The following is a 72,089-nucleotide window of genomic DNA, read 5'->3' as shown; positions in this document are numbered from 1 at the left end:
CAAATATTGAATATGTCCAAGAACATAAAGGAAGCAGTTCAGCATTAAAAGAAATGGAGCACTTTTATTTCTGTGAGGAGTATTTTGAAAGAAAATATTTTTCTTCCTTAAAATGTAGAGGTCAGAGTGGCTGGATGGGATTTACTTATACCATTTTAATATGAGCATTTATTAGATGATACTGTCCTAGTCTTCCTTTCTTTGGTCCACGATTGTCCTCTGGTTAGTCAACATCTTCCTTTTAACAAAACTAGTTTGAGTTTTGAGTTAGAATGATCTGATTATTTTCTGTTCTTACCAATCCATATTGGTTATAATCTCTGTACAGGAGCTGAGGCTGATAAAAGACGAGGGACGAGGAAGATTTTCCTGAGGTTGAAAAATCAATTTGTAGTCAGTTATTTCACATTTTTATCGTAAAGCATGCTCAATTTGTCTGTTCTGCTTATGTTAGAATATATTTCAAGAAATGCAGAAAAGTTGTTAGGTGAAAGAATTAAATAAGAACAGAACCCCTGAATAAATTTGGTAAGCCAACCAAATAATTCAGAAATATTTAATCTTTATTTATATCAAAATGCCTTCACAAAGGTTTACAAAACTGGGTACACTGGCAGTAGTAATTCTCTCATAGGGTGGTTATTAAAAAATCAGCAGCTGTACTGAAGGAACAGAAACATTGACTTGGAGTTGTCTACTCTTGTGCACTCAGTATAAGTTCATGCAGTCAGGCATGTATGTAAACCCTGAGTACGTAGGGTGGGGGTGGGACCCCAGCTTTTGGTATTGTGGATCCTGATGTACTTGTCCAGCACACTGGATTCACTAGAATGCTGACTGCAGAAAGCAGATTCTTTTTAATTTTTTTTCTGAGATTTGCTAATGCAAACGTTCAGGTCCTAACTTTCTTGATTACTTCTTGTATTGATTTTCAAGCTTCTGATTGTTTAAGCCTCTTGGGCTTTAACCCCAAAATCTTAATATTATATTCATTTTGTTGTTTCCTTGTTTGTCTGCAGCATTTGTTATAGTGCTAGATTTTTTCATAGCTCAAATTCAGCCTAAACAACGTGAGTGAATGTTCAGTAGTGGCAGATCGTGGTGGCTCTACAGTGAAACAAAGCATAAACTTTTCATCCTGACTGCTCTCTCTGAATACGAAAGGTATTTCAATGTTCTTCACAGAGCAGTGTGTAGTTTCTAAAGAACAGAAGAACACTGAATATTTCTCGATGGGCAAAAACTTAAAAAAAAAAAAAAAAAAAAAAAAAAAAAAAAGTGTAATTTAGAGGGTAATGATTAGTGATTCAGAATGCCTGATGGAGTAGTGGCAAGTAGGTAACTCTTCAAGGCTTGTATGGAAGGCTTTGTGGCTGTGAGATCTGTACGTATGTATGTTTTCAGGGGAGGAAGATGGATGAAAGCTGGAGTTCAGATTTGTGAAGTGCTAAATGTTCTGGTCTATATCTAATGCAATACTCTGTTACTGGCATAATTTACCTTGGATTAAGAAGCAATCTTACTCCACATTACTTCAAGCTGTCAAAAACAATATACTTCAGTGAGTATGGCTCTAAGTTTAAGCCAGTAACCCTCCCTCACTTAGGGGTATGCTGCCTGAGCATCCTTAGGGAGTGAAATGCATTCTCAGCAAGTTTGTTGTCTAATCTGAGAGGTGCTGTTGACTCCCTGGAGGGACAAGAAGCCTTGTAGAGGGTTCTGTATAAAACAGAACACTGTCATGAAATTCAGCAAAGATACTGTGTTCTGCTCCTGGGATGGCATATCACCAGAGAGGCACAGGCAGGGAGACAAATGGCTGGAGGGCCGCTCGGCAGAACAGAAGCTGGAAGTGTTGGTTGACAGCAGGCTTAGCATGAGCCAGCAGCATAGCCTAGTACTCAGGAATGCAAACTGCATTTTGGGGTGCATTTAACACAGCATAGCCAGCAGGTCAAAACAGGTGATTCCCCCCAGTATATTTAGCACCAGTGTGGCTTTGTCTTGAGTACCATGAGAATGGGTCTCAAGAACTTTGGTCCAAGTCTATAATAACAGAGCTATGAACACCTCTTGCCATGGTCTGATTTGTAATAGCTTATTGCAATTAGTAAGTATTACTGTAAGTTATTAAGAGCAGGTGGGTGTCTAGCACTGTTTGAAAAACTAGTATGATTTGTTTTTCTCTGCTCCCCTCAACACATTATGAGTATGTTGAACAAGCACTATCAACTTCAGGTTGAATTATTCTTTGAAGCATGAACAGTCAGCAGCTCTGCTTTCCAGGCTTGAGTGACTACCTAATATATCTTGATTCTTAGAAATATGCAAAGAAACTGAAGTGTTTGAAAGCTAGGGGTTAAGCTCTTCCCTCATGTTTCTAAGCTTTGATAGGCTGACAATCAGATTATGCCACTGCATTCAGGTGGAACTTTGCACTGATTTATTCTAAGAATATGGTGTGTAAAGGTATTATTAGAGGCTGTGATGTATCAATAGGCAGCTACATAGCTAATAACGTTGGTGTATTCTTTTGTACGTTGTTTTGCAGATGGACAGATACAAGTTTTATGTTAGATCTTTGCCAGTGACCAATTTACCTGTGTTGGCAAGGAAATATTTTTCAATTACAGTTTTTTTTTTTGGTGTTATGTTCTAAAGGGAACGTGTTGACTTATTACATTATTTATAAGAATAACAGAAGCACAAATTTAACAAATAAGAAAAGTAACATGTGTGCTTAATAAGAAGAAAGGTGTGTCTTCACAGGCACGCGTGGGTGTAGGTGGGTTGAAATATTATTATTGGCAGTCACTACGTTTTCCTCACCAAATGGCACAAGCTCATATAATGTGCAATACATGCAGGTTTTGATTTGACTGTGTGTGTGGTGAACGCGTCAGGTGGGCTTAGCCCTGCCCTCCACAGCATCCTGTTGTTGTCTATGCAGTCCGCACTTGAGCTTCACACAATTGGCTCATAAAAAAAAAAAAACTCTCTAAAAATAACAGTATTAAAAGTTTATGATCCTGTGGGGCTGCATTCATGACTGTCCAGGGCTGCAGGGTGGACAGGCCAGGTTTAGTGATAGACTTGGCAGTGCTGTGTTAACAGGTGCACGTGATGACCCAAATGATGTCACCAAGCAAGAGGCTGTGACACCAGCAGGCAAGGGATTGTGTGTGTGTGTGTGTGTGTGTGTGTGTGTGTGTGTGTGTGTGTGTGTGCAGCTGTCACTGCTTGTGTTGAGGCTCTGGCAGAACCTGGCTCAGTCCAGCTTGTTCCTGGATTGTGCTGAGTATTACTGTGAAGGAGGTTGAGTGATACTTTGTGCTGTGCTGGGTTGTGCCCGTGACTGCTTACAGCAGCTCTTGGTGCCCATCCTCACAGCATCACTCATGTTTCCCTGGCCCTGCCCTGTGCAGGCAGCTAGGACCCAACAGGATGTGGTGGCCATGGGGAGTCTAGTGGTGGGAATCTGGTGGGAAGCATGTGACCCTGCTATAGGGCCAGGAGGACTTCCTGCAGAGTGACTGGGGTATGTCTTCATCGTGCCTTGGGATGGCTAAGTGACTGTGAGCTCTCTTCCACTTGCAATGCATGACACTACCACTGCAGCACTGGTGAAGGAGAACAGCTTTCCCCATCTGCAGCAGTGAGAAGACCATGGCTGCAACAGAGGAATGGATGTGTCCTATCTGCCGTTAGGTACGACAAGACATTGCGACTGCAACCCCATGTAACCATCTGTTCTGCCTTGGCCGCATCCAGCGATGGGCAAGGCTGAGAGCCAGCTGCCCGCTCTGCAGGACTGCTATGAAGACTATCAAGCTTTCTGTGTGGGGAGACAAACAATACATAGAATGTGTTGTCTCCCCGCCTGCGGTGTCAGTACCTGCCAGCTTTCATGATAGCACCAGCACAGTCCCTGCTGGCGCTGCAGCTCCATCCCCTCTGCTGTTGCCACCTGAGCGGAGGGGTGCAGGGCCAGTACTGAGGGAGAGAGTGGGAGGCCTCTTGCCACAGGAGTGGGCAGTGCTGTTCAGGGAGCAACACAGCATCCTCGACCCTGTGCTGCCCTCCCTGCACCAGAAGCTCTCTTCCATCCCTGGGATCAACTGGTGGCAGGTCCGATCAACGGAGAGCCTCTTCCTGTGTTGCTTTTGTCAGCTGGGGCCGGACAGGGATGCCATGCTCCAGTGTATAGAGCCCAGCATGGGATCCATTGCCATGCCACTCATTGTCTGGCTCATAGACACCATTGTCAGCCAGTACAGCCAGGAGGCCTGGAGGCTGCGGGGTCTTGAGAATGATGAAACTGCCCAGGAGCAGGAGGACAGTTCCATAGCTGCCTCTTCACAGAGGACTCTCACTTCCAGCACCTCTGTAGATCCAGACATGCAGGAGCTCCCTGGCACATTCAGTAGGGTCCTCCATGGGGATGATTGTAAGCTCCCCTCCATACCCAGTCCTGGGGAGCAGGAGCAGCCCTTTGTGCAACCAGGGCAGGAGGTAGCAGGGCCCAGTGCCCAGGGCTGCAGTCACAGGCACTCCACTCCCAGCTGGGACAGGAAGCGCTCCTCTAGGAGTACCCACTGCCCCAAAAAGAGGAGGGCCAACAACACTCAGGATGCTCCCCAGCCCCGCAAGAGGCCATGCTGCTTGCAGGGCTTATGATAGTTTATAAAGCAAAAATAATAATAATAATAAAAAGACTATTCCACAGACAGAGTATCATTCTTATCCTAAACAGAGCTACTGCTGCCATGTGCAAACTGCCGTTCCCTGGACGTATGTAGGTGTGTAGGTATGGCACTTGTGGACATGTCAACTGAACTTGGCAAGGGATATGAAAAATAACAAGAAGGGATTCTACAGTTACATACACAGGATAAGACAGATGAAGGAGAGTATTCCCCCTCTGATAAATGAGGGTGGAGAACTGACTTCTTCAGACATGGAAAAAGCTGAGGTGCTCAATAAGTGCTTCACCTCAGTCTTTACTTGTGGTCAGACTCCCCATGTCTGCCAAAGCCATGAAACTATAGGTGTGGGTGAGAGGAGTGGGTTCCATCCCAGTGTGAAGTGGAACAAGCCTGAGGCCTCCTCATGAAACCGAATGCATATGAGTCCATGGGGCCAGTTGATATGCATCCCACGGTTCTGAGAGAGATGGTTGATGTGGTTGCCAAGCTGCTCTCCATCATATCTGAAAAATCATGGCTGTCTGGTGAAAGCTCCAGTGACTGGAAAAAGGGAAATGTTACTCCTATTTTCAAGAAAGGGAGAGAGGATGACCCTGGGAACTACAGGCTGGTGAGCCTCGCCTCTGTGCCTGGGAAGATCATGGAGCAAATCCTCCTGGTTACCATTTCAAGGCACATATGAGACGAAGAGGTGATTTGAGACCAAGGGCAGATTGTGCCTGATCAAACTGGTGGCCTTCTGTGATGGAGTGACAGCATTGGTGGACAGGGAATGGTTGATAGATGTCATCTACATGGACTTCTGCAAAGCCTTTGACATGGTCCCTTACTACATCCTTTTCTCTAAATTGGAGAGGCATGGATTTGAAGGATGGACAGTTCTTAATCTGATTGACTGGTCACAACTAGAGCGTTGTGAATAATGGTTCTATGAGTGGAACCTTGTCACAACTGGTATTCCCTAAGAGTTGCTCTTGAACCGGTGCTCTTCAACATCTTTATCAATGACATAAACAGTGGCATTGAATACACCCTCAGCAACTTCACAGACGATGCCAAGCGGAGTGGTGTAGTTGATAAGTTGGAGGGAAGGGAAACCATCCAGAGGGACCTGGACAGGCTGGAGAAGTGGGCCCGTGCAAGGTGCTGCACTTGGGCTGGGGCAATCACAGGTATTTATACAGACTGGGGGAAGAACTCCTTAAGAACAGCCCTGTGGAGAAGGACTGGGGGGTCCTGATGGGTGAGAAGCTGGACATGAGCCAGCAATGTGCGTTTGCAGCCCGGAAGGCCAACTGTGTTCTGGGCTGCGTTGAAAGGGTAATGGCCAGCAGGGAGAGGGAGGTGATTGTTCCTCTCTACATAGCTCTTGTGAGGCCCCGTCTGGAGTTCTGCATTGAGGCCTGGGGCCTTGGGGCCCCCAGCGCAAGAAAGACGCAGAGTTCTTGAAACAGGTCCAGAGGAGGACCACTAAGATGCTCAGAGGGCTGGAGCACCTCTCCTATGAAGAAAGATTGAGAAAACTGGGCTTGTTTAGCTTGGAGAAGGCTCCGGGGAGACCTCATTGTGGCCTTCCATTACTTGAAGGGAGCATATAAACAGGAGAGGGAATGACTGTTTACATGGCTTGATAGTGATAGGACAAGGGGGAATGGTTTTAAACTAAGACAGGGGAGGTTTAGGTTAAATATTAGGAGAATGTCTTTCACACAGGTGGTGACGCACTGGAACAGGTTGCCCTGAGAGGTTGTGGATGCCCCATCCTTGGAGGCATTCAAGGCCAGACTGGATGTAGCTCTGGGCAGCCTGGTCTAGTGGTTGGCAAGCCTGCCTGTGGCAGGGGGTTTGAAATAGAAAGCCAGCACATGCACAGACCGTATTCTGTGCTGAAATACTAACTCCTCCTGTAATTTTGAGGAGGTATTATTTCTGTGATACTGTACTCATGTGGTCCTGTTTATCAGTGATCTCCTTTCCAGTCTTATTTCCAAACTTGCCTTACTCATTTCTTTCCTACTGGCTACTGTCTGTGGTTCTTCATCAAAGTGTGGTCCTGCCTGTAGTGTAAACTTGGTATCTTTTTTTATTGTGTTTTTTTTTTTTTGGTCAATATTAGTAGCTTAGCTTAAATCGAAGTCAGGTTTTGAATGTGAATGACAAGTTATTTCTTGGTTGGGCTTTGACTTAATGAAACAAAAAGCAGATTATCTATTTTCATAGTTAGGGGCTGAAAATACAAGTTATCTTCTATTTCAGTATCTCTCAACATCACGTAATGAAGCGTAATGATAACTGCAAAGTTCTGCTAATATAACCATATAAACATGGAAATAAAATTACAAATGTCATTACTTTAAGAACTGCAATCTAAGATGAAAAAAATTACTAAATCCTAGCTCAAATCAAGGAGGTACAATTTTGAGGCTGAAATACTAGATGGCTTGCCTAGCCCAAGTGTCCTGTGGTCCTGGTGAGCTGACACATCGGTAGTATGTAGGTAGGTTGATTTATTTCAGATGCTACTTAGTTGAATTTCTGAGGAAAAGGATAACATTTTGTGAATAATATGAGCATTTGTAGCAATTTGGTGTATTCTTTGCACGTAATACCATCTCCTTAAACATCAAATTTCTGAGGTGGCCCTGTGTGCAAAATCAAGGAGCTCTTTTGCTTCTGTCATGGAGTTATTTCAGTACCTGTGATTACAGTTGAATTGGCTTTATTTTTGGATGCTAGTATCCAAGCTAATGGCATCACCAACCTGTATCTTACAGTGTGCTGGAACTTCTCCAAGTTGCTGTTGTGACTGGCATCTTTGTGAGCATGTGGGGTGTTCTTGCAACACACTTGTTCTCAATGGCAGGAACAGTCTGGTGTGGTTTAGAAAGTGCATAAACACTCCTAACAAACTCTATTTCCTTCATAGAAGAGATTTTGCACTGTGCGCGTCAATGTGTTTCACGTATCTTCAAGTCTAATTTTTGAGAGGTACTGTAGCCTAATGTGAAGTACAATTTTACTCATTGTGGGGGGGGAAAAAAGTCTATTAATTGATATTCTGAACTTCTGAAATTATTATTTTTTTCCTGAAAACTAGCAGCATGATAACTCTTAATGAACTGGATCAAAGATACAAGAGAGTACAGCACTCAATGCTGTCGCACTGGCTCCAGTGATTGGCCTTTTAGCAGGTATTCAGGACATCTGTAAAGGAATACAATTCCATCTCGTTACCTTTTACGTGGCAAGAAAGAATAGAGATCTCACGTGGGAGTTTCCCTGGTGATAGAAGTGTCTTTTGGTCATCAAATTCTAGATTGTTAGTTTTCCTGCTGAGGATGTAATAGCAACATCCCCCAGTGACAGGCATCTCCCAAAGTATGAATGAAATCCAAGAGATCATAAAATTTGATCGCTGACTTTCAGTGGAACTATTTTGTTTGGTATTTAAGCAGTTACTTGCACAGTTGTACTAATGCAAAGCTACTTAGATGTACTGAAGCAGTGATGTGGCAATGCTATGTAGGGACATGGTGACTATACGCAAGTTTGCTCAACAGTGGTATTAATGGAGAAAAAAGAAGTGGCACAATATTCAGAGAATCTCAGATCTTTACATTAAGATGCTATTGTTAACATTGGCCATATGAAAGGGGAAACTGTATGTTTTGTTTTGTTTTTGTTTTGTTTTTTCCTCCCCCTTCTGTGGAGATTTGTTTAAATGAAAAACTAAAAAGTAAAAAATCAAACTGTGATTCATAAATACTGCTTCAGGAAGGTAAGCCAATCAATAGCACAGTTCTACTGGTAAAAACTATTTGTGGGAGTGATTTCACCTCCACAGAGAAGCATATGTAGATATCAGATTAAGAGCTGTGCTGATTTCCTGCAACAGTGTGCTGCTGCACGTGAAGAACAGCTCTTGTCTGAAGTTTGCCAGTTTCCTTGGTATCCTGATGTACAGTTTTCTGCTACAAGCCATTAATCACTGTTTCTGTTGGGGAATATAAATTATTGGTGGCCATTGTTATGATTTTGGCTGTGATCTTTAGGCAAAAAAGCCCAAACTTGGTGTGAACCAATTGGCACATGAAATGGGTAGATCCCCAGACATCAGGTGTTCAAGGCATACTGGATGGTGGTAATACAGGGTAGCTTTCACTGTATATTTTCAAAGGAGCTGGCAGAACAAACACACTTGGGAGGGTGGAGTATCCAACAGACTTTGCTAAAGTCAAGACATTCACATATCAGCTCCAAAGTTCTCGGATGTTCAGAGCTAATGGTAAATTAATTGTGTATGAAAGCATTCTTTAAACAGGGATTAATCCACATGCTTTCTGTGAGTGCTTATCTATCAAACAGAACTAATTTTAAATAAATGATCCTGTGCAATTTGAGATTAATTTTTCTGTTGATATTTATATGATTATATTTGACGTTAGTCAAATTGTTTATTATTTTATAATTATTGTTATAATGAGTAATTCAGCTTAATTAGAAGGTTATTCATTTTTATTTTTTCCCACTAACTTGAAATCGTAGAAAAAGTGTTTTCAAAACCTGTTTAATAAGAGAGTTCTTTTGATAATTCTGGGCCTGTCTTTATTCCCCAGGCTTAGTCAAGTTAGCAGCCCACACTTTAGAAGACCTGCTTGTTTCTTTCAAAAACAGTCCAACTCAAAACTGAATTCATTCATTCCTAAAAAATTACACCCACTGACATTCATCGATGCTTGCTGAACGTTTCTGTAGACCAAACAGTGGGTGTGAGCACAGTGAGGTGATGGGTGGTGCGTTTCAGCAGGGGCGATAGCAGCAGTGGATCACCTCCGCTGGTACAGGCTGTTATGAGCGCAGCATGCAGGCTCCTGTTCATTGCTGGCAAAAATACAGAGCTAATAGTGGTGACTGTTGAGACGGAGCGTTTTATAACTGAGCATTTTCTCTATTAAACAGTGTTATTGTGCTCTGTATATAAGTTGTAGTTTCCATGGAAATATATAGGAGGCATTACTTTTGGAGCAACTGTCATAGATACAGCCCAAGACAATTCCTCTTCACTCACTATGGCCCACACAAACCAAAAGATTGGATGCCCACAGGTTACTCTGAGTCTAAAATTTTACTCTTAGAATATTCTATAGTATTGAAATATATGATTGAATTTAATGTGTTTTTTTTCCTGCTTATAGTATCTTGTTTTTTTTCTTTTTAGGAGATTTATTTTTTCATTTCCTTCTATTTTTTTATTTCTTTAACTAGGCTTTCTTTGCAGTTATTTTCTTTTGGTGACTGTGTGTCTGGTACTAATCCTTCCTCATAGGTTTGGCAGCCAAGACTTGCCATATTCATTGCACTGACTTTCTCAGCGTCTGATGAATTTAATCACTCCCCTGAGCAGAGATGGAAATTGAACTTGCCTCCAGCTCACTTCAACTCAGTAAGTACTGGTATGATAGGAGTGAGAAAATGGAAAAAGGCTGCAAATCCCACTGCACGTAATTCCTTAATCCAATATTAAGGATCCTAGGTTTTTTCTGTACAAATATTGAATATGTCCAAGAACATAAAGGAAGCAGTTCAGCATTAAAAGAAATGGAGCACTTTTATTTCTGTGAGGAGTATTTTGAAAGAAAATATTTTTCTTCCTTAAAATGTAGAGGTCAGAGTGGCTGGATGGGATTTACTTATACCATTTTAATATGAGCATTTATTAGATGATACTGTCCTAGTCTTCCTTTCTTTGGTCCACGATTGTCCTCTGGTTAGTCAACATCTTCCTTTTAACAAAACTAGTTTGAGTTTTGAGTTAGAATGATCTGATTATTTTCTGTTCTTACCAATCCATATTGGTTATAATCTCTGTACAGGAGCTGAGGCTGATAAAAGACGAGGGACGAGGAAGATTTTCCTGAGGTTGAAAAATCAATTTGTAGTCAGTTATTTCACATTTTTATCGTAAAGCATGCTCAATTTGTCTGTTCTGCTTATGTTAGAATATATTTCAAGAAATGCAGAAAAGTTGTTAGGTGAAAGAATTAAATAAGAACAGAACCCCTGAATAAATTTGGTAAGCCAACCAAATAATTCAGAAATATTTAATCTTTATTTATATCAAAATGCCTTCACAAAGGTTTACAAAACTGGGTACACTGGCAGTAGTAATTCTCTCATAGGGTGGTTATTAAAAAATCAGCAGCTGTACTGAAGGAACAGAAACATTGACTTGGAGTTGTCTACTCTTGTGCACTCAGTATAAGTTCATGCAGTCAGGCATGTATGTAAACCCTGAGTACGTAGGGTGGGGGTGGGACCCCAGCTTTTGGTATTGTGGATCCTGATGTACTTGTCCAGCACACTGGATTCACTAGAATGCTGACTGCAGAAAGCAGATTCTTTTTAATTTTTTTTCTGAGATTTGCTAATGCAAACGTTCAGGTCCTAACTTTCTTGATTACTTCTTGTATTGATTTTCAAGCTTCTGATTGTTTAAGCCTCTTGGGCTTTAACCCCAAAATCTTAATATTATATTCATTTTGTTGTTTCCTTGTTTGTCTGCAGCATTTGTTATAGTGCTAGATTTTTTCATAGCTCAAATTCAGCCTAAACAACGTGAGTGAATGTTCAGTAGTGGCAGATCGTGGTGGCTCTACAGTGAAACAAAGCATAAACTTTTCATCCTGACTGCTCTCTCTGAATACGAAAGGTATTTCAATGTTCTTCACAGAGCAGTGTGTAGTTTCTAAAGAACAGAAGAACACTGAATATTTCTCGATGGGCAAAAACTTAAAAAAAAAAAAAAAAAAAAAAAAAAAAAAGTGTAATTTAGAGGGTAATGATTAGTGATTCAGAATGCCTGATGGAGTAGTGGCAAGTAGGTAACTCTTCAAGGCTTGTATGGAAGGCTTTGTGGCTGTGAGATCTGTACGTATGTATGTTTTCAGGGGAGGAAGATGGATGAAAGCTGGAGTTCAGATTTGTGAAGTGCTAAATGTTCTGGTCTATATCTAATGCAATACTCTGTTACTGGCATAATTTACCTTGGATTAAGAAGCAATCTTACTCCACATTACTTCAAGCTGTCAAAAACAATATACTTCAGTGAGTATGGCTCTAAGTTTAAGCCAGTAACCCTCCCTCACTTAGGGGTATGCTGCCTGAGCATCCTTAGGGAGTGAAATGCATTCTCAGCAAGTTTGTTGTCTAATCTGAGAGGTGCTGTTGACTCCCTGGAGGGACAAGAAGCCTTGTAGAGGGTTCTGTATAAAACAGAACACTGTCATGAAATTCAGCAAAGATACTGTGTTCTGCTCCTGGGATGGCATATCACCAGAGAGGCACAGGCAGGGAGACAAATGGCTGGAGGGCCGCTCGGCAGAACAGAAGCTGGAAGTGTTGGTTGACAGCAGGCTTAGCATGAGCCAGCAGCATAGCCTAGTACTCAGGAATGCAAACTGCATTTTGGGGTGCATTTAACACAGCATAGCCAGCAGGTCAAAACAGGTGATTCCCCCCAGTATATTTAGCACCAGTGTGGCTTTGTCTTGAGTACCATGAGAATGGGTCTCAAGAACTTTGGTCCAAGTCTATAATAACAGAGCTATGAACACCTCTTGCCATGGTCTGATTTGTAATAGCTTATTGCAATTAGTAAGTATTACTGTAAGTTATTAAGAGCAGGTGGGTGTCTAGCACTGTTTGAAAAACTAGTATGATTTGTTTTTCTCTGCTCCCCTCAACACATTATGAGTATGTTGAACAAGCACTATCAACTTCAGGTTGAATTATTCTTTGAAGCATGAACAGTCAGCAGCTCTGCTTTCCAGGCTTGAGTGACTACCTAATATATCTTGATTCTTAGAAATATGCAAAGAAACTGAAGTGTTTGAAAGCTAGGGGTTAAGCTCTTCCCTCATGTTTCTAAGCTTTGATAGGCTGACAATCAGATTATGCCACTGCATTCAGGTGGAACTTTGCACTGATTTATTCTAAGAATATGGTGTGTAAAGGTATTATTAGAGGCTGTGATGTATCAATAGGCAGCTACATAGCTAATAACGTTGGTGTATTCTTTTGTACGTTGTTTTGCAGATGGACAGATACAAGTTTTATGTTAGATCTTTGCCAGTGACCAATTTACCTGTGTTGGCAAGGAAATATTTTTCAATTACAGTTTTTTTTTTTGGTGTTATGTTCTAAAGGGAACGTGTTGACTTATTACATTATTTATAAGAATAACAGAAGCACAAATTTAACAAATAAGAAAAGTAACATGTGTGCTTAATAAGAAGAAAGGTGTGTCTTCACAGGCACGCGTGGGTGTAGGTGGGTTGAAATATTATTATTGGCAGTCACTACGTTTTCCTCACCAAATGGCACAAGCTCATATAATGTGCAATACATGCAGGTTTTGATTTGACTGTGTGTGTGGTGAACGCGTCAGGTGGGCTTAGCCCTGCCCTCCACAGCATCCTGTTGTTGTCTATGCAGTCCGCACTTGAGCTTCACACAATTGGCTCATAAAAAAAAAAAAACTCTCTAAAAATAACAGTATTAAAAGTTTATGATCCTGTGGGGCTGCATTCATGACTGTCCAGGGCTGCAGGGTGGACAGGCCAGGTTTAGTGATAGACTTGGCAGTGCTGTGTTAACAGGTGCACGTGATGACCCAAATGATGTCACCAAGCAAGAGGCTGTGACACCAGCAGGCAAGGGATTGTGTGTGTGTGTGTGTGTGTGTGTGTGTGTGTGTGTGTGTGTGTGTGTGCAGCTGTCACTGCTTGTGTTGAGGCTCTGGCAGAACCTGGCTCAGTCCAGCTTGTTCCTGGATTGTGCTGAGTATTACTGTGAAGGAGGTTGAGTGATACTTTGTGCTGTGCTGGGTTGTGCCCGTGACTGCTTACAGCAGCTCTTGGTGCCCATCCTCACAGCATCACTCATGTTTCCCTGGCCCTGCCCTGTGCAGGCAGCTAGGACCCAACAGGATGTGGTGGCCATGGGGAGTCTAGTGGTGGGAATCTGGTGGGAAGCATGTGACCCTGCTATAGGGCCAGGAGGACTTCCTGCAGAGTGACTGGGGTATGTCTTCATCGTGCCTTGGGATGGCTAAGTGACTGTGAGCTCTCTTCCACTTGCAATGCATGACACTACCACTGCAGCACTGGTGAAGGAGAACAGCTTTCCCCATCTGCAGCAGTGAGAAGACCATGGCTGCAACAGAGGAATGGATGTGTCCTATCTGCCGTTAGGTACGACAAGACATTGCGACTGCAACCCCATGTAACCATCTGTTCTGCCTTGGCCGCATCCAGCGATGGGCAAGGCTGAGAGCCAGCTGCCCGCTCTGCAGGACTGCTATGAAGACTATCAAGCTTTCTGTGTGGGGAGACAAACAATACATAGAATGTGTTGTCTCCCCGCCTGCGGTGTCAGTACCTGCCAGCTTTCATGATAGCACCAGCACAGTCCCTGCTGGCGCTGCAGCTCCATCCCCTCTGCTGTTGCCACCTGAGCGGAGGGGTGCAGGGCCAGTACTGAGGGAGAGAGTGGGAGGCCTCTTGCCACAGGAGTGGGCAGTGCTGTTCAGGGAGCAACACAGCATCCTCGACCCTGTGCTGCCCTCCCTGCACCAGAAGCTCTCTTCCATCCCTGGGATCAACTGGTGGCAGGTCCGATCAACGGAGAGCCTCTTCCTGTGTTGCTTTTGTCAGCTGGGGCCGGACAGGGATGCCATGCTCCAGTGTATAGAGCCCAGCATGGGATCCATTGCCATGCCACTCATTGTCTGGCTCATAGACACCATTGTCAGCCAGTACAGCCAGGAGGCCTGGAGGCTGCGGGGTCTTGAGAATGATGAAACTGCCCAGGAGCAGGAGGACAGTTCCATAGCTGCCTCTTCACAGAGGACTCTCACTTCCAGCACCTCTGTAGATCCAGACATGCAGGAGCTCCCTGGCACATTCAGTAGGGTCCTCCATGGGGATGATTGTAAGCTCCCCTCCATACCCAGTCCTGGGGAGCAGGAGCAGCCCTTTGTGCAACCAGGGCAGGAGGTAGCAGGGCCCAGTGCCCAGGGCTGCAGTCACAGGCACTCCACTCCCAGCTGGGACAGGAAGCGCTCCTCTAGGAGTACCCACTGCCCCAAAAAGAGGAGGGCCAACAACACTCAGGATGCTCCCCAGCCCCGCAAGAGGCCATGCTGCTTGCAGGGCTTATGATAGTTTATAAAGCAAAAATAATAATAATAATAAAAAGACTATTCCACAGACAGAGTATCATTCTTATCCTAAACAGAGCTACTGCTGCCATGTGCAAACTGCCGTTCCCTGGACGTATGTAGGTGTGTAGGTATGGCACTTGTGGACATGTCAACTGAACTTGGCAAGGGATATGAAAAATAACAAGAAGGGATTCTACAGTTACATACACAGGATAAGACAGATGAAGGAGAGTATTCCCCCTCTGATAAATGAGGGTGGAGAACTGACTTCTTCAGACATGGAAAAAGCTGAGGTGCTCAATAAGTGCTTCACCTCAGTCTTTACTTGTGGTCAGACTCCCCATGTCTGCCAAAGCCATGAAACTATAGGTGTGGGTGAGAGGAGTGGGTTCCATCCCAGTGTGAAGTGGAACAAGCCTGAGGCCTCCTCATGAAACCGAATGCATATGAGTCCATGGGGCCAGTTGATATGCATCCCACGGTTCTGAGAGAGATGGTTGATGTGGTTGCCAAGCTGCTCTCCATCATATCTGAAAAATCATGGCTGTCTGGTGAAAGCTCCAGTGACTGGAAAAAGGGAAATGTTACTCCTATTTTCAAGAAAGGGAGAGAGGATGACCCTGGGAACTACAGGCTGGTGAGCCTCGCCTCTGTGCCTGGGAAGATCATGGAGCAAATCCTCCTGGTTACCATTTCAAGGCACATATGAGACGAAGAGGTGATTTGAGACCAAGGGCAGATTGTGCCTGATCAAACTGGTGGCCTTCTGTGATGGAGTGACAGCATTGGTGGACAGGGAATGGTTGATAGATGTCATCTACATGGACTTCTGCAAAGCCTTTGACATGGTCCCTTACTACATCCTTTTCTCTAAATTGGAGAGGCATGGATTTGAAGGATGGACAGTTCTTAATCTGATTGACTGGTCACAACTAGAGCGTTGTGAATAATGGTTCTATGAGTGGAACCTTGTCACAACTGGTATTCCCTAAGAGTTGCTCTTGAACCGGTGCTCTTCAACATCTTTATCAATGACATAAACAGTGGCATTGAATACACCCTCAGCAACTTCACAGACGATGCCAAGCGGAGTGGTGTAGTTGATAAGTTGGAGGGAAGGGAAACCATCCAGAGGGACCTGGACAGGCTGGAGAAGTGGGCCCGTGCAAGGTGCTGCACTTGGGCTGGGGCAATCACAGGTATTTATACAGACTGGGGGAAGAACTCCTTAAGAACAGCCCTGTGGAGAAGGACTGGGGGGTCCTGATGGGTGAGAAGCTGGACATGAGCCAGCAATGTGCGTTTGCAGCCCGGAAGGCCAACTGTGTTCTGGGCTGCGTTGAAAGGGTAATGGCCAGCAGGGAGAGGGAGGTGATTGTTCCTCTCTACATAGCTCTTGTGAGGCCCCGTCTGGAGTTCTGCATTGAGGCCTGGGGCCTTGGGGCCCCCAGCGCAAGAAAGACGCAGAGTTCTTGAAACAGGTCCAGAGGAGGACCACTAAGATGCTCAGAGGGCTGGAGCACCTCTCCTATGAAGAAAGATTGAGAAAACTGGGCTTGTTTAGCTTGGAGAAGGCTCCGGGGAGACCTCATTGTGGCCTTCCATTACTTGAAGGGAGCATATAAACAGGAGAGGGAATGACTGTTTACATGGCTTGATAGTGATAGGACAAGGGGGAATGGTTTTAAACTAAGACAGGGGAGGTTTAGGTTAAATATTAGGAGAATGTCTTTCACACAGGTGGTGACGCACTGGAACAGGTTGCCCTGAGAGGTTGTGGATGCCCCATCCTTGGAGGCATTCAAGGCCAGACTGGATGTAGCTCTGGGCAGCCTGGTCTAGTGGTTGGCAAGCCTGCCTGTGGCAGGGGGTTTGAAATAGAAAGCCAGCACATGCACAGACCGTATTCTGTGCTGAAATACTAACTCCTCCTGTAATTTTGAGGAGGTATTATTTCTGTGATACTGTACTCATGTGGTCCTGTTTATCAGTGATCTCCTTTCCAGTCTTATTTCCAAACTTGCCTTACTCATTTCTTTCCTACTGGCTACTGTCTGTGGTTCTTCATCAAAGTGTGGTCCTGCCTGTAGTGTAAACTTGGTATCTTTTTTTATTGTGTTTTTTTTTTTTTGGTCAATATTAGTAGCTTAGCTTAAATCGAAGTCAGGTTTTGAATGTGAATGACAAGTTATTTCTTGGTTGGGCTTTGACTTAATGAAACAAAAAGCAGATTATCTATTTTCATAGTTAGGGGCTGAAAATACAAGTTATCTTCTATTTCAGTATCTCTCAACATCACGTAATGAAGCGTAATGATAACTGCAAAGTTCTGCTAATATAACCATATAAACATGGAAATAAAATTACAAATGTCATTACTTTAAGAACTGCAATCTAAGATGAAAAAAATTACTAAATCCTAGCTCAAATCAAGGAGGTACAATTTTGAGGCTGAAATACTAGATGGCTTGCCTAGCCCAAGTGTCCTGTGGTCCTGGTGAGCTGACACATCGGTAGTATGTAGGTAGGTTGATTTATTTCAGATGCTACTTAGTTGAATTTCTGAGGAAAAGGATAACATTTTGTGAATAATATGAGCATTTGTAGCAATTTGGTGTATTCTTTGCACGTAATACCATCTCCTTAAACATCAAATTTCTGAGAAGTGTTCCCAGAGATACATAAAATTGAAGACTACACCTCAGAGAGAAATACTGCAGTACGCTTCTGTTTTCTTAACACTAGTGAGTTGGAAGTCCTCAATTATATGGATAACCATAACTGTCCCGAGGGAGTGCACTGACATCAATTTAGCCTTGTTATTTAGAACTACTTGCAAGACTGAGTCAATCCTTTGATGCATCCTTAAGGCTTTTTTAACGTGATTTTACTATTGATTTTTAGATGTCATCTCGTCTCAGCAATGACACTGTAATATTAAGAAATAAAACAATGTAAGTCAGATTGCTTTTTTGGGTTGCAAAGGGAAAAAGCACAGTAACACAGCAGAATGTTATTTGCCTGTATGGTTAAGTTCTGTGGACTGCAAGTTTATTGTAAGAAAAACATGCACTTAATTTTATAGCAATCAATACACAGTAAATAGAATTATTTCAGCAATACATTAACTTAGATTGTATTGTTGTCTGGGTCTTGTTTGTTGAGTTTTGTGTGATAAAATGAACTAAAGTCACTTTTCGGGGGGAGAATTCAATGATGGGCACTGAGATGTAGGGAAATTCATTTACTGGCTGTTTGGAGTCTCCAGTTCACTGTTGGAGACAACAGAGTGAGGAAAATGCTGTTCATGCAAGTTCAAACTTGAAATAAATATACCAGCTAGTAAAGGCTATTTGTATGATTTTTTTCCAATTTAATTATAATAATTCTTTGGGCTGTGGGATACAATATGTCATCGGTGGTCCTACTACAGAATTCTTATGGTTTTATGGTAATACGTACAGGATAATTTTTAAGGAGCACAATTTGGCTTTTACAAGTTAATAGAACTGAAGCACTTTTTTCAGGGCTCAGGTTAATTATAATATATAGAAAGCACTCTTCATTTGTTTGGGAGTTAATTTGTCATACATGATTAAAGCAGAAACATATCTTGGTGTGTTTATTAAGCAAATGCTCAAAGAAACTTTCATGAAATAGGAAAAACCGCTTTAATGCTGCAGTATCAAGTGCCCCAAAATGAAAGCAGAATGTGAATCATATATTAAGAAATGTCTAGTGTAAGTCATTTTCTTTAATTTATGAAGGAAGATAAAGACCGTAATTGTCTCAGGTAGTGATGTTTAAGGTAGAAGCAGTAAACAAAATAAATATTTCTGCTTTACATCTGAGTTTTGTTCAGTCTGTATAAAAGTAGCCAGCTCAAAGTCTGATTCTCAAAGTTTAAAAACAAACATCCACATACCTGTATGTTTAATGGTGTCTTAGATAAAGTGATGATAGTGCATTCAGAATGCCTGTAGCAAGAATCAATACCTCTTTATTTACACTTAACAACAAAAATTTCCATACAAGACACATAGGTGTTTAGAAGTGATAATTTTATGTTGTGAAGAATAAAATTTTAACTGGTTTGAATATACTTCATAACAAGCAAAGTTTACCTCTTTCTTTGAATTTAGTAACTTTTTTTTTTTTTTTTTTGCAAACTCTCTAGTACTAACTTAGACTTTAGAGGTGCGGCAATTTTGCCTTACTTGTGCTGTCCACATTTCATCCTTATAGATTAACTAAGAATGACCTACAAAAGTTTCAGCTATAGAGTTCTTTTAATCAGGAGTGAGACTTCAGTCACAGTCTTGTACCTATGTTACGAAGAGTGTAAGAAAAGATTTATCTAAAGCCAAACTGAGTGAAGATGTCTCTTATCAGGGCTCTTTCAAACTATATAGCATCTGTTGTTTCCAAGAGATTGAACAGCTTCTGCCATTGCTAAATCATAGAATCAATTAAGTTGGAAAAGACCTCTGAGATCAAGTCCAACCACCAATCCCTCCTGACCATCCCACTAAGCTGTGCCCCTCAATGCCTTGTCCACACAGATCTTGAACACCTCCAGGAATGCAACACTGCTCTTTCTGATGAGATGTATTTCCTAATACCTAATCTGAACCTCCCCTGGTGCAACTTAAGGCCATTCCTCTGATCCTATCGCTCCTTACACGTTTCTTGTCTCTTCCTAGCACTTTACAAATCTTTGACAAAATGATTCTGACAAATTTCTCCACACTTGCACACGTCTGCTGGTGAGACATTATAGAGAAATACTAACACAGAAACACAGTAAGTAGTTTTCTCAAATTGTCCTTCAAGCTGAAAATTGAATAGAAATCCTTTTGTGTCCTCCATAGCCTCTTTCACTGTGTATACTACACATTCAGTAGGACTCAGCTTCTCATTCTTTGTAAGTTGGGGTATTTTTTCCTCCTTTAACATAGTTACTGAGCAGAACTTTGAAACTGTGTTGTTACTGATGGTTTTATATTTATTGAGTCTGATCCTATCCATCTGCTTCACAGTCAGAGTTAAAGTTGCCAGGATATTGTCCTCACATCAGCTTTATACCTTTTCCTGCTGACATAACTATACTTCATATTCCTCGTAATTCAGGTAATCTGTTTACTATTAATGGAATGTCACATTCAAGGTAGCTGATAGGAAAGATTTAAAAATGATGCATTCCTTCAGTGACATAAACTTAATATCGAAATAACTGTTTTTAATGCAAGTCAGCCTGAATCAAGGGAATGGATACACGAAGAATAGTAAGTGGGAGACTTCACTATAAACAAAAGGTGATAAGGTGGTATTTAAAAGTAAAACTAGATCCTTTAGGAAAGGATTCCCTTCCAGAAGATTAAAATACAGTTTTGGTCATTTTGGTCTACAGATTTATTCTTCTGTCTGGAGTACTGTACATAATATTGCTGAATATGACAATATAATTCAGTGCTTTTCGGAAGTATGCTGATATAACTCTGAATGTTCTTTCTAGTTCCTGACAGCATTACACCTTTTGGTGTTTGTAGAAAAGCCTTCACCAGTAGCTAGGGTGGAAAGGCACTCTGTAGCCAACAGCTAAGCCAAAAGAAAACAAAAAGAAAATACATGATGCTTAATGACGATCCTAAGACTAATGCAGGGCATTGCATGGCATTACATGGGAATAACAGAATCTAATGCATAAGAGAAACATGAAAGAAAGAGTAAGAACCCTTTGGGGCTGGGGAGGAAAGGGAAAACATTTTTGCAACAAGGATGACTCTGCTTTCATGATAAAAAGAAATATGATATATTCTGTAATTGGGATAGCTAAGAGAGGAGCCAGTAGGTAGGCATTTGATCAAAAACAATCTGAAATTATTAGAAATTGATCTTTGGAGCTGTAATATGAAGGAATCTCTTAATATATGGGAAAAATAATAAAATTAACATAAGAGATGGTACTTGAAATAGGATAAAGTGATCTTAGAAAAAATAATCACTGGTGAATATGCTTTACATTAATTGTGCTAGCCAGCTGCTCTGTTTATTGTAGTTAGGTGGTGCCGTATGGTTCAATCTAATATGATCAGAATACTGAAAGAAATTGTGTATGTACATATATATATTTTTTTCCCCCCAAATCTCTCTGGCTAGCTGGATGCTTTAGGCAGAAATACAGTGGAGATGGAATTGCCTTCTTCTGCTGGTTCATATCCTATATTAGATTTAAGCAGAAAGCTTATAAAAGTATGGGAAAAAACAAAGTGGTGTTTTGTCTGTACACGGGCACTTCTGATGTTCTAATTTTGTGGACAAAACAAGCTAGTGCTTTTTTGATAATAGTATAATGACTTTTTTGCAACAACAATAAACACTGCCATTTTTAAATTAACGATTTGACAGATATTCTTCGTTTGCTCTAGTAGGTGAAAACTAGTTAAGAAACTCTTATTGGAAAGTAAATAGATTCTTGTTAGAAGACTACTTGGAGGAAAGGTAATCTCATCTTGCAAACTGGACTATGTACTCATCCAGGCTAGGTAAAGACTGAAAAAATCCTCATATGAATCTCAAAACAAAACAGCAAACTGGGCACATATGCCAGCTGCATTATCTTCCTGGCAGTAACTAAAAATCTCATTAATATTTCTGTAGTAACTCTAGGACAAAACAGTGACCCTTCTATTAAGGAGAGGTAGTTCCTTGATGCAAGTGGATAACATTGATATCAGAACTTCTGGAGAATGGGAAACAATTATAATAGGCAGAATAATCCACTACTACTGAATGTTTCTGTAGTTCATGAGAAAGGCATCTCTCATTTCATACATACCTACATATAGGTATGGTCCCATGAATGTTAATATTTTCCCTTTGTAAGTCTTGTTTCATCTTTCATTCCTGCTCCCAAACTGTTTCTGTGTTTTTCTCAGTGTTAGAATGCAGTATAGAAAAAGGCAACTAGCTAATTTTTCTAAGAACACACAAGTGGATTTTCTTATAATGCATATATTCACTGATTTTTATTTATTTATTTTTTTTCATGTAGAAAGAGATCCCAACTGTATTTGTTGCCAGCTATTAGCTGTGTGTGAGGCCTGAAGGCTGGATATATAATTGTTGGTTTCTTTCAGGGATACATAGCAGTATTTCCCAGGGAGGTGGTTGAGTCACCATCCCTGGATGTGTTTAAAAACTAGATGTGGTGCTCAGGGACACGATTGAGCAGTGGGTTGTTAGATTTAGGGCAGTATGGTTAGATTGTGGTTGGACTTGATGATATTAAGGTCTTCTCCAACCTGAGCAATTCTATGGATCTGTTTCTAGTTTTTGAGTAATATTAAGGTACACATTGACACATGACTTGGCAGAGATATCTGTGGCTCAACAAGGAAGAGTTTTCCTAGTTTGACTGCAGATTTAAGTTTCCTCAGGAGGAAGTAACATTCTTTTTGTTGTGGGCTTAATGGAAACTGCTGGTTGGAAGCTGCTTTAGATGTAACTTAGGTACCACAAAGGCGTTCTGTGGTTTGTTATTCTATGTATGTGTGAATGTGGGCAAGTCTTCAGCGATGGAGATAGTGGAAACTTCTTTGAAGAATTGATTAAGTGTTCACTATCAGCGCGAACCAGAGAATGTTATTATTTCTAGGGGCTTCTGAATAGCCTTTGGGCAGCAAATGGCTTACTGCCACTAGCCTGTAATGAAGAGTTGTGCAGCCTCTTCTTATCTATCAAGTCAAGAGAGAGGCACTATACTGGCTAGATGAAAAGCAAATAGTGCTGGTGAAAATGTGAAGACGTAGTGATGGGAAGATACGGTTCAACGTTCTCACTCGATGTGTCTGTAATAGATACTGAGGTAGTCCAAAGTATTCTTGGAGGCAGTCAGTGCCTTCTATTAAGTAATATCACATAGTCACCAGTCACCAGTCTTTTGGAAGCACCCAAAGGAAAAATTAAGGAAATAGAAGCAGTGGCTCAAATAGTGCCCCTAGTTAAGGCAATAAAACTGGAAGATGATTTTGCCTTGCTGTTTGCCAAAGCCAGATCGCGAAGGAAATATCTGAGTGCCCAATCAAGCATTTCATGTCTCTGGCCAAAACTGTAAACCACTGTTCTTGTTATGACAGGGGAAGAATTCTTTACTTTCAGAATGTGAATTATTTTGTCAGTCATTTAACCCAGACATCAAAATATTTGTGACATGCATTCTTCCCCTGGCTGTTATACTGACTTATCACAGCAGCCTCACTATTATGTGTGTTGGATGTGGGACCACTGTTCCAATTTTCTTCTGTAATTCTTACGGTATTCTGTTTCACCTTACACTCTGCTTGATACAGTAATACCACTATATATGATACCACAGTGTGGGCCAACAGCAGCGTTTCGAAGTTTCTTTATCACAACAGTGACAATCTTGGGCTCTGATATTTCAGTTATTTTTGATAGCGTGTGTTCACAGTAGCCTCTCTCTATGAATTAACGAGATTGGGACTCAAGCAAAGTTTTCAGTTGCTGCAAGTTATGTTGAATTGACGGTAAGTAAATACCTAAAAATAGAGTTTTTCTGGAGGTGGTAATCACTGAACAGCAGGGCTTGCTCTGAAGTTCAGTGCCTTATGGGGATTTGTGAATGATGACGTTAACAATCGTCAGTGACAGCTTGAAATCTATCATGTTAACAATTAAAGACATTTCAATGAGTAAACCACTGTCAAGGCTACTAATGTTTGGCACACCTGTTGAAAATAATGAGAACAGCTTTCTGAGGTATCTAATAATATTTTAGATATTTAATTATAAAAAATGACTGAACACAGTTTATTTCTCTGTTTGAAATGTCATGGTTCTTGACTTCTAAAAAAATGGGCCTTTTTTTTTTTTTTTTTTTTTTTGGAGAATCAAAATTAAACCTTGTAATTTATTAGAAATTGAAGTAAATATTTGGTCTAATATATCTGCAAGGCTTCCTAAGGTCTGGTCAACTCTGCAATGTTCTGAACCATTTAAGAACCAACAGCTAGCTTCTGTTCCCTCAGAATAATCTGTTAAAAAAAGAGAAAAAAAAAAAAGAAAAAACAAGCTACCTTCTCTTAAGACTTTAAACTGAAGATGCAGCAAAACTGGGGATACTGTGAACTGTGGACAATTAAGAATGGAGAGAGGACATTGGTGTCTGGCTCACTGTTTTAGGTTCACTAAGTAGTGCAGTGTATTTTTCGCCCATTCCTGTCTGTTTTAAAGTGAGTGTGGTATGACCTTCTTGCAGAGTGCTCCAGAAGAGCAGTACATAGAACTCTTCATATTTTAATACTCATTTTTATTTTCTCAACTTTTGGTAGAGATGGACAAAACCAACACACAGTCGTTTACTGTTGTGCAAAGAAAGCAGATTGTAAGGCTCTTTACTATGTGAGGAGAGAATAATAATATTAAAAGTTAATTATGAATGGAGAAAACTAATTGCATGAATAAAAAATATTTTTTGTACAAAGGGCTACTTCTGTAAAATTCTCTGAGTATCTGAATGTCTATAAATGAGGTGTAATGGTACAGAACAACTGTAAAAGTGAATGATAGCCATTTCTTTTGACTATTAAGTGGTACAGACACATTTCTACAGTAGAAAACCAGCAGTGGTCATTTGTAATGGACTGCAGATGAAATTTGAGTACTTCACGTTGATGGAGCCCTGGCAATGACTCCTTTTTAGCAAAGTATGACAGTACTTGTTTGGCGGGTGTACAAAGGTGTTGCTGAGGGTAAATAAGCAGCTGAGAGGAGCAGTGTGTGGCAGTCCACCTCATCTACAAGATTGGTGTTTCCATTTGCTCTGTGAATTAGTATGTCAATCAGATATTTTTTTTTAAATGTTGTATGTTTGTATGCATCTTGTACGTGTGAGTTGCAGACATAACCGAGTTGAAGCTTTCTTGAAAACATAGAAAAGTCTGCGTGATTTGTCAAGGATATTTTTGTGCTTTTCTAACTCTTGGTATCTGAGGGAAGTGAGCGATTGCTGCACTACTCTTTAAGTGATGGTGTGGGAGCGTTTTGCCAAATACCTGCCCAAGAGTAATTTCTAGCCATACTTTTGTTAGAGAGCTTTTTTTTTTTTTTTTACTTTTGTGCCTATGATTCATCCCTTTCAGAACCTGAATTGCTCAGAGAATGTGCATTATACTGTTCAGCTTCTCTATGCCTCAGACTTAGATATCAAATAGCTTTCTGCCTTGTCTCATGCGGTTTAATGGATTCAATTAAATGTATTTAAAAGTTTCTGATTCTTAAAGGTGGTATTGTTTGGTGAGCTGCTCAAATGCTTTAGGTACAGACATAGGTATGAAACATCTTTTGTTCTCTTCTATCTGTGGTCTTGTGAGAGAAAGTTGGGATGAATTCTTGATTAAAATAAAACTAAAATGCAGCCGTGGAATTTATTCTTATACTGTCTCGTATGGGGTTTTACCTGTGGAAATGTTTATCTATTAAGTTACTCAGAAGTACTGGCTAGACTAAAGAGTAGAACAGTTTAAAAACTTCCTAAGAACTATTCAGGTTACCAGGTATATCAGTTGTTTTATAAAGATATTGTGAAGTACATAAGGATGTAGCAAATTAAATGCAAGTAGATAAGAGGAACATTTTTTCTGTTAATGAAAATTACAGTAATTACATTTCAGGTTTTATTACTTAGTACTCAGTTATGCAAAAATCAATGTGATTTTTTTCCAGCTTAGTCAACCCCCCTTCCAGTTCTTCCAAACACAGACTTTACAGTGCAGTATTCTTTTCAACGTTTGTCTAATTCTCTCTCTACTAAAATTACTGATTTTGCTTCATGTTCCAAAGATACTGATTCAAAAATAATAGTCTTGTGTTTCAGAAGCTCATCCATTCTGTCCTCGAAAAGCTAACTTAATCTTTACAATTAATCTGAGCACTAGGTTTCAATGAATATTTAATTAAATCACTTTCTCTTGCTGTTTCTAAAATGCTATCCATGAGATTTTCATAGCTATCTGATAAGGCATTAGAAAAAGACTCACTTCTTTCAGACAGGAATCTTTTTCCAGTCTGTTCTGTTAGATGAGTTGTTTGTTTCTTACTGTGGTGCTGGTTGTTTTATTGCATGTAGCTTCCCTCCCCCCCCAAATCTGTGTGTTCCAGTTAAATGATGGTCATTCAGGCAAACCACACTCTAGGCTTTCCATTTATGTACTTTTGCAGAGGAGCAGTCGTGTGGATTAAAACATTCCTTGAATCTATGTGGGTCACCTCGAAAATAATGCCTCCTATTTATTTTCATGGAAACTCTAACAGACACAAAGAGCACAATAACACTGTCTGATAGAGCAAATTCTCAGCTACAGAACACAGAACTGCATGGCTCTGGACTGAAGCTTTTATTTCCTACTGTATCTCTGTTTTGCTTTTGCTTTTCAACCTGACTGCACTCTGTGCAGCTCCGTGCTGTGTAGTTGGCACTTGTGAGGACAAACTGTCATCACCTTGGTGATCTCTGCTGTATGCTCAACTCTGACATTGAAATACCTATTATTTAACTCATTTTTTACATAAGTCTGCTTCTACGCAATGCGATATTATTTATTATAATATTTTTAACAGAAAATGAACAGAAAACAGAAACAAAATATTGCACAGCTAATAATTTGTCAATTATTATTTAGTCTTTTTCCACAGTATTTGCCTTGTTACCATCCTTACCTTTCCAGTTTTCTAATAGATAAAATCCTAAAATCCTTGGAAAGATCAAGTAAGCAAAAAAAAAAAAAAAAAGTTCTAAAAGAGCCAGTGGAATCAGGACAGATTGCTGGAGCCTGATGAAATCTGGAGCCTCCTTTTTGGCCTGGGAAATACTCTTCATGTCCTTGAAACAGGGAGTTCCCTGTGACATTTCTACATAGCTGCAGATTCTATAACAAAATAAAGTTTCTACTATGGGAGTCTGTAACAAATATTTATGTTTATTTTATCTTGGATCTAATATACACCATATTAACTGCTCATTCAGGCAAATCACACTTTCAAGCAGTGAAAGCTGGTATAAAATTGCTCAGGCAAGAGCTATTGCAAAGCAGAAGGGAATGAATGGAGTTTCCTACTTCAGTTCAATGAGGACTCTAGTGTTCTTTGAGCACAAAGGCAAATGAAATAAAAGAAGGTGCCAGTGGAAGTTATTTGATGAAGACTTATGGTTAATGGCCACATCTGAGAGTATGCTTACTGCAGTTTATTTGTATTTGTGTTAAAATGAATCCCACAGGCCCAGCAGAGATTGGATGCCCATTGCACTAAAACTGAAAAGAACACCTTCTAATATTTTAATCTAGTATTAGTTGTGCTTCGAGAAAACATGTTTTATCCTGAAATTTTGAAGCCTGACAGAAATATTTAGAACACAAGATAGAAACGGATCATAACTTGCTGAGCTGAATGTATGAGGAAACTAAGATTTATAACCTTTTAAGTACGTTGCTTACTTAAGAGTGCAGAGGGAGAATGAAGTCAGGTTTGTCAGGCATGTTCTTTGTCAAGGATTAATCATAAAAAAAGATGCAGAAAACACTTTATCAGGTAGATGTTAGTCAGGATGTTGTTACAGATCTATTTTTGACTATGCCATTTTATTGGTTAACTTTTTGTATATACAGCATCTTTGTTATTCAAATCCATAGCTTTAAATGCTGAATACATGGCCTGGAAGCCATAAAGCCTCCTTAGGCTGCAAGACAAATGTCACTTCTTCTTCCACTTTATTAATGACTATTAAATATTTTTAGAAACAATTCCATAAACTTGTAGCTTGAAGCTTATCATCCTTCAACAAGAAATGTCCACAGATAAGTATTCAATTCCATCCTTAATGCACATCTATTTCCAAAATGTCATTAGCTTTTGAGAATAGTGTTATATTTCAGATAACTCTAAGACTTCTCTATGAACAACCATTGCATATCAGAAAGACTTTCCTCTTTCAGCAGATTAAATAATTTGAATAGTTTAGAGAAAATAATTAAACTCTCATTAACAATTGGATACTAGAAGTGCTTTTGTGTTTAACCTTTTTCTTGTTCCCCTTTAGCAATTTTTCTGTAACCTGTAGTTATATAATTATAGCAAGTTTCCAATTTCTGTGTAAATGAGTGCCTTGGGAGCAAACCTGAGAAAAATAATGCCTTTTGCTTTCTTGCTTGTATCTGAATGAATAAAAATTAAACTGTAATGAAAGTATTGTTATTTTTGCTGAGAAGCAGATCTTGCTCAGTTATGTGGGAGAGAAGCCAGTACAATGTAATGAACTTTGTTGCGTGCAATTAAAAGTAATACATTATTTGGTCACAGATGCACTCTTACAGATCATCTTGTGAATTCAGTGTTAAGTTTGCTAGAAGAGAAAAGGAACTGTATTTTTCCAGTGAGAGAATGAAGCTTTTGAAAGCTTAATATGATAATTTTATTAGCAAACCTGTTTTCATCTGCCTGTCACTTCTTGTATTACATGGTTTTTTTTAAGCTGTGTGTGAAGCATGCAGCACAGTGAGTCTAGCTCCATGGCAAGAAATCAGGCAATGCTGCTAATGTGAGGGAAAGAAATACAATGTTTTTATGTTAAGATTATAAAATAATTTTTTTCATACTTCCATTTGTGAGGTGAGCTGTTAATTCCCTATTGCAGTCTTCAGTTTCTTGTTTATCCAAGCACACAGTTTTAGATGTAAAAAGAAGCATCTCTGTTAAGCTGCTAAGTATTTTTGGAGTTCCTACTGTTTTTCTGTATTGGAAGGATACCAATATGTTTACTTTAATAGTGTTTGGCTTCCCAGAAGACTGGGAAGTGGTGGTGGGGAAAGCTTTATTGGCAATTATAGAAAGGCAAGTTAAAAAGACATTTGATCCTTATGTATGCCTTTTTTTCCTGTTTCTAGTAAAAGCTTTCGTGGTGCGTTCATTGAGGAAAATGGTGAGCTCTAAAAATTGTACACTTATCAATTTCTATGTTTCAGAATGAAAGTTCAGTGTCAGAATAAGCAAGATAAATGCCTTTTTTCTACCCTTTTCTACTTTTGGAGTTTTTTTTTAAGGTCTTTGAAACAATAAAAAATCAGAGTTAAAGACATTTAGATCAATCATTTCAAGGCACGATGTACTTCTGGGAGAAAAACAATATAGATGCGTAATAGCAATCATCAGCTGCTTTTTCTTATTGGGTACCATGGTATCTTCTGCATATCTCAACTTTTAAGATCATGAGCTGAGCTCAGTTATCCTGTTCCCATCTGGCTACTTGAGCCAAGACTTCTTACAGAGAAGAAAGAAGAGCTGGAGACTAATGTTTTTCAGTTAGTGGCCTTACTGTAAAGCACTCCTCTTATTTAAGTCACAAACTCAGTAGGACCACTTTCAGGCTTCTTTACAAAAACTGTCTTCATATAATAGCCAAGAAGAAGAGTAAGGAAAACAAAGTGGAGAGCATGTGGAATTTATGGCAAAACATGAAACTAATAGGATTTGTTCTTTTGGAAGAAAAAAAAAAAAGGAAACTTGGATATTGGCAAGGAACTGAATTTCATCATTTCCTTATACTACAATACTTTGATTTTATGAAGCACTCATGAAACTATGAAAGAAGAAGATTGCAAAACACACTATTGATTATTAATCTCATAGTAAAACCTGGCCCTGTGCATAAGTTGCTTGTTATAACAAAGTCATTACAAATGCTAATTTAATTTGTGTGCACAGTCCTGGGTCTTCAAAAGCACACAGCTGATACTCAGCTGCTATAAGTGGCAGCTGTTTGCAGGATTGTGATATCCCTTGTAAGAGCTGATCCCAGCATAGGCAGAAAAATTGTGTTCCTCTTCAGCATGACTAAATGTATCCCAGAAGAGCTGGCATGTGAAGCTTCTTATTAGTTCAGGAAGGATCTCTACAGCATCACTTGAAAAAAGGGAGGGGGGGGAGAAAGAAGAGAGGCATTGTACCAACTAAGAGAACAGCTTGAGAATTGTTAGCATTTCTATGGCTGAGAACACCAGTTAGATTAGTTTGCTTGCAGGCTGTCTGCCAGAGAGAAGCTCAGCCTTGGGCAGAGTTCTGCACTTCGTGAATCAGTGCTCTGTAGCATGTCAGCATGTAAGCTCCTCGCACTGCAGCCTGGAGAGATGCATTAGAATTGATATCGTTGGTGTTCCCCAAATCTACATATCTCCGTTGTTCGCCAGTGCAGCTCTTTCCAGAACTTGAAATCCGTGACTGACTGGTGAAGGATAGCTTCTTATTCCAATCCATTATATTCTGTTTTGCTGTACCTTCACCTTCAGGTAGGGCTTGAAGGCCTTACAGAGTTAACAGTTACAGCATATGCTGTGTGCCTCCTCTGCAAAGTTAAATTGGTGTTTGACCTTAATTCCTATTGAAAAAGTGTTCCCACCTGTCAACCTTTCAGAACCTGAATTGTTGATTTGGATTTATGTTATCTCATTTTTTGACTACTCTGAGTGCCAAAAAGACAGAATATATTGTGGTCGTTTTCTATCTGATCAATTTTTGGCATTTCGGGGCTGAAGAGTCTGTTTGCACATGCGAATACCTGCTGTTTGAGAGTATTTTTGAATTTCTATACAGGGCATGGAAGGTGCTAGTATAATTAGAGATATTACAGAATACAGGCTGTAAAACTAAACTTACAAATGATGTCTGTTTTAAAACTATTTACCTGAATAATCGTTTCTGAATGTTCAGTTACTGTCTCAGTGAGATCTCTCTTCTATGAGATTTAAAGCAGCTATATCTCTTCCTTGGTCACTGTTAAGCACCTACAAAAGCAATGATGCTATGGCTGCACTGATTGTAGGTATACTGTAAAGTCAAATGTATAGTGTCATCTGACTGTTGTGGCCTGTAGTTTCTTTGGCGAAAGCTTGTTCTGTAAACCATGCCTGATCCACGGTGCTGATGAGGAAGTGCTAAAAGAGACTATTTGACCAGTGGCACCAGACAGATGTTATGAGGGCTGATGTCATTTGTGACTGGGGAATGTCTGCTGTCTCTGGAGACCGTCCAAAGTTACCAGAAGGCAGAGTGCTCTGATCACGTTACATGAGAAACACAGAGAAGCTGGGTTATGTTAAATAAGCAGAAGTTACCTCAAAGAAGAGGCAGCCCTCTCAGTGCCTGCTATTTATGTCTCACGAGCAGGCAAAATGAAGGGAATGGGAGCTGGGATCTTAGGTTAATATGCAGAAACCATTGAGGAACCAAAGGATCTAGTAGAAAAAAAGAGTTACAAAAACTTACTGTGAGGAGAAATATGTCTCCTTTATGTGACAAAAGTTCACAGTAATTAGGCTTTCCCTGGTTATTCCAGTTGTTCAGCCAAGTAGAAGATATTCGATTGTGTTTGAAAAGGGCAATTTCAAGGTTTCACTTGTTATTTTTGGTATGCCCCATTCACTTGCAGATCATGCTGCAGTGATCCTCATTGTGTGAACCTCCTTGGGCTCAGGGTGATCTGGAGGCAGACAGAGAGGAAGTGTTTCGTGTAAGAAGTGTGTGATAGGCATTTTTTGAAAGAAATTTGCTAAAATGGCACTAGAGAAGTGGAGTTGGAAATGTTTGAGAGCGTGGCAGGTGGTAGCACTGATTTTTTTTTTTTTCCTTATACACTGGGATAATAAATGCTTTGTAATGTGGATGTAGCTACATGAACTCTGTGCATATGCATGTGATTCTGGATATTGGAAATAGTCATTTGGTAATTTTGTTTTCCTGTGATTATTTGATAGCTTGGTAATTGCAAGGTAAATTTTAGCCACTGCAGAGCCTTACATTGGCATGTCTGTGCTATTTTTTGTACCTAAGCACATCTGCTGCTTACTGTGGAATGTTTTTAGATCCTACTGGTTTGAGGAAGATTGAATGCCTGGCAACCTACAAGGGGTAGTGTAGGATCCAGGGACAAACTGCTTGGCTTGCTGTCTCTTCTGGTTCCGGACTCAAACAGGAAGTGAACGTGTTAGACATATTTTATTACACAAAACTTCTTTTGTCTACTGTAAAGCTCTACTGAGTAGAGCATCAGGTCAAGGAGATGCAATGCCTTTGATCCTTATGTTTTTCTAGTTGCAGTTAGTTTCCAGTTAGCATCCAAGGGGTGGGTTTCAGTACTGCAAATGGAGCAGAGCTACTCAGTAAAGTGCTTTGACACTGGAACCTTTCCTTTGGCTTGTCAGACCTCCTATCACAGAACCTGTGCATGACGCTCCTTGGGAAATTTCCCTTCCATGAGAAAAGAAGCTTGCCTGAAAGTTTTACGTGTATTGTATCTACAGACATGGATCAGTTGTTAATTTAACTTGCGTATGAGTTTGTGAGCAATATTGTAGAAAAGCTGCCGAGCATTTCAATTGTAACATTGATTTGCAGTGTTCACTTACTGAATGCTTACTGATTAAATCAGTCATGGGTTGTTTTTTTTTAAAATATTCTTAAGCATCTAGATGTAAACAAGCTGGCGATATGAATTTTCAAAATGAATGAGTTTTACAAATACAGTTAATGTGACTGATGTTGCTGCATCACAAATATTACAGTGAAGAATATACAGCTGGGAAACTCTTGGAAATAGTGATTCTATAGGCAATGTTACTGAGTGCTTATAGTGGACAGGGGTGGTATTTTTAAATGTAATGATTTGCTTTGGGAAATCTGATTCTAGCTGTGATTCACTGTGTACATTTCAGTGTTATAGGTAGGAGAGGTGTTGGCATGTGGAATAAAGAGCAATTCAATGAGGCAGTAACAGTATACCATGCTATATAAGTAGCCATCTGAAGCAATATGAATTTAAGTACTTAGTGCAACTGCTCGTGGATCCTTCAAGGATTCAACAAATCATTTTGAATAATGAAAACAGAACCACTTCAATTGTCTCAAGAACAGGAAGAGCCTTATTGAACTATATGAGCTAGTTAATGACAGGAACTCAATCGACTCGTAAGGAGATTGTTTACTATTGCCACAGAAACTCACTTCTATTAAAAAAGAAATACCCATGTCCAAAACATACCCAAATGTTTTTATCTGCATTAAAAAAAGATGGCACCTAAAGCTTGAGTTTTGCTCTTCTTCTTTGTGCAAGTTCTTTTTGTACATTATTTTTGGAAAATGTGCGCTAGCAGTGGTCAGTGAGTTTTCTCAGTGGACAAAGTTAGGAGATATAAATAGGCCATGAACAGCTCGTGTCCTGCTCTACTAATGCATCCAAATATTCCAATAAGACTTAAGTGGATTGAGAGCTGTTGAAGAAATCTGGCCAAATAGCTGCATGCTGCAATCTGCTGAAGACATCCTCGATAAGTAGCCTGAGCATTCTTTGAGTTCAGTTTTCGTCTCAACATCATGCTTTTATATGGAGGACTTGTGGCAAAGATGTGATAAATATCAGGGGAGACTTGAGAGTAGCCTTTCAATATCTAAAGGGGAGCTGTAAGAAGAAAGGGGACAGACTCCTTAGCATGACCTGTTGTGATAGGACAAGGGGAAATGGTTTCAAACTAAGAGGGGAGATTTAGACTGGACATGAGGAAGAAGTTTTTGACACTAAGGGTGATGAGGCACTGGCACAGGTTGCCCAGAAAGATGGTGGATGCCCCATCCCTGGAGACAGCCAAAGTCAGGCTAGAGGGGCTCTGAGCACATGATGGAGCTGTAGGTGTTCCTGGGGGTTTGGCCCAGATGGGCCACCTTTAATGTCCCTTTAACTCAAATGATGAAATGAATTCTCAAGCTCTGTGTTCAAAGTCAGCTGTGCTTAGGGTTGTGGTGTTTTTGTTTGTTTTTTTTTTTTGTTTTCTTGTTTGTTTGTTTTTTTGGTCACATTGGCTTTTTTTTTAAATGAAAGCATAGCCAATGTCAAAGGAATGGCAGAGAAAACTGATTTGAAGATACTGTCTCTGGAGATCTAAGAGTTAAATGTCAGATAAACATTTTAAGAGGCAGACTCTGACAGAAGCCTGGGCTGAAATAATAGGAGCTGTTTGCATGAGTACTCATGTCTTAGAACAACTTGAAGATCAGAAAATCTTTCCTGTTGCTGTTGAATTTTGTCTGCTTTTATAGTACTATTATGCCCCTTCCAGGAGGAAGCTAGCTCTGTATCTGCTGGTTTACCTCTCAGCCGAAGTAAAGAATGTGGATTGAAGCCTGTAGCACAGAGGAGAAACTGTACCAGCAATTGCATGGAGGGGCATGCACTGCATGCAGGCTTCTATTTTGAGCAATATTATTGACACAACCTTAAAGTGACCTGACTTCTACTGTTAGTGAAGGGTATTGGGAGGCCTATAATGAATTTTAGAGGGAGCAGGACATTTGCTGAAAATATTTTCTCAGAAACAGTCATTAAAATGCCGTGTGCCCTGCTGTCAGTCACGGCTTTTGTTGTTCTACTGGTTTAACTCTGTAATGTTTCATGTTTTTTGAGGTGGAGGCTGGGAACTGGATTAGCACTGTATGCCAATGTCAAAAAAACAATAAAGGAACTGTGCTGATAAGCATGGGTTCCTTCGTTTGTTGAGTACCACAGTATTTTTTCACTACAGTATCCACAGGAATGCTGAGGATGTTCTCGGACATGGCCATCCATGTATAAGGATATTATCAGTAAATTACTTGTCTATAGGTCACATCCTAAAGCACTTGAAACTGTTTCACAGGTTTCATTAAAAAGAAAAGGGGGGCAGAGAAAAAGGAAGTGAGAAAGTTGTCATTTCTTCCTATTATTCATCAGTCAAGGATCATAACAGTTATGTGTGATGTTTTGTACATAAATTAAGCTCACTACAGTCATATCATTTGAACTTATATTCATATATTGATTTTTATCAACACTGGTTTTGTAATAGATGCAGTTAGAAAAGGTGGTTTATTTCACAACGGTAAATTTTCTGTACAAATGTTGCTCAAAAGTTATATATAAGCAGCAAGCAGACTTTATGACATGTGCAGGTAATATATCACTACCAGGTTAATTTGTCTAGGTACGTTTCTTATGTGTGTGGAGATCCTGAACCTTCTCAGCAGAGATTTTAAACACCTATAGAGATTTCATATCTTTCAAACAGAGTATTTCAGGGAAAAATGATAGAAAAATGATTTTAATAGGCACTCTGTGACATTTACTGGATTACTGTAGGCCTGAAGGAAGGTGGGTTTTTTTGGTTTTTTCTTTTTTCTTTTTTTTTTTTTCTTCTTTTTTTCCAGAAACATGGACCATTAAAAGAAAAACATAAACAGTCAGGAAAAGCTATTAACTCTTTGCTTCAGTGGATTTCCAATCAGGCCTCGAGAGGAAAAGTCTGAGTTTGGAATTTTTGCTACTGTATATGCATTGTACATATATATAAGAATCCAATACTCCATGACCAGATTCTTTCATTTATTCTGAATGTGAAGGAGTTACCGCCTTATTATCAAATTTATTTGTTTGGGGATAGTTGCTGTTGCTTGTGATTTTGATTTAGTCCAGTGATACAGAGATGCACTGAAATCACAATATGAATACAAGTTGCACTTAGCAGAGTGTAACAATTGCATGGTATGGGTGAATCACAATGCAAATCTGATTCTAATTATTAGTCGCTATATCTGCTCACCACAATGATGGTGGGCATCTCCAGTTGCTGGAAAAGCATATATATGTGAGTTGAAGCTCAAGCCTTGCATTCTTAAAAGTTCTCTGTATTTGCTCAGCATTTATACTGTATTGGTCTCAGCCAAGTGTACACTCCCACCACACTGCCTGTGACTCAGGAAGACATTCACAGTGTTTTCATTAAGTTTTGATTAACTACTTGAGGGCCAGTGTTTGCACAACCAGTTGATCCATGCAACTGATTCAGCCATTAATGCAACCAAAACCACGGCCATTTAGCTGAGACTGAGACTGCACTCTGGTCACCTTTGAGTTAGGATAGACTTTCTTTGCAACGGTTGTTGTCAGTCATTCCCTAAATTTCTAAATTTATTGTTACAGATAGAGATGAACTTCATCTTGTCTACCTGCGTGGGGATAAAGCTAAAAAATAAAACAACTGAATAGATATGTGTCTCATTAAATCTTTATTGTAAAGAAATATTTTAGATCTTATATAGCTTTCTTGTTGTCAAATTAATGCGCTCAAGACAGAAGACCACCTGAAGTTCATTGAATGAAGGAACTTGCTACATTTCAGTAAATGTCACAGGTCAGAAGCCGAAACAATGGGTTTTGTGCCTTTAACTTCTTTTAGGCAATCCTTACAAAGAGTGCTGTATGTGAGGTGTGACCATGTTTTTGGACTAACAAATAAGTATGTCTTCAAATTCCTCTTTCTCTCCAAAGCACAAAAGAAGGTGATATTAACAGTTTCATGATATTTATAGCTGAGCTTTGTCAGTTGAAATATGTTTGTTTTCCCATGGAATTAACATCTAGTTCCATAGTAAGTGGGCATTGAGTCTTGCATGTCCAGTTTCTTACAAGTGTCACCAAGAAATGCTTAGGAATAATCATATCCCGCTGTGTGCAATGAACTGACGAAACTTGAGGCTGTGGAGACAGCCTTGGAATTCCTCTGTGAACAGCCATTGAAACTTGCATTCCTTGGAGCTGCTTTTTTCTTGCGACTCAGATGGGAGTTGTCTCCATCGTTGGTGTCAAGCACTACTGTTGTGCTGGACTCCATTCTGGACACAGCATATAGACTGCTTTGCCGAGTGGGATGAAACCTGGCAGCCTTGAGCTCTAGTTCGTCATGACTTGACAACTCAATGAAGGGGCACCAGCAGAAAGCTCTCTTGAAGCCAGCTCGGAACCTAGGAAGAAAGGTACTTGGTGAGAGACTGTGCTTCTGAGAGCCAGCCGCGAGCCTTCGTCTGAAAACACGTACAGCACTGCCTTAGCATAGGGACTCCGCTAATTTCTTTGCTCCTAGCAATGTCTGTGGGGAGATCTGTGGAAGTTCCCTTGGCTAAGGCCGAGGTAGGAAAAAATGATAGTGATAACAGCTCTTTTTTGTTTCTGAGGTGATTTGTTTTCCCTGCTTTGTGACATTTTCCTGATAATCAGTTTCTCTTCCTTAGCCCATAACTAAAAATAAAGATGTAAACAATTAAATGTCAGCTTTCTTAAAGCTACAGAATCACAGAATCACAGAATTGTAGGGGTTGGAAGGGACCTCTAGAGATCATTGAGACCAACCCCCCTGCCAAAGCAGGTTCCCTACACCAGGTCGCACAGGTAGGCGTCCAGGCGAGACTTGAATATCTCCAGAGAAGGAGACTCCACAACCTCCCTGGGCAGCCTGTTCCAGTGCTCCGTCACCCTCACCGTGAAGAAGTTCTTACGCACATTCGTGCGAAACTTCCTATGCTGCAGCTTATGTCCGTTTCCCCTCGTCCTGTCTCCACGTACCACTGAAAAGAGACTGGCCTCACCACTATGGCTGCCACACCTCAGATATTTATAAACCTGGATCAGGTCCCCTCTCAGTCTTCTTTTCTCAAGGCTAAACAGACCCAGTTTACTTAGCCTTTCTTCATAGGGGAGATGCTCCAGGCCCTTCACCATCTTTGTGGCCCTCCGCTGGACTCTTTCCAAGAGATCCCTGTCTTTTTTGTACTGGGGAGCCCAGAACTGGACACAGTACTCCAGATGAGGCCTTACCAGGGCAGAGTAGAGGGGGAGGATCACCTCCCTCGACCTGCTGGACACGCTCTTCTTAATGCACCCCAGAATGCCATTGGCCTTTTTGGCCACGAGGGCACACTGCTGGCTCATGGCCAACCTGTCGTCCACCAGAACGCCCAGGTCCCTCTCTGCAGAGCTCCTCTCCAGCAGCTCATCCCCCAGCCTGTATTGGTGCGTGCAATTATTCCTCCCTAGGTGTAAGACCCTACACTTGCTTGTGTTGAACCTCATCCGGTTTCTTACTGCCCAGCTCTCCAGCCTGTCCAGGTCTCGCTGAATGGCAGCACAGCCTTCAGGCGTGTCAGCCAATCCTCCCAGCTTCGTATCATCAGCAAACTTGCTGAGGGTGGCCACTATACCCTCATCAAGGTCATTGATGAAGATGTTGAACAAGACCGGACCCAGCACAGACCCCTGGGGGACACCACTGGTCACAGGTCTCCAGCCAGACTCTGCACCACCAACGACGACCCTCTGCGCTCTGCCAGTCAGCCAGTTCTCAACCCACCTCACTGTCCACTCGTCTATCCCACACTTCCTCAGCTTTGTTATAAGGATGTCGTGGGAGACAGTATCAAACGCCTTTCTAAAATCAAGGTAGATTACATCTACCGCTCTTCCCCCATCCACCCAGCATGTGACAGCATCATAGAAGGCCACCAAGTTGGTCGAGCACGACCTCCCCTTGGTGAACCCATGCTGACTACTCCTGATAACCTCCTTTTCTCCCAGTTGTCTGGAGATGGTATCCAGCACAAGCTGTTCCATCACCTTTCCAGGGACGGAGGTGAGGCTGACAGGCCTATAATTACCCGGATCTTCCTTCTTGCCCTTTTTGAAGACCGGAGTGACATTGGCTATCCTCCAGTCTTCAGGGACCTCCCCTGTTGTCCAGGACCTCTCAAAAATGATGGAGAGCGGTTCGGCAATGACCTCCGCCAGCTCCCTCAGCACACGTGGATGCACCCCATCAGGTCCCATGGACTTGTGGACCTTAGTACTGCCTAGGCGCTCACGCACGTCCTCTTTCCTGACTAACGGGAAGTCTCCCATTCCCCAGACCCTCTCACTAACCTCCAGGGTGTGGGATTCCTGCAGGGGAGCCTTTTCACTGAAGACAGAAGTAAAGAAGGCATTCAGTATCTCTGCCTTCTCAGCATCCCCCGTTACGAGGACCCCCCCTCACTTAGTAAGGGGCCCACATTCTCCCTAGTTTTCCTTTTGCTATTAACATACTTGAAGAAGCCTTTTTTATTATCCTTTATCACTTTAGCTAGATTCAATTCCAGACGGGCTTTAGCCTTCCTCGTTGCATCCCTGCAGGCCCTGACTACATTCCTATATTCTTCCCAAGCGATCAGACCCTTTTTCCACATTTCATGGACCTTCTTCTTTCCTTTGAGCTTGCGCATGAGCTCCTTGCTCATCCACAAAGGTTTCCTGCCACCTTTTCCCGATTTCTTGCTCACAGGGACGCACCGATCCTGAGCTTGGAAGAAGAGCTGTTTAAATGCTGACCAGCTCTCAGAGGCCCCCTTACGTTCTAACACCCGAGCCCACGGGATAGCTCCAAGTAGGTCCCGGAAGAGATCGAAGTTGGCTCTCCTAAAGTCCAGGGTAGCAATCCTACTTATTGCTTTGCTTCTTCCGCTCAGGATCTTGAACTCCACCATCTCATGATCACTACAACCCAAACTGCCCCCTACCTTTACTTCCTTAACAAGTCCATCCCTGTTGGTGAAAATAAGGTCCAGTAACACCCCTCCCCGCGTCGGTTCCTCCACCACCTGCATCAGAAAGTTGTCTTCAACACACTGCAAGAACCGTCTGGACCGTGCATGCCTGGCTATGTTGGTCATCCAGCAAATATCTGGATAATTGAAATCCCCCATAAGCACCAGTGCCTGGGAACGTGACGCTACATCCAGTTGCTTTTGGAAGGCCTCATCAGCCTCCTCATCCTGATCAGGGGGCCTGTAGTACACCCCCACAACAGTGTCACCCTTACCAGCCTGCCCCTTGATTCTCACCCATAAGCTCTCCACTGCTACATCACTCTCCCCCAAGTGAATTTCAATACAGTCTAGCTGCTCTCTCACATAAAGAGCAACTCCACCACCCCGCCTAGCCAGCCGATCTTTCCTAAAAAGCACATAGCCCTCCATGACAACATTCCAGTCATGCGAGCTGTCCCACCACGTCTCCGTGATCGCGATGAGATCATGACCTCGCGACCGCATGCAGAACTCCAGCTCTTCCTGTTTATTCCCTGGCAACGCCCCCGCCACGTGAGCCGCTCTCGCGAGAGGTGCCGGGCTGCACCGATGCCTCGGGAATCCCTGGATGAGGGAAAACCGAGCGAGTCCCCTATGCACCCCGCGATCAGCCGCCTCAGCTCTGCCTGGGGCAGCTCCGAAGCAGCAACCTCGGCGATCAAAAGGGTCTCTTCCGGGTTTGCGCCCGTTTAAATCCCGTTTAAATTAAAGCTGTCTTCATAGAAATTGTTCTGATTGACTTGTAATGAAACCCATTCCTGTATTTTGTCTTTCCTTAACAGAAACTTTGTCGCATCCTATCCTTTGCTCTAAAACAACAATTCAGCTTCAAGATTCCAATATGTCTGCTGTTTCCTTGTATCTTAGAGAGGCTTGAATGGGATTTATGTAACGACTGATAATGGTTCACATAAAATATTTGGAAAGTCATTTGCAATGACTTTCAAGATCTGAGAAAGCCTGAAAACTGAATGTGAATGATGTACAAGCAGGAAAGAATGTTAGCACTTTAGCACATTGGTTCTTGCAATATTCGTGCATGGGTGCTTTTTATCACTTCAAATCAGAGACAGAGATTGAATAGTAGGACCATTGTAATTTTTTGGATGTAAGTCTTTGCATCATAGAAATGAAATACCAGAAAACAAAACAAAACCAATTCACAGTGTATTTGTGTAACCTGAAAAAGAGCATCTTTTCACCTAGACCTAAAACATAATGTTCTTCTTTTGCTTCTGCTGGTTTTGTTTCAACAATGTTTCTGTGTTGCTTATTGTCTATAAGCTTTTTGTAGCAAACGTTCTGCTACCACGGTGATAACTACAGATAAAAACATGTATGAATTTTTCAGTGAAAACTGATCTCCCAGAACTAATTACCCTTCCTCCTCAGTTTTTCAGATGCAGATAAATATATAAATTAAAAATTATTTTTTCATACTTTGGTACGGAGTTGTCACATGATTACGAATGACCATGTAGCATGCTATTCATCATTCCTCTGAATATATGCAGTCCAAACGTAGAAGTAGTAGCAAAGTAAAGAATGAACCTCTAATGGACATAGGTTTAGTTTAGTAAGCTGTAAAACCCAAATATCTTTAGATTGTATTTTTTCATTGCACTTTCTATCCTCTTTCTTATTCAGGGTTTGATTTTCTCCCTCTTGAAATATTACTATCTTTAGATACATGAGTAATATCCTAGCCTGGAAGGTGAGGCTGGGGATAGCTATTATAACCATGTCTGATACCAGATCCAGCAGAGGTAACAAACACTGCTGTGTGAATAGACCAGACTCCCAGCAACAGGCTTACCTTTTCCTACTGTATGAAAAAGCAGCAAACATTCGGGCTTCTTAATTTCAATACAAAATTTAGTTGTAATTAAACTGTCACCAATATGTCATTCTTGCATTGAATTTTGAACCAGGAGATCTTTAATGTGTCTCAGAATTGCAAAGAATTTTGGTGGATTTGCATTCTTTAATCTAGTTAAGTAATTTTGCAGTTTACAAGTGTCAACATATACTTAAGCCACATAATCAGTATTATTTTTTTATTAATAATGTCTTCTGTAACTGCCATAAGTGTTTTTGAAGTAAATGGTGGTGTTTTAGAGATGATGTGGTAGTAAATAAGAAAATATGAGACCTGGTTCTTTGGCTTTGTTTTTACGGACACTAGATGTCTTGTGATCTCTGGACTCCATTTAAAGAAGTGGGAAATTTTCTATTTGAATTAGAATTTTGGTCTGGGATGCTAAACCTTTAGTTCTTGTTTAAACAATTGCAAGCATAAGTGATTTAAAAGGATCAGAAAGCTTTAAGAAATCAGGCATTGATATTTCAAAGGACTGAATGTTAAGCATTGTAGGCTACAATTATGATTATGAAAAATGGTTACTTATTCAAAGGAAATTTGAAATAATCTTTAAGATTACTTATTTAGTACTGATTCATGCTGACTGAGTTTGTGGACTATTTCATTGTTCTTAATGGTCAGTAAGACTAGAAGAAACACTGAACAGTAGGACAGCTAGGATGTTGCTTGGTTGGATCCTGGTCCTTCAGGAGGAAATGAAGAACAGGAGTTGGTTCTGCAGACCAGTAGTCTTGAATTGCCAAATACCCATAACATTCAACAAGGTCTGTGCCTTTTGAAATTGAGAACATAATGGTACCTGACTTATCATGCATCACCATCAAGCAGTACTGTAATATAGTACAGAATAACAAAAATATAAATATGTTTTATTAGCCTGCTTCAGACCTCGGAGTTCAGTAGAAATCAAATGTTTAGGTATTAAATATGCAGTAAATAGCATTTTGTTATATCCTTCCATCATTGCAAATAAATTTGTTTACAGTGTAGAAGTAAACAGATTGTACTGTACCTCACAAGTAACTTGCATTATTTCTTTACATTGCAGTGTTTTTACAAGCCAAAAAATAGAGCACTGCTATAAATGTCAAATTTAGTAGTTGAAAACAGAAAACATTGGTCTCTAAATACTGAATTTTTCTCTGAAACTTCATTTAGAGCAACATATTCACTGGAAATGTGCACTTGGTTCTTTAGGTTTGTACCTGATAGGAATCCAAAGGAAGATTTTTTTTCCCCCTGGCAACTGAAAACTGTTGAAGTGAAAATTATTTTTTTTACCATATTTAAGCCATTTATTTTCTCATAAATTACATACATACCAACTGTTCTGTACTGGTTCTTACCTCTTATTAAGGCAGCAGTAAATAATGGGATTGTACATGGTAGAACTCATGGCAAGCCAAAAACTGGCCAAATAGATTTGCTGAATATATTTCCACCGATTCAGTTGTTGATAGATCCCAGTAACTATAAAGTAAGTGTGGTAGGGCAGCCAACAGATGGCAAATGTCATCACAACCACAATCATCATTTTCACCACCTGAAGGAAAGAAATAAGAATTCTGTTTTATAATATGTTTTGCTCTATTAAAAAAAAAAAAAAATCTGACTGGAATTTATCTTCAGTTACCTCTTATATTCTTACATTTCTTATATCTTCCTTTTCTTAAACAAAATAATAGGAAAAGTTTCTCCAGCATTATCTCTATTAATTATTACAATAAATACATTTGCTCACTTCTATTTGGCCATCTGAAATATTACTTGATTCCGTGTTAAGATCTTGGAAAAGATTACAGGTTGTTTCATTTAAACACCATACTCTGGCTTTTATTGATCTTGGTGTCATTTTCTATTGTGGTCCACAAGTATATTCCTTGTTCCCAATTAGTAGATGTGATTTATGTAAACACTTGGTTGTAGGAAATGAACAACTGCAGCATCCTCTTTAATTTTGGAGGCTAACAATTTCCTTGGTTGGTGCTTACTGCTTGTTACATTGTAATAATCAGCTTCCACAGTTTCTGTTAAATAGGAATGAAGAATAGCTCCATTTTGTGCATGGCACACATGAGGAAAAGTCATCATTATAAGTTTTCACTACTTCTTCCTCTTTTCAGCTTTGCCAACTGCTAGCCCAGCTACTATTTCTGGTGCAATGTGTCACAGTCACACAGCAGATTATCTTTCTATAAATACAATAAAACCAGTCATGATAGGGCTGTGCTGAGTATCCTCTTCTTCATTTATACTGTGAATACTGTGGAATACCAGAGATTGCTCTCTACAGTTGCTATCATTTCTCTGCACTGTTTTCTGCTGCTAACAGGTTTGTCAGAAGAAAACAACCACCCAAATAAATGGAGACCTGAAATTTCCTGTGCCTACATGTCCTCGGCTGATATACTTAGAAAATATCAGCTATCATGGTTAAATCAGTTTACACGATTATCATGATACTATTCTTATTATCTTGTTGAAAACATAAAGCAATTTAATATCTGGCACCAAATTATAAGCTTCTCTCCAGGCTGAGTCTGTATTGTGCAAAATAAGAATGTTATTGCATATTGATAACTTTTGCATTTTTAAGTGATGATTGATACATATTAACCTTTGTCCACACTAAAATTACAGTTATAGTTGTTTTTTCCACAGTACTTTTTATCAGGTAGCTGTAAGTCATTGCAGAAGGAAGATGAGTATTTTTATAAAGGAAGGCAATGCAACAAAAGATAGTATCACTTTCATCTTTGAGCATGTACCTCCATGTCTTCATCTAGGCATGTATAGATGTATATGGGACTATCTGTGAGGTAAAGATTATTATTTTGAGAAGGGAAGAGAAAACAACTGTGCATGACTAGACATTTCTGGACTAAATCATGTATCTGAAATGGTGTCATGAAAATATGCTGTCAGGTCACGGTCTTAATGCATTAAATGAGATGTCTCTTCTACTCCCTTAGATATAATTCCAGTATTCTTGTGGAATTCCTGTGCCTTGCACCTGCTGCACATGTTAGATAGAAGACCTAATTCCATAGTTTTACCACAATCCTTGATCACTGTAAATCAGTGCACTGACTTACAGGTGCACTTCATTTGCTTCTGCAATTTTGTATCTGATTGGAATCATTTGTATTACTTCAATACTGTCCAGGGATTCTTTAATTTCAGAACAGCTGAAAATTTAATTACTTGCCATGACATTTAATCAACAATCTTGCAGTATCTTTTGTGCACGTGAAATTATTCTAAGAATTATTTAACATTGGAAAACCTTAGGTACAAAAGAGAAGTTATTGAGGCACGATTTTTTGCCTCAATTTTTTTTCTTAAAAAATAGACAATAAAAAAAATAACTACTGCACACCACACTCATCTTTACTAGCAGTAAAATCAGAAAAAAAAAAAAATCTCCTTTCAAATCAGTCTGTATCAATCTGAGCTTCACTGAAGTGAATGATAATACTCTGATATATATTTGTTTAGGAGAAGACTTGTATTGGGATTACCTTATTCTGTAGTTTTCTTTCCTAGAAGAAAGAAGGGCCCTTTTTTCAAGCAAGAAAGGACATTTTACAAAGTTCTTTTTGTTAAAGTCAAAGATAAGTTGCTGCTATTTGAGTATTTATAGTACGATGCGCTTATTGACATATTGCCCAAGGAGAATATAAGTGAGATGTTACAAGTCTGTGTGGCATAAAATTGTTTGAAACACAGGAAAGTGACACTTGAATTTGAAGTAAACCACGAAAGTTATGAGAGAAATCAAAAAGCCCTTCTCTGTCCTCATTCGTGGTCTAAGAATGTGTGTGTGTTTGCAGAAATGTTGGAAAAGAAGAACAAAAGGAACATGAAAGAGGGAAATGATTCACAAATTCTTCTTTCAGAGACAGGCATGCCCACTGTGCAGGACAGCACCTCACACTTGATAGCTGTAGTTCTTGTCCATCTCGTTGGTCTTTCGAAACAGTATTATGTTTCAGTTCTTGATGATATCAATACTACGAGCAGGAACAGTCTTCCAGGTCTGCAAACCCAGGGCACCCTGATTTCACTTAGTATGTGTGCTGATGAATGAATGCCAGTAAACAGGTTCAGTTAGGGCAAAGGGAAACGAAATGAAATGAGTGAGTATGAAATAGCTGCAATAGTGCAATTGTCTCTATACGGTGGTGATTCATGAAAAAAAATCTCAAAGGACTCTTTCATACTCTACAGATGAACTTGCAAAGTGAGCCTTAACTTTTTGTTTGTGAGTATTTAGACCTGTGGTTCTGACAACCACAGGAAACATCACTAAATAAGCAAACCAGAAGATGCCTGAATTCAGTTGTTTGACTCTCTCTCCTGCCACTGTTGCACAACAGAGCTTTCCAAAACATGTGATGGCAATGGGTGCCACCAAACCCATTGTTCTGGTAGTACTGAGTCCCCCTGGTGCTCTGTTCAATCACTCCTTGTGTACTGTAGGCAGCGTGGCTGGAGGAAAGGGGTGTCTTTCTGTTCCAGGACTTCTATTTTCTGTTAATTTTAGTTGCAGTCTTTCAGCCATTGTGCAAACTCTATGGAAGTCTTGAGTCTAGATTTGGAATGTAACAGAAAATCAAAGTGTATTCTGTTTTTATTTTCATCAACATGTTCTTCCAATAGTGACATACTTCTGCCTATGTATAAGAAAAGCCCTTTCTGTAAAAAAAACAAACAAAAAAACCTGTTTTTTAGTGTTGCCTTTTCCTTTAAATTCTTCCATTCTGAGTAAGAAGCATTCTTTCATTAAAAAATGTTATGTAATGAGAACAAACTATATTTAAAAGAGCAAAAAACCCAGATGTTTATTGGAGTTCGAATTTGTATGTTTGTCTGTATTGTGAAATATCTGAAATGCTACAAGTGGGGGAAAAAAAGAGCTAACGGATCCTGTTACACTCAGAAACACCAGCAAAAATGTTCTTTTCTCCTGTTTTTAGTTCACATGAAAAGTAGCTAGAAAAAATGAGTCTGAGATGCAGCACTGAAAATAGCTCTTGCAAGATTAAGAAGGTTCAGATGCTGTACAGGGAGGTGAGCAAGAACAATTCACTTTACAACACATTGATTTGCCAATAGTACCTAAGACTTAAGCCAGGGAAGCATTTCCCTTTCAATTTCCTTTGCAACTCTTCGTTGCCTAAGTCGTCTTTGATACTGCTGCTTCTACAAGGTCAGTGACTTGGCTTCTGATTCCTTTCGCAGTTTCAGATTCTATAACATCATTGATTTCTGAACTTTTACTTATTCCTGGGTTACATAGATGTAAATAAGAAGCACAGCAAATAATTCAACAACCCATACCATGTAAGAATGTCTTTGTTTATCCACTCACTGATATCATCTATTCACATATACAGCTTAAACATTAGTCAGAGATAATCTCTGGGAGTCTTAATGTGTTGTTTTTTTTTTTTTTTTTTTTTCCTGCTCTGTGCTCTTTTGAAAGATTTAAAATTCCAAATTGACACTGCACAAATGATTTCTCCAGCATATTAGCATGCAAACAGTAAATCCTCATCCCAGCCTCAGGGGCATACATGGCATTTGTATAGTAAGCATCAAAGAGAAGGGAACACTGTTATGTTTTTTTTCTTTTCTGCAACACTTATTTGGAGTAATATATTAATCTTTGGAAAGACAATTAGGATTTAAAGGTAACTACTGGCTTTATGACGGAGATTGGACTGTTTTCTGAGATATAAGTGCTGTGAATTCTCAGATAAGTTTTACAAGTTTAGGTATTTCCTCTGCTGTTTTAGAAAGGAGAGATTCTTAATATCTGAAATAGATGCAGATTCAGAAAGGGAAAGAATAAGAGAACTTGAAAATGTAGGAAGCCTTTCAATCAGGTAGTAACCATGCCAGTTCCACTGCTCCATAAATCACTTAATTCTTCTGGCTTATACTGTCCATCAATCTTTTTCTCAGTTTCTTGAAATAAAGAAACTACTTTTCATTTCAGTTTGCAGAATCCCTTGCTTCAGAGAGAACTCACAGTCGCTTGCTGTGTAATTTAGGCTTTAAAGATGAAAAAGTTTGTCCTTGTACAAAGTAGCTCTGAATCCAATTGCAGTCTTACAGATCACGGAATCACAGAATGGCCTGGGTTGAAAAGGACAACAATGATCATCTAGTTTCAACCCCCCCACCCCCCGCTATGTGCAGGGTCGCCAACCATTAGACCAGGCTGCCCAGAGCCTAATCCAGCCTGGCCTTGAATGCCTCCAAGGATGGGGCATCCACAACCTCTCAGGGCAATCTGTTCCAGTGCGTCACCGCCCTCTGTCTGAAAAACTTCCTCCTCATATCTAACCTAAACCTCCCCTGTCTTAGTCTAAAACCATTCCCCCTTGTCCTATCAACCCACATAAACAGTCGTTCCCTCTCCTGTTTATATGCTCCCTTCAAGTAATGGAAGGCCACAATGAGATCTTCCCAGAGCCTTCTCCAAGCTAAACAAGCCCAGTTTCCTCAACCTTTCTTCATAGGAGAGGTGCTCCAGCCCTCTGATCATTTTCTGCAAAATCAAAGCATTTCTGACATTTTTTATGAGAGGTTTTAACTGCTGCCATTTTTAATTACGCTTCTCTAATGCTGGATGGCTCTGTGCTTTTCTCGGGAATGGCTCTTCTGAATTCTGTTAAATGAGTTTGCTAAAGGCTCATCTGATACACAGTATCGAAGGTCTATACATATAATACACAGGGAAGACAGGGCAAAGAAAATGGCTCATAAGATGTGATATAAGTTCATTCTATTTTCTCTTGTTTGAATAAAATCCCCCAAATGGAATGCAGCTTTGTCAAGTGACTAAAAAGGCGGCTAAATCTTTTTTGTTTCTGTTTCTTTTTTTTTTGTTGTTTGTTTTCCCCTTGAGGAAGGAGGACATCACAGGCATCCTCGCCAATGTTATAGAACTCATCTGAATTTTCCATATTAGTCTTCAAAACGGTCAGTACATACAAACTTTCTTTGAAATAAGACCTCATATTGAACAGTGCAATAATAATTAAGCTGTGCTGAATAATGCTAATGAATTATTCACAAGTATCCTTATACTTTGTTTTCTGTTTGTGGTTTCCTCTCAATAGAAACCGCCCTCTTGAACCTAAAGTGAGATAGGTATCCCTGGTTATCTTCAAAATAGAAACACAGGCTATTATTTTGTATGGAAAGCCTTTGGATTGTTTTATTTTTAGTTTATTTGCTTATTGATGTTATCATATAAAAGATCAGAAGTGCTCATTTCATTTATTTAGTGAATGTAAATAAAGGCTGAAAGAGGGATTTGGCTAGAAACATCTGTTGAGGTGACACCAGTGAGAGGTAATAATCAATTAATTAAGCTAACAAAAAGTGCTGGCATAAACAGAGCTGCCCACAAATAGATTTAGCCTGGAAACTGGGACCCTGGGTGCAGTGAAATTTAGAACACTCTCAGTGAGATCTAGCAGTCCAGAACTCAAAATAATTTTAAGATGTAGACTTAAGATGATATCAGAATTTTGTTAAGGTCGCCTGTGATGATAAATCTGGGGCCTTGAGTCTTGTTCCTGTTCTACTTTCATTGAACTTTTTAATATTGACAGAGATGAACTGACATCCAGTGAGTAAGTGGAAGGAACCCTAAAAGCTGTTGTCATCCAGTGTCTTGCAAAGTAGGAATGAGTTTGCTTTGTAGGAGCCTCAGAAGCTGATGCCTGTTTAGCCCCATTCATTTTCTTTTCATAAAGTAAATGAAAATAAAAAAGCTGTTCAATCTCAAAAAAGTCTGCCCCTGTAAATACCTATTCATATATTTACTTCATAGTGTTCACCAGTACTGCCTGAATTGCAAATGCTGTCTTCTGTTGTCACTGGTGCTACCTCACCTGCTTATGACTGTTTTATGACAGCTGAAGTACAAATGAAGCTTTGAAAAGATCTTTTGAGAGGAATGGCTTTGTACTTCCAATTTCACATCTCATAAAACAAAGAATAATTTCCATTGAATACAAAGCAATCTAGAGTAGTACATCTGTCCTTTTTATCCCATACAGGCTGTTGAGCCTGAACAGACTAAGGAATTTCGGGGTTATTTTTGATTGTAGCAACATACGCTTGCATGACTTGTCATAAAGGCCTCATGTGTTGAGATATGGTCTGCGATAACACATTTGAGCAAACAGTCTTGCTTGGGTCATACCGCTAGTGAAACTGGCCTACCTCTAATTTCTAGTCTTGCTCCAAATGCTTCCTGTTCTTCCCCTCCCTACTCCTCAGCATGCTTTCATATAGTCACTTACATGGCTTTCCAAAACAGTATATATTTACAGTGCAACATTTTTGCTTCCATTTTTGACTTAGAAGCTGACTATTTTGGAAATACTTCTGTAGGAGATGCTGATCCTCAAAATGACATCAGAGTCACTATGAAGAATAACACTAAGTAATGCACGTGGCAGTCACCTGCTTAGAAGAAATTTCAGATACTCAAGCAATACAGTCATCCATACACTATCAGTAAGACTACATGCTGATAAAATGGAATTTAACTCCTTACCTTCCTCTTCTCTCTTTTTCTGTTCTAGTATATTCTTCTTTGTTTTGCTACACTTTGTTTTCATTGCCAATCTCTGCAAGGTCAAGGAGTAGACCCATTTATAGGAGAGGATTACTGATGGACCAAAAATTTACAGATGCATTTATTTTTGGCATGAGGCATATAGTATAGTATATTGGGTTTCTACACCTCATTACTTCGTGATAGAACGGGTAGGTTGTTTCACTCACCACTCAGAGAAATGTAAACTCAACCAGAATGAAGTAGTCCTTCCCCTTGGAGAATCACTTGTGTCCCTTTTGTGCATGTGCACTGTTTGCACAGTTCTGGAACTGGCATGTTGTAAGTATATAAGTAACATGCTATTGCATCACCTTCCCAGTTAGTTCTGTCCATGAAATGCAAGCACAAATTTGTGAGGTGGAAGTATTTATTCCACATGAAATAATAAGTAGTGGGAAAGGCAAGAAGTCAATGTGTCTTTTCCACAATCTGCTGTTACACAGCCAGCTTGCATGAGCTGTAACCTAGGTGCCATCCTTATGTACCTGTGCACTCCAGGACTTGATTCTGTGTGTGGTTAATGTAGATGAGTGAACACAAGTGTGCAACCTTGGCAGGCTATTATCTCAAAAAATTCTGCTAGTGTTTAACTTTTAAAAAATATAGGTGGTGATTCAGTGCAAATTAAGACATCAGCAGTGAACATGAGGGTTGTCCTTTCAAACAGACAGCACAAAAGTGTGTAGAGCAGTTGACTGCAGCTGCTCTTTAGGGTAATCACATTGTAGTGACCTTCTATTATGTTGAACAATTTAAATGCCTTATGTCATTTTGAAAATTGAATATATCATTTATATATATGAGTTCTTGGAGACTACAGTGCTGGTCCTCATGTCTGAGGTCTGAACAAATGTCTAGGAAAAAAATGGGTTTTCAAGATGGTGTTGGAAATAGGGAGTCATGTGAAAGACAATGCCTTGGATGCACAGTATCAAAACTATATTTTTTTAAATGTTAGAATCCAAACTTTCATGTGCATTTTTGTGAATAGGTCAGTAGTTAACTAGTCTGTCTGTCTAGTCATAGTGACTGCTTGCTAACAATAAGGATCTTTGATTTCAGAATTACTTACCATGAGGTATGAGTTCATAGTGTGATATTTTCATCACCTGTTTTTGGCTAATAAATTTTAGGCTATGGGTATGGCCTTGTTTTATGCTCTGTATAAACCTTAGTAGGTACTCATAATTTGTTCTCTTAGGTACTCTTTCTTCTTACACTCTTTCTTTTTACATGCTTTAAGCTGCTCTCTGACTAGTTTTGTTGAGCACTTCTTAGCCCTTGCATTTCAGGCTATGCTGACCAACAGTTCTTCAATCATTTTATCCACCACTGTGAATCTGTAAGCCTAAACCTTTGGTTTCCTTCTCTCTAAATTGAGAAGTCTGAGCCATTTTAGTCTCTTATCAGAACTGCGTCTCTTGACAAAGAAAGTAATGGATAAGTTTGATTTGGAGTACTTGATTATTTCTTCTTATACATTAGTTAAATTTGGAAGAGGGATTGGAATGTAAGGTTAGATAGAGAAAACAGACTGGGGAGACAACGTCTTAGAGTAAGACTACGTATTATTAACTGGGTAGGTCCTTGACACACATGTTCTGTAAAAGAAAAGGGTAAAGAAAATGAAGAGGAAGAAGAATGTGGTTCAAATGCTGGAGCGTGAAGCAGTACTGAAAGTTAGTGAAAGCAGATTGAGATCTGAAGCCACTGGTCTAATGCTTATACCTGAACTGATAGATGATATGGAAAGCAGATAATCTGTTTCTGTCATGAAATACCTTCTCTCAAAATGTTTCCTCACATCAGTATTCTTAGCCACTCCTGAATTTCTAAAAATGTCAAGTCTTTGATCTTTAAGTATACTAAGTATGACTTTTTGTTGTCCAACCTATAGTATGTATAATGAAATTCTTATAATTCCTTATTCTTGGAGGTTGCTTTCAGAAGAATTCGGGGTTCATCATGTTGTTGGATATACCAACTGATGAGAATATCTACTATCAAATTTCTCAAGCTTCAAATCTTTTCTTGCCAAGCATTGTTTCTTTAAAAGGTCTCACATCAACTGTTCACTGGTTTCTTAACACTAAATACCATTTCAGACAGCCCTAATCAAACATGCTTTGCATGACATGAAACATTCTGCCTACTGTTATTGTTTTCCTTCATAGTAAGCACAACCAATACAGTCTTTCCTTGTAGTGAGATAGCTGCGTACCAAATAGCAGGAAAAACAGATGGTTTCTTTATTTGAATAAAGAAAAAGCAATAGCTTTGTTACCAGAAGCTGGCTGAGGGATAGTTTTATCTGGATTCTAGTCTATCAGTTTATCACTGTGACTGAGTGATTATGATTCATTTTTCCAAACATAAATCGTTTCATAAATCCTGTTGTAGAGCACAGCAGTAGAACTGAAGATGTCATGGAGCTCTGTCAGTTAAGTCACCGATGAAGTTACAAATGTGTCTGCACAAAGAGGATGCCCATTTTTGCATGTGTTGAAGACATGAAGTGCTCTCACATTTAAAATGCTTTAATCAAGGGCATATATCTAGAGTGCTGTTTTTAAACTATTCAAGTAATTTAATTGAATTCTTCATAGCATGCAGTAGGAGCCAGCTTTTGTCTGTAGAAACCTTTAGTGTGTATGAAATAAAGTGTTTAATTTACTCAATTATTATAAGATCTCCTCTTTTTCCAAGTTACTGCTTTAAATAATTTTTTCAGTACTTGCTTTTGTAAACCATATCTGCTTTACAAGGTGATATGATATGTCACTTTGTCTTCACCCACACATGCTTCCTGGAATATTTCTTCCTTTTTTCTAAGGCTGGAAGGGCATTATTGATAATAACCCAGTTAACTGACCAGCAAAAACAATTCCTGCTTACGTTCTGCAGGAAAGAACGTCTTGTAACTTTGAAAATACACCTTTGGATAAGAAACAACATGCACAGCAAAGATTCTAATAACAAAGTGGGACAATGAATGGATAACGTTAAAGACTGAAATGCTGATCTTTTGAAATGCTTTCAGCATTTCTAGAAACGAATCCAATAATTTAATCTGGAGGCAGATAGTCAAAGCATATTGATTATTTTTCCATTATTTCCTCTCAGTTCACATTCCAGAATATCTTGGAGCTATCACAGTACAATAGCAGTCAAAATATACTCACTTCCTTAAGAGAAGCTAATGTTTTGCCCTCCTAAAAGAAGTACATGAAGCCCGCCAAAAGCTCCACCTACCTCTGGTGTCATGGGAAACACTGACATACTGTGAAGATGTCTAGGCTTATCTGCCATTCCTAATCTGAAAATTGCAATAAGATTCACTGATTTTTTCAGTAGAGTGAGAATCTGACCCATGGGGAGTTAATGGTTTGCCAGCCTGGTTGTTCAAAACGCAGTATTTTAGGTCTATAAAGACTAAACGACTGGGTTTTATTTCCTCATATCAGACACACTTACCAGGCACTATATATGGAATAAGAAGTTAAAATCCAAATGTTGCCTTTATGTAATAAAGAACAGTGAAGTTAGAGAAAAAAAAAAAAGTACAAGCCAGCTGGTGAACTTAAAAGAAAACTTGTCTTTTATAAAAATCTGAAGTCAGTCTCATTACTCTGATTTCAAAAACCTTTGTATTTGTGAAAGAGAATACCACAATACTTTACAGTACAATTACAGGTGATGTTATTAAGATTCACTTAGTGAGGTTTAATGGAACAGTACCTTTCTCTTAGCTTTGAGCTGCTCATGGTATTTGTCCGATGTGTCACCTGGTATTTCTCCTCCCCAGAGGGTAATTCCCACTACAGAATAAGTGATGCCCATGACAAGCAGTGGAAAACAGTAGACCAGCACAATCACAATGACATGATACCTGCAATGAAAAAGCATTAGGCTGGTAAATGCTTTCAGAGCTGATGGAATGGGCTGCTGGAAGGAGAGTGCTATTGTTACAAGAAGTGTGCTTTATATTGATGAGCCAGCCCTTGGTGTACTCACTGTCTTTTTCAAGTATCTTGAGTTTCACTCATATTTATTTACATTCTAATGCAAGTGTCTTATGGGATCTTTAGCTGTGATTCTGTACTTGTTCTAGTAAAATTAAGAATGACTCTACAGTAATTCTGATTAATGACTTCAAAATGAGGTATCTTTGTCCATAACTAGCTGAATTGATTTATTTATTGCACGGTCAAGTGTCCTAAAGGCAAGCTAAGTGTTTCGAGTTCTAATCTAGACTTTCACAAATGAAAGTAGAAATGCAGTATTTAAATACTGTCTTTATACAAAGGCATCCTTTGTATTTGTACTTCATATGGCCCCTCTGTTGCCTATGTACAACATAGTCATCTCTGACAATGTGAGTGCTGGGGAAAAAAAAAAGACGTAACTTATTTTGCCTCCTGCTAGATCCTTGTTAAATGTCATTGTCACATAAAATCCGAGTGAATGATCAGTAAAGAATTCCCAGCTGTCACTGAGGGTGACCTTACTGCCCTAAAGATAAAATACCTGTGGATGGCTCCTACAATGATCAAAATTATATATGATCAGAGCCGTTTTCACCTGCCTGAAGGAAGGCAAAAGGTCAAATTTGATGCTGTATGGCTATGCAGGTTTTCAACCTTGGACATTGAGTTCATCTTAAATACCAGCGAGGATCTGAACAGGGACATAATGTTTATATGGCGAGGTAACCACTTATTCCTAATTCTGTCAGAGGGACAAACAGGATACATCTAGTTTAACTGACTGTTGCTTTACACTTTCAGAATGTGGAAGGAATTACAGATTTTACAGTTTTCTTATTCCAGCTCATACCTGAGATATGTACTTGCGACAGCGTAACAGGATGAAGTGCGGAAACCCAATCCTTTTTCAATAGAACCAGGGAAAAAAAATCTGATTGTGACAAGGAGAGGCTGGAAATACTGTTTTACTCATTAGGATAAACTATAAGCTTAGTTTGAATTGTATATTGTGTTCCCATTTCTGACCAACTTTGTTATATAGAAGTAGCCATCTTAAGTGAAACAGTGATAGTAAACATTGCAGCGTGGAATGAAAAACACTCAAGGAAGAGAATAGTTTTCTTCCAGTTGTCATTTAAATGCACTGTCTTCCAAGCTTAGCAATTCTACTTTGAATTTCTCAGTGCTGTTAGTTATACAAAATAACTAGTAGTATCCATTTCAAGTATAGGCATCACCATGCACAAGTTTAAAAGAAAAATGCTTACATAAAATGCTGTTTTGGACCGCCTGGCCATGCTACATAGCACAGAGTTCTCCCAGGCATCACCTTTGTTATAGAGTAGAGGCACTGGGGAAAGGCCAACAGGAAAGCCAAAATCCATATGCTCCCAATGACCACCTTGGTAGCAGTTGCAGAGAGCCTTGGTTTCAAGGGATCAATAATGGCCATGTACCTGTAAAAGAAAGCAAAAACCTGTACATAAGAAATCTTCAGAGATTTGCACACATCTAGAATCAGCCACAGGTTGGGTCTGAGAGGATAAAAACAGAAATATTCGTCTTTCTGGAGTTCTGATGGCACAATCTGATTGAAGAGCAACAAGGCATCTGGAACCTTTATTACTCTGCTACATAATACAGGATATATCTCTAATTAACAGTTAAGCTCTAAGGATTATTAGAATTCTGTCCAATAGCTACATGAATCCAATAAATTACCATGCATTTTGTTCAATAGGCATTAACTGACTTCAGATCATTGGTCAAAGATCCTGCAGCTGAAACCAGTTCAGGAAGAAATCATACAAGCTTTGCCTCAGTTAATGGAGAAATATGTGCATAAAGCATGAAAACATCTCTTTTGCTTTCTCAGTTCCTGTGTCCTGGGAAGGGGTAGCATTCTTCTTATTGCCCTGTAATTGTATTGGCAATCCATGTATACTGATCATTTTAGAACAACTTGCACAAAATAATTGAAAAGATTACTCTAAGTAATTACAATTTAAAGGCTTAGAAAAGAGAGCAACAGGAAAGCATCAAGACAAACAGTAAGAGAAGAACACATCTTGTTTTCTGCCTTCTGATATCTGAACACATGCAAGGAACTAGGGAGACCCAGAGAGCTTGTTTTACACATTCCATGTCACAAACTTCACATTTTTTACATTTTCTTATTGTGCTACTGCTTTGATTCTGAGACTAACTCCTAAATCAATGTCTTTTCCACCAATTTCCCCGTCACTCTATTTTGTTCCACTTACCAATGACCAAGTAAAGGCCTTCAAAATCCTTAACAGTTTTGGTTAAATAGGAACAGTTTCTAGTTGCTTCCACTATTAGTTGGAATGCTCTTATGTATCAACCGGAATCACTTTTAAAGGAATTTTTGTCCTTCAGTAAAACCAGTGAAATAGTATCTCTTTTTACATGTATGCTGATGAAGCTTACTGGATAGCTAATTACATGCTCTTTGATATGACATCCTAATGCTTTCCAATACAGAAAGGAATGTTTTTACAGTAATGTTTTGCTCCAGATGCAACTGAAAGCATGCTAGAAAATTCTGTGATTCAAGATTGAAATGCAGTGCTATTTGCAAGTGAGTGTAGGAGATGTCAGATGAGCAATTTAAACCAGCAAATCAACATGGAATTATTCAGTGTATCTGTGCTTGTTCAGGAGACTAAAAATCGGCTCTTCTTTGGCCATTGGTAGTGCTGACATCCTACACAGTGTTTCTGAAATGAGCCTTAAAATAGGGATGTTGTAAGAAGCTTCTCAGGAGTAACTAGAGCAAGAAAAAATAAATAACAAATTTGAACTATTCTTTTCTGGTTTTGTTGTGCTTTTTGTTTTCATATTGTATGAAAACATCTAAAACAGTCAGGAAAATGTGATGAATATGAAAGTCAGCTTGAATTTTTTGTACTACTGACAGTTTTACAGACTTCTTGGAGTATACCTGGATTCATTTCAACAGTTGATTATCATTTACAGAGGTTAGTACTGATTCTGGAAGAGACAAACTCACTGCCATAGGATAATCACAGCCCATATGTTTCTACTGTCTTTCACAATACGTTTAATTATCTGATCATTTTTGACAAGATTATTGGAGTATCTCAGTGATTTCCTAAAGGTCGTCTTGTTTGTAACTTTGTTTTCATTGTAGGTTTCCAATTTACAAACCTCATGACCATGTTATTGTCCCTGTCTGTTTCAGGTTTTAAATACAGTTTGAAAATCAAACCACAGCTGTTCCTGCCTACAAACACTGAGAAAAAATTTTCATCTCTTTCCAGCACTACTTCTATTGTTGAGTCACTTATACCTTCTAAAGCATCTGCAGTAAGAAAAGATGTACTTTGATTCTTCATTTGCTCTTTACGTTTCTATCTCATACAAAGATGGATCGGGATAGATCTATAGATTATTTTTCTGAATGGAAAATTATGTAGGCAGTAATAGGCATTGTATGGCAATACTGTGTCCTGAAGATATCATAGTGTGGATAAAAACCATTTGCTAAGCATTGTCTAAGCATTTGTATATTTTATGCTATTGTTGAGACTTTAGGTATTGCTGTGGGAATTAGAAGTTATAATACCAATTTATACTTAGAGATAATGAGGGTAGGTAAGTAAAGATGAATTAGTAGATCCCCTTCCCAAGTGACGTTTATATGTGATTATTGTTGTTTTTTTTGTCTATGTTAGTCCTTCGGGCATCCATAGATCATAAAATTTTCAAAGCTATTCATGTTGTTTACTTTTTGTATTGTCATCTTGGTTTTAGATCATGAAAACCTTTCTTATAGTGTTAGTTGACTGCACGAGTTCCAAATCCGTACAGTTTGCTAGATTTTTAACCGGAGTTTGAAGTCTATTAAAACCATCAGAGAAGCTGACATTGACTTTAATCAATCTTGTTTTTGGAATATAGCTCTGATGTAGTGCAGGTAGGAGAGTAGCACTCATATAAAACAAAGGAAGGTATGATTTGTTACATCAAACACTGAGGACTTGCCCAAGAGGTTTAGATACAGACATTAGCTAGAAGACAATAATAACATTTATAATAGAATTGTTCCTCATAAAAAAATGGTGCAAGTAATCTCTTGCATTTACATTTACCTGATATGGAAACAAACTTCAGTGAAGACATTTCTACTTTGTGAAAATTTCATATTTCAAAGATGCATAATTATAGGATAGATATTTGTTTTAGCAAAAATTCACCTTGTATTTGATGGTCAATCACAAACCACATAAGTCCAACATATGCTGACATTGTGGCAGTCTCTTGTAGCATTAGCAATGCTAATACCTTAAAACATCTAAATGCTGTCAGAAATAGAGACTGATCTGAACCAATTTCAGTTCTGAGTTATCATTTTCTATATCTAGATTTTCAAGCCTATTCTTTTTGCATTGATTTTATTGTGTTCAGATATTTTGCTCACAGGGTAATTAATTTTCCTCTCTTTTACCTATTGGTTTGTTGGGGTTTTTTTGGTGTTTTTTTTTTCTTTTTTTTTTCTTTTTTTCCTCCACCTAAAGCCAGAGCTTTTGACATTACATGTCTACTATGAAATAATTCTATTCTAGTGTTGGCTATAGCAGATCACATGAAAATATACTTTAGTTGGACTGCTACCCTTATTACCCTCTACCCTCAAGTTCTGTTCTCCAAGGAATAAGTACAACTTGGATAATGAAGTTAACTTTGTAATCATGAGTCCTGACTTTCACATTGATCTGCCTTGAGGATGGGTTGCCCTATACTGTTCAAAGTGCTGGATGTACCAGTAGTATTTGATAACCCATAAACAAGTCATCATTTTCATATGCTTGTGGGAGTCTTAAGGTATCTCCTCTTAGGCTGGAACAATTTCTTTCAATTTTTAGTTTTCTTCAGATTGTAACACTGACATTATTTTATGTGCTACTGTCAGATTTTTATTGCGTTCACATTATTCTCATTCCCTGTTACATTATTCTTATTCCCAGTAGGTACCAACAGTATTTCTCTTTGCCTAAGATAAAATTCTGTTGTTATATCTTCCTGTCTGGTGCCTGCCCTTTAAAGTGGTGGATTGTTTGTGTGAAATGACTCATACAGCTGTGCTAATGGAAATATTAACTGTTGTCTATCTGAATGAAGTAAGGCAAGGATCCTTTCCTTTAAAAAACAACAGCAAAAACCAGCTGCAGCTACTTGTCTTTGTTGCTGTAGCTTTAGTGATGAACCAGCTACTGACTTTTGCAGAAAACAGGTTACATTACAGCCAATCATTCTATCAAATGAAATGCGAAGGAGGTGGTGAAGCCTTGAATATTCTCTCAATAGTGCCTTTGTGCAGGATGGACTTCTCTGACAAGAGAATGTTGACACCTCTCTCTGTTACTGAGACTTTGACAACAAAACTATCTTATTCTAATTTGCCAGTACACTAACAATTACAATTAAATATCTAACATATTCCCTGAGTTGCTTTTCTTAGAAACAAAATTGCTTAATTAACATGCTGAGCTATAGCTGCAATTGTTACACTCCTTCAAATTTTGTCATACAAATTTGGTAATATTTTTCTAGGGAAACCATCATTGCTGTAAACAAGGACAGTGAAAAAGGTAGAACTACAGTTACAGTTTGAAAACCATCTCAGTAGCCATCTCTGGATATTAATCTCTGTAGAGATTGGTAGCCAAAGGATACCAGAAGTCCTTTCCACATTGTTAGCTGTCATTTGCGAAGGAGGCTTTGCCACTCTTGCCCTTAATTTTGTTGGCTGATGATGCTGCCTTACCATTACTGGTACTAAGGGTTGTTAGGTGTTTGTCTTCTAAAGGAGTGATAGTTGCTTTTTAAGTGTCACTTGCCTTTGCACTCTGTCCTTTTTATCCTGAGTGTTTCCATCAGGAACGAGCACTCCTGCTAGCACAGGCAACAGGTGCCATGCTTGGTTATTGCTTAGAAAATCAGTGAAGGTAAGGGGACTAAGTGCGGTGTAAAGTGTATGCATGGTGCAGGACATTACACCTCTAACAGTCCAATTACCCAGGGCTTTTTCCTTGGTGTAGCTATGTCATTAAGGCTCACTTCCATAGTCTGTATAGTTACATAGGTTTTTTATGACAAAATACTAGTTTAAAGAGGGATTATCAGACATACCCTCTGAAGTGAAAGGTATTGTTTAAGATCTACTAGAAAGAGCATTGTGTGAGTAGGCCAGGAATAAAAGGGAGAATGCTAGATACAAGATCTGGAGAAGAAGCCAAGTAATTGAGTTTGGGAAGAGGCTTCTGAACATTAATGTATAAGAATGAACTGAAGTAAGAATAAAAGAAGATTAGTAAGCAGAGATTGGGTTGGGAAAAGACATTAAGATGATTGGCACTTGAGCTGAAGGAAAATTTATGATGACTACAAGCAACTTGTTGCACTTAGTGGTCATTGGATGTCTATTGTTCAGTCAGTCCCTGGGCTCGAGAAATGGGACTCCCTGCCAAAGGCTGTGAACTCTCACCGAGGTCTTCAGTTTCAGAATTGGACTTCTGATGCTTTCTCAGTCCAGGAGGAGTTGGTGATGATGCCACAGATAGCTTGTTTCACACAACAAAGAGAGAAAGCCCAATCTGAAGTACATGTGAACTGAGAAGACTTACTATGCTCGTTTATCACAACAAGCAAAAACCATGAGTGCCCTATCCAACATAAACACTAACACTTCCAAGGCAATTATAAAACAGAATGTGCACTGTTAGAAATCTAAGGATGTAAAAATGTACAGGTAGAGATTGAAGCCAACACCTGCAAGAATGTGAATTATTCAACATTTGAGCTGCGTTCCGAGTGTACATATTGTTCTAAAGAATTTTTAGGTACCACTAGAATCACTAGCGTATAATGTTCAGTTTGCTGTGATCACACTATATCCCACTGACATTGCTTTCTTCCAACTGTGACTTGTGTTAGTCTTTGTCCCTAGCTAATTACTATGGAAGTCAGCAAGAGTCATTCCATTGAACATAATGAGAATCAGTCAGACTGCAAAATATACTAGCTGGCTCATCATGATGTGCTTGCTGCAGTGCTTTTTTAGACTGTTTTCTTATCTGCTGAGGTTGTAATAGATCAAGTTTCCTTCTGATCTGCTCAATTTAGCTAAAGTCCACAGTTCACTGCCTGATACTTGTTTCTTAGATTCATCAAATAATTAAAAAAAAAACAAAACACCTTGTTTTCTCTGAAACCATAACAGAGACAATCCTCATTTGAATAAAAGTGGTGAATCTTTAAGTCACTGCTTATAGTGACAATTAATCTTGTAGCTCTCTGATAAAAGTGTCCTGAGTTTATGTCTCATTGTTCTGACAATAACAAAGGTAGAAACAAATCCTAACTTAGCCTTTCTGTAAAACGGTATGCATTGGTTAATACAGGCAGGAAAACCTTCATCTTTTAACACATTATTTAGAAAATTGTTACAAAAATACTTAGGATGTTTGAAAAAAGCTGTGTTCAAAATTGGATCCTACAGATGCCCATCTGGAGGCACAGTTGGAACCCTTTAATTATCCTAAGTGACTTGTTTCACCTGTTTACAGTGTGTTTATAAAATCAAATGGAGAAAAAAGTAATCAATTCAGGGCTAAATTATAATGGGAAATTGGGGTTGAACAAAGAAAGAGGCTGAGAGAAAATCATAATGCTTGCATATAAGTGTCTTGTCAGCTGCAGAAAGCCGAGTGCATTTCCTTCATGAATACACACATGTTGTTACTCCCTGAAAATAGAAGCTGGTTTTGAAACTTTGTCTCCTAGTACTGCATGGGATCAGGTGGTAATTTAGAGATTTTGTTAGGAAAATTGTGACGATTCCCTGCCCCTTACTTAAAACATAGCTGTGAAAAATCCCATTAAATGTCTCTCTAAGGTGGACACAGTAGATTAAAGGAGGCGGAATGAACTGTGAGTTTTTAGAGGCATTTTTTGATTGATGAAAAACAAATGTTCAATTTCTACATTGTCTTCTGACTACTTAGTGCAAGGCTCAGTCCTTTCTTGCACATGAATCTGTGCTCGTTCGTTAAGGCTGATTTTCTCTGAAGGAAGCATGGCTACAGGAGTCTTTTAGGACTATGTCTGACTGTTGAATGAGACTGCTTTTTTTGTAGTCAAAAGGATCTGCAGTGAGCAATGTTGCTATTATGCAGTTTTCATCTTGAAATGAATAGCATAAAGAAAGAGCATATGACAATGTGATAGGAAAACAAATACACTGTGCTGTTGAGAGGTCAGTGCTTGTTCCCTGAGGGGATGAGTTGGCATTGATTTACCCAAAGGCACATGTGCTACTCTTAGGGAATGGCTGACTTAGTTTGGGTTTGTTAAATCAGGACTAATGTCCAGAGCTTTGCTTTTCACCACCTCTTATCAGACAATTCAAAACAGAAGTATTGAAATTTCACAGTATGGCTGAATTCTCATAAATTATGCAGTGTTTTCTACTTGAGAAACATTTCAGTTGTTGGCACTGAGCTAGATTTTTATAACTGTGTCGTTGATTCTACAAAAGGTGTGCTACATTTATGCATATTAATAGAAAAGAGCTAACCATTTTCTTTGGTTTCATAAATAGTTGGACTGACTTCCCCTGACAGAATGGCTTCTGTTTCTCCTGTTCTTTGGAGTGAGTCCAGATGGCTATCTAGGACCAATCCCTATGCAAAGTCTAAAAAAGCTGCTCCATCTGCACAGCTACAACCCATTCTGTTCTTGCTTACATTTCTGACACTGCTATCTGAATGGCTCTTTTTTTTTCTTGCTAGGATAAATACCTAGGGCAAATATTGAGATAGATAGTTTATTCCTTCCCCAGTTATAGGTCTGACAGTTCCCTATGTCAGATCATAAGTAGTTAGTTGACACGTTGGATCATTAACTGACTATAGCAATTTGGTAATGAATAATCATTTATTATGCACTAAAGTTTTATTTCAGTGCAAGGTATGAAAAAGAAGCCTTACTTCACAAAACATAGACCTATTACAGCTGTTTATGCATGAATGTAAGTTCTTTGTGATAAGAAGCTTTCTGCTTTACATTAAGATGACTTCTGCTGGCTAATACCAAAGGGGAAATGCAAATCATTCACACCATCAAAATCAGGGACTTTTCAGGTGGCCAGCAAAAAGGTAATTTCTTTCTCATGTCTAGAATTGATTTAGAGGCCAAAGATAAACTTTACGCAAATGTGAGGTTTACTCAAGCTCTTGTCTAGTAAGCTGCATTTGTTCTGAAATAACTTAGTTTTAGCTAGACAGATATTGTAAATGATACAAATTTGTGTCTTGTTTGGAGAATAAATCAGAAATGCATGCCTATAGATAATAATATTTAAGGAAAAAAAAACAACACTAAAAACCAAGCCCTCAACTGTATATGGAAAAGTACTGCTGACTATATTCTTTTGTAAACTACAGATGCATCTTTTGATAGTTTCCTATTAAGGAATAAGGGATAAGGGCACTGAGAAAGTGTATTGAAGTCTGGGACACTGTCTGAAATGAACTTGTTCACTTGAACATTAATTTGAACTAGTCAGATATTTGTTCATGCTTTGGATGCAAAGACCTGGGGATAGTTAGTTGCTGCTCTAAGTTTTGCTTTTACTGTTAGGCTCATCAGCCTCATTGTTTTCATTGCATCTTTTGAAAACAGCTTGTCAAGTGAAGTATTTACTCAATGCAAAAATAATAATAATAAAAAAAAACTAACAGTGATATACGCCTATATTTATTCCCAGACTGTCTCAGTATGATACTAGCAATATAACTCTGACAATAATTTTTACAAAGAATCCTAGAATTCTCTATAGTTGCTAGATCACTATGAGCTTATACATCAACAAGAAATGGGTTATTTTTCTCATCTCTGACAGTCTGAATCCTGTAGCTTATTGGATCAGGATATTCTGCAGAATATTTCACCTCTTTTCTCAGAAAGAAAGAAAGAGAGTCTTCAAACTAAGAAAATCATTTCAGGGCCCCAGGCCATGTGGTGAACTTAGAAATGACATTTCAAAACGGAGTCCTTTATGATTCACCTCTTGATTTTTGATCACTTAATGCTTTTCTGCTCAACATTTTCTTTCAGTTTCTGAGGAATAATACTTTTGGAGAGCAGGCTGGTTACTGGAATCCAGAAATATCTCACGATTCATCTTGAAATATACACTTTTGGAACACAGAGTATGGAGAAGGGATTTCCCATTTGGATCCTATTGTTTGACTGGCAAAGTAGTAATAGTAAAAGTAGAAATAATGGTGATAATTTTCAGAGCTTATCTTTGCATTTTTCTTCCCATGATATATCTTGATCAAGGCTGATACAATGCTATAAAGTCATCCATTGGTTTGGGAAAAAAAAAGCCGTGTTGAGCTTTAGCCTGGGGAAAAAGCAGACGGTGTTTTCTGTACAGTTATGAGATATCAGAGGGAGATAAAGCTAATCAACAATCAAATGTGAAAAAAATGATGATGCAAACCAAAACATACAAAAAACAGACTAATGAGGTTACAGAAGCTCATTTCTCTCATCTCTTTGAGTGAAAATGCTCCTAAATATAAGGGGGAAGCTGGGGGGGAATACCACTTCTAAAGCACAAGGAACCTGTAAAGAAACGAATCTTACTTTTGTTTTTCTCACTTCTGTGTTCATCTCTCTCTCCCTGATCTTCAGTGCAAATTCTATTTTCTTGTCTCTGTACATGAAAATCATTTGAGACGGAGTTTGCGGGAAGTGAGAGGCAAAGGCTGCAGTTCTGTTAGGGCTGAGCTCTGTGCAGGCAGCGGCAGCCTGCTGGGCAATATAGTTTTTTACTGTGTAGTGGGGAGCTAAGTCCAAAAAACTTGATACCATGGCCATATTCAAGTTCTGTTACCAATACATGCACTGGTGTACATGGCATGTGCTGATGCTAATACCATATGACCACAACATGGGGTCACACCCTCTATATTCCATATGGATTGTGTGTTTATACCTTGTTATACAAGCTTGTTATAGAAGACAATTAGAATACCTATGACTATGTAGAGGAATTATTGATAACAATCAGTAATTGAGAAATGTTACTGAAAGGTAGAAAACTGACTTATGAATATGTGTACTCCTGCAGATATACTAGAAGTCTAAGAAATAGAGTGGAAAACAAGAGTGACAGGTTTACATAAGGATATTGGTGAAATAAGCATACTAGAACTAGGAAACTAGGTATTAGGAACATAGCATTGTAATATTACGGCTCATTAAAAAAAGAGATTATAGTGTACAAGAAGAGTAATAAAACTTTATTTAAAATGTAGTTTAAAATCAAATCAGGTAAAACAAATGTAGTTATAAACAGTATAGGATGTTATGGTTTAAAGCTCCAAGTGTGACTCTGAAAAGGTAAACTTTGTGGTTATACACTCAGCTAATGCACAGTAATAATGCTGATATGCTAGAGGAAATTAGGCTACAAGGGAAGCTAATGCTATAATAGTAGAAGATAACAGTAACTGCTGTACACATAAAATAAATGTTTGGACAACATTAATGACTCCTCTATGGAGCATCTAACAGGAGAACAACAAAGTAGACAAGGCTTAAGGAAGCTTATTAAAAAGAAGTGAGAAGGGTAACCAGAAGGGAGTGCGGACTGTGGTAAGATTCAGTCATGGTCTGAAACAGAGATTCTCTAACTACCAGTGTTTTATTAGTAAAGGCTGAGTTAATCTGGGGTTTGATGGGAGTTCAGCAGTGTGAGCGCTCTCTAGGCCACCAGAAATGAATGCTACTGCACCTAACTCTCAGCTCTACCTTTAATTGCTAATTCCTCCTGAAAATACAGTTGCAAGTACAATTCTGTGGAACAAGAAAAACGGCAGTGCATTCTATCAGATGGACCGAAAAGATGAAGTTATTGAAATGGGACTTTGACACACAGAGTTAAGAAAAATGGTGATTTACTTTGATAAGCCTCTGATTTGAAGTCAGTTGTGGGACTGTCATTATTAATGGTTCACCAAGGCTGCAAATTAAAAAAAAAACACAACAGAATTTATGTAAACACCACATGTAAAGAAACTGGAATCTGATATTTAAAAAGATTAGGTCAAATTAGTGGCTTTCTCCTTCTTTTCCCAACAAGTTGTAACAAAAAGTTACGTAGGACTTTTCTTTGATATGAGCACACCATTTTGATACTACAGTGTTGACCTTGTGTTGAGCAGCAGCAATGCAGAATTTTCATGTATTTATATTTGTATGATCTATTGGCATATCTGTAAATCATTCTTTTGAATTACTTTTGCATGTAAAGAAATTGAATATCTAAGTAATAGTTCTTTAAACAGCAGAAGTTTGTTTATATACTAGGAAGAAGTTGTAAGACATGAATCGGATCAGCAACTACTCACCGTTACTGTTAGAACACTTGTTTAATTCCACAGCAGTTGCTTTTACAAATAGTTAAACTTAATGAAATAAAGGAAGCATTATGGAATTGCTGAGAGAACAATAATTGAGGAAGTCATTCTGTAGATATACTAATAACAGGAAAAATGTTCTACTGATGGCGTGGTATTTTATGCTGTATTGTTATGGCTTCAAACTTCTGCCTTAACCCTCAGATACCTGCAGAGAATTTGTAGGTCTTCACACAGAACTGGTCCTGTAATGAGACAACCTTGGGATTGGACATGAAAAGTCACCGCACACAAACCACTATTTCCTGCATGCTAGGAACTACTAGGAAGGGATAGTAGGTCTTCAGTGACCAGATCAGGATGTCCAGAATTGCACGGACAGACAAAAGTGAATACATATTACCTTTTATGATCATGCACTGGCCACAGGCAAGGACATTTTGCCTCCAGAACCATTCAGGTCATCTTAGGAGTGTTTTACGGGTTTGTCCCCATAAGCTAAAGAAACTATAGTGAGCGCTGGAAGTGTGGTACTGTGCAGCTCTGGGCATAGGCTACAGGAATAAAAGAATGCCTGTGAAGCAGTGCAGTACAGAATCTCTGCTGCATCTGCCACTTGAGCTGGCTTGTTCAAAGCTGCTTGTGGCAATTCTACTGTACACTGCAAGCAGCCTGAACAGAAGAAAGAGGAAAAAGATCACCAAGGAGTGGTCAGAAACATGGGTAAATCCACACATTTGGGCCTATGTTCAATGGCAAGGAGGTCACACATTGAAGGGAATAGTAATCTTCGATACTTTCATCCTCAACTCCAGAACCAGCACACCCTACGGCTGGAACTGCCCGCTCCACAGAAGTTTGTGTCAGTTCTGTCATTTCACAGTGTGCACATCTTAGACAGTATGGTGCACAGAAACCCCATGCACAAAATCAGATGTGAGAAGGAAAACAGTACTGCCCATGACCTTTGCTCTGTGATGCTTAGTGTCACAGTAACTCATTTATTCTCATGAATGTTAATGTGGTCTACAACAATCAACAGAGGAAATCTTCAGTGAGTTGCAAACCATGACCCTTCAGCATTTTGAGATGTTACAGTTTCTGTTGCAAAATCATCCAACATGACCCCATTCTCTAACTCAGTTGCTTACTGAGTTAAGAAACTCAATAGCTTAACCCTAATTTGTAGCTTTTTTTTTTTTTAATGAACATAAACATTTATTGGGTTTATTGGGTTAAAACTGAAGCACAGCCTCCTGTCTGAAGTACTGGTTAAACTTTTGCAGAAAGCAAATAGAAATCGGTGTTTTAAAAAAAATCTACCCAACTAATCTATGCTATTGATTAGGGCGGACTATGCATTCAATGAAATTCTTCAGGATTCACTTCTATCAGCTGTCCTCTTGACTCTGCGGAGAGATAGCCAGGAAATGGTTAAAGGTGCTCAACACATCAGATGTTATTTGATATAAAAGAAAAGGAATGGCAGTGTGAATCAGGAAGGAGTGACAGACTGCTTTTCTGTTGACTTTAAACGATGCTCCTTTAGTACTGAAGAGACCTCACCTAAAATAAGATCACAGAGTCATTGTTCCCTTTGTTCCCCCAGAGGGCTGAAGGAAGGGGGGAACTGTGATTCCCTTGTGCGTTCTTGAGAGAAAAAAAAAAAGAATTAGAGGGAGCAGCAGCAGGAACTAACTCATTACTGAGCATCAAGTGTTTCACACTATTAAAGCAAGGAAAACATTTCAATGCATTTATATCTGACTGTTGTGTTTTTAACAGTCAGTGTGGAGCTTCCTTTTCCCAAGGAACTGCATATATAAAACATCCTGACCTTCATTTTCAGTTTCTTAGCATATCTAGGAACTTTCGGGATAGTTCTGATACTATATATCTGTGGATATTTTTGTCAGAAAAATGAAAAAGCCTTCCTCAGAATGTCCTAGTAACTTGGCTTGTCTGGTGACATGGACAGCTGCAGGATTAACAGCATCAATTAAAATCAGAACCTTAAGTGAGGTGAGTATCTTTAGCTAACTTGAATTGGCAACGCAAGAATTCCTTGCTGGTTAAAGACAGTATCACTGGCTTTATGATACCTCTCCTTCATGGGAAGTAACAGTTGGGAACAAGATGCATCACTGGCAGTAGGAAACAGCTCTGATTTCCTCCTGTCTTTACATATCTGAAGAGCAAAGATATAGAGGAGTTGCTAAGACTCCAATTTCCTCTTGCACTTCCAACTTTACAGAACAAAAATTCTCAGCATCTGGATGAGAATACCAGCCAAAATCCACAGCTAGTACAGCCAACAGCAAATCATCCAAAGCACCCAGTACAATGCAGCAACATATTTCCATGTTTTCACCTGGAATCAAGTAATTTCTAAAGTTTAAGAAGATTGAGTGCACCTTACAAAATCTGAACTACTGAAGGTGCTGCAGCTGTGCCACATCAATTCATGCAGGATGCATAACATGATTTTAATATATATGGAAAAGAGTTTTGTGAGCAATTTCATTGCATTGCTAATAGGAAAAAAATAATGAAGAGAGATTTGAAATACAAAGCAAGCTGTTTTTCAGAATGAAAATCCAGGAAAATGTTGGTTTACTGAAGAATGTTAACTTAGCTTGCCAGTACAGCCCATGTGAAATTGATCATAAAGAAAGGAGCATTTCCTATGGGAGAATCACAGCACCTTCTGAGAAAAATGATCCATTAAAGCATCTATGCTGGAAATCTGACAACTACATCTCCCCCTGTGCTCTACAGAGACTACAGCTGTCCTATTCAATTACTGTCAAGAGCACAAAGGTAAAGTTTTTCCCTGTCCTGTTTTCTTTCAGACTCAGATGCTGCTTTGCCGCAAGTAATCAGAAAAAAACAACAACCAAGCTCTTTGAATCCATGTTTTTACCACAGCTTTGGGTATGCACAGATGGCAACCTAAATAGTCTCATTAGTTAAAATCAGGAGGAACCAGGCAGCTCAGCTCTTTTTGTGAGAAGAGCTATGAAAAACAGAGCCTGAAGTGATTTCCGTGGAGGAGGAAAATGCTTCTGCCAGCTGCAGAAATACAAAGAGGAGGGAAATTTGAAATGCTCTCCCTTTGCGTGAAATCTCTACAACTCCTCATTGATATGAATTAGATGGCATTGGCTGAGGAACAGGTGTTGTTTTTTTCCAGGTGGGGAAAGCAAAACCCTGACCAATGACTGCTGTCGCAGGATTATTACTAGAAGATGGAGCACAATGAGCAGCAGGAGTGAGTGAGAGGGAGTGTTTGTTGTAAGAGAAAGCAAGAGAGTAAAACAAATGAAAGGCTGAAGGAGAAAGACCAAAGACAGAGGAAACAAAAGTGTGTTACGGAGAAACCTTGGAGGAGCACAGAAGAACACAATCGATGAACTACTGAGGACTCTACCTCTCATCACTTAATGGTTGTTATGTCTGAATATTTATTTCAGCAGAGAAGTCTGACCTAAATTGCTCACCCTGTGCTTTATCTCTCTTTTCTCACCTGTCCACAGCAATTGCTGTCATGGAGTAGATGCTGGCGAAGACAGCTGTGATGGGGAAGAAGTTGTGGAAACGGCAGTAAGCCTCTCCAAAATACCACTCGCTGTGCAGTGCATAGATGAAGTTGATGACAGTATTGAAAGCAGCCATGGAGGCATCAGAGAAGGCCAGATTCACCAGGAAGTAATTGGTCACGGTCCTCATGCGCTTATGAGCCAGGATGATCCAGATGACAATGAGATTTCCAAAAATGGCCACTGCCACCACACCACCATATGCCAGAGACCACAAAGCGATGCGCCAGGAGGGCTGCACAAACTGGTTGGAGAAGTTGGCTGCAACAGGGGTAGAAGCATTTCCAGCTGGGACTTCCAGCGCCTGTCCCCAGGGGTCTCCTGCTGCAACAAGGCTCATGTTCCACCTGCTGCTCATGCTTGCATTCCAGTTGGCTGTGGGGACAGAATTCATCTTGGATGTTGCTCTCCTTTCTTCAGAGAATATCTCTCCCACCTCCCACTGCCCTATCCTTCAGAATCCCCCCAAAAAGATAAGAAGAGGAAAGAAGGAAAAAAGGAAGTTAGGCAGCACAGCAAGGACTGGGAAGGAGAGAGCTGTCAGAGAAAGCTTTGGCTGTGCTGTTCAAACAGTTAGAAATGCTGTACTAGCTGAATCAAAAGAGCCATCTCTGGATTAAGAGTCTCATTCCTCCTCTGTGCAGCCACCTCTTGCTTTTGGTTTTGCTGAAGGAGAATGGGACTGAGATCTGAGGCACGTTTTATAGGCTTATGAGTTGTCAGCGTCATGAAGGGAGTGGAGTGATAAGCTCCATCGGCTGGTAAGACAGCACCTCTTTCTGTTTTTCTCTCCTCCCCTTTATTTCATTCATTGTCAGCAGCAGGCACTTTCAGGATCTGTGGAGAGCACTTTGAGGAATATGAATTCGTCTCTCATTTCTGTTGAGATTTGTTTTATATTGCCTTTCTTTAGCTTTCATTATTGCACATGCTTTTTAAATAGCCTTTTTGCCCTGTCTGTGCAGAGGTTAATTAGCTGGCTTATTTGAACATCCAAAAAACAATGACTGCTTTTCTATTAAAATTTTTTCCTGATCTGCTTTTCTGCTACTGTCTTTTCATTTTGTGCATGCTTTCCTTTCAATCATTCTGTTACCTACAGGTTTGTAATAGCGATCTCTTTCAGGTAAAGAAATACATCTCATTGTGATGCAATTAGCATCACAAAACACTTAAAAAACTAAAATGTGACTACTTTTTCCTTACAGTGTTTATATTGGTTCCTGCAGAGCCATTTGCATATTCAGCTGAGACTGTTGAAACAGCCCTAAATATAGATGTACTTATATATGGGTAAGATACTAGTGATTTGTTTTCTTTGAGTGTTTGGGGAGGAGGGGGGGGGGAGCATACTTTGACTTGGTTTTACTTATTTGCATTTATTTCACACTTAGTGCTATTATTTTGAGCAAATGATTTTTAGATTCAGTGAGTTTTATACTGGTAGAAAAAGGTAAATGAGCAAATGGAACACTTCGTGTTTTCACATGCAAGAAATCAGTTTTCTTTTTAATATGTCAGCAATAGCTGGCATAGAGATCGCATGCTTTGTGCAAGGGTTGACTGCAAGGGACTTAACTATCAGGTCTTTGCTAGTCAATTGGCTGCAGTCTTCAGGGAGAAAATGTTTTAGTGCAGTCCACTCCATATTTCAGCAATTCAGAGCTGCTACTTGTCATCATCTGAGATTTCAGCTATTATAGCAGTGGAACAGTTCAGTACTCCATTTTAGCAATCACACATTCTACATATTTTAAAATAAAAGATTCACAGAAAAAATAAAATAAAATATTCCTGTGTGCCACTTCTTCCCTGCTTTATTTACTCATTGGAAGTACTGCATATTAGTTGCTGTGTCTTCAGTGCAGTTTTAATTTGAATGCCTGAAATTGTGGCCATTTCCATATTCTTTGAGGTCTTATCCACTGACACGATCCCAACCAGCAGCCTACGAGAGCTCTGCTGAAATCCACCTTTGCTACAGCATATCTAGAACCTATCCATGCACTGCACGTCCTTCTCATG

General features: G+C 39.3%; 1 protein-coding gene and 2 pseudogenes across 1 annotated transcript; 2 read left to right on the top strand and 1 right to left on the bottom strand.

Moving 5' to 3' along the window:
- Positions 1–3,666: 3,666 nt before the first annotated feature.
- Positions 3,667–4,677, top strand: LOC146544432 (uncharacterized; annotated as a pseudogene).
- Positions 4,678–13,915: 9,238 nt separating this feature from the next.
- LOC146544431 (uncharacterized) lies at positions 13,916–14,926 on the top strand (annotated as a pseudogene).
- Positions 14,927–36,506: 21,580 nt separating this feature from the next.
- On the bottom strand, positions 36,507–70,458 carry TACR3 (tachykinin receptor 3). The gene is made up of 5 exons (XM_085222388.1): positions 69,992–70,458; positions 55,255–55,443; positions 53,739–53,889; positions 42,700–42,896; positions 36,507–36,822 (listed from the first exon to the last, which is right to left on the bottom strand). The coding sequence occupies exons 1-5, from the start codon at positions 70,456–70,458 to the stop codon at positions 36,507–36,509; spliced, it is 1,320 nt and encodes a 439-aa protein (XP_085078514.1).
- Between the last annotated feature and the right edge of the window lie 1,631 nt (positions 70,459–72,089).

Source organism: Meleagris gallopavo, chromosome 4 (assembly GCF_905368555.1).
Source record: "Meleagris gallopavo chromosome 4, MGAL_WU_HG_1.1, whole genome shotgun sequence".
Classification (NCBI taxonomy): domain Eukaryota; kingdom Metazoa; phylum Chordata; class Aves; order Galliformes; family Phasianidae; genus Meleagris; species Meleagris gallopavo.
Note: the sequence above shows the minus strand (reverse complement) of the source record. Positions and strands in the feature narration are given on the sequence as shown.

Coding starts and splice junctions, on each gene's coding strand:
- TACR3 (XM_085222388.1), bottom strand. CDS start 70,458: ATGAATTCTGTCCCCACAGCCAACTGGAATGCAAGCATGAGCAGCAGG. Junction 53,890..55,254: donor GGTCCAAAACAGCATTTTAT/GTAAGCATTTTT, acceptor TTTTCATTGCAG/GTATCATGTCATTGTGATTG. Junction 42,897..53,738: donor AGCTCAAAGCTAAGAGAAAG/GTACTGTTCCAT, acceptor TCTTTCCTTCAG/GTGGTGAAAATGATGATTGT.